Source organism: Acomys minous, assembly GCF_964271855.1.
Source record: "Acomys minous genome assembly, chromosome: 2".
In the NCBI taxonomy this organism is placed as follows: domain Eukaryota; kingdom Metazoa; phylum Chordata; class Mammalia; order Rodentia; family Muridae; genus Acomys; species Acomys minous.
The window spans coordinates 45659318-45731406 of NC_140484.1; the positions used below are offsets into that span (position 1 = coordinate 45659318).

The 72089-nt window shown below is 37.0% G+C and overlaps 4 protein-coding genes across 4 annotated transcripts in view; all 4 read right to left on the reverse strand.

Annotated features, from left to right (window-relative positions):
* The window catches only part of LOC311609403 (olfactory receptor 5B3-like), a gene marked incomplete at both ends in the record, with an annotated part of 948 nt that extends 64 nt beyond the window's left edge, over positions 1–884 (reverse strand). The window contains one exon of the mRNA XM_084802486.1: positions 1–884. This exon is cut by the window's left edge and continues 64 nt beyond it. Coding sequence (XP_084658612.1) covers positions 1–884 — 884 coding nt within the window.
* An 8484-nt stretch (positions 885–9368) lies between these two features.
* Positions 9369–31737, reverse strand: LOC311609409 (uncharacterized protein; the record flags this gene model as incomplete). The annotated part of the gene is made up of 3 exons (XM_084802501.1): positions 9369–10320; positions 14076–14121; positions 30810–31737. The coding sequence occupies 3 exons, from the start codon at positions 31735–31737 to the stop codon at positions 9369–9371; spliced, it is 1926 nt and encodes a 641-aa protein (XP_084658627.1).
* Positions 31738–48497: 16760 nt separating this feature from the next.
* On the reverse strand, positions 48498–49475 carry LOC311591937 (olfactory receptor 5B2-like; the record flags this gene model as incomplete). The annotated part of the gene is made up of 1 exon (XM_084771781.1): positions 48498–49475. One exon carries the CDS (start codon positions 49473–49475, stop codon positions 48498–48500), a length of 978 nt encoding a protein of 325 aa, XP_084627907.1.
* Positions 49476–60567: 11092 nt separating this feature from the next.
* On the reverse strand, positions 60568–61512 carry LOC311609420 (olfactory receptor 5B2-like; the record flags this gene model as incomplete). The annotated part of the gene is made up of 1 exon (XM_084802510.1): positions 60568–61512. The coding sequence occupies one exon, from the start codon at positions 61510–61512 to the stop codon at positions 60568–60570; it is 945 nt and encodes a 314-aa protein (XP_084658636.1).
* Between the last annotated feature and the right edge of the window lie 10577 nt (positions 61513–72089).

Sequence of the window (72089 nt, forward strand, 5' to 3'; positions counted from 1 at the left end):
TCCTTGTTCCTCAGGCTGTAAACCACAGGATTCAACATGGGGATGACCATTGTGTAGAACACAGATGCAATTTTGTCTGTGTCCATGGAGTGATTGGAGCTGGGCTGCAAATACATGAAGATGACAGTCCCATAGAAAATGGAAACTGCAGTAAAGTGAGAAGCACATGTGGAAACAGCCTTGCGATGTCCCGCAGCTGTGTGCATTCTAAGGATGGTAATAAAAATGAATATGTAAGATATCCAGATGATGATGATAGCAAAAAAGATATTGAAGCTCACTACATAAACAAGAAGCAGCTCGTTAATATGCCTATCAGCAGAGCAAGAGAGAACCATGACTGCAGGGATATCACAAAAGAAATGATGGACGACATTGGACTCACAGAAGGAAAGACTGAACGCATCTCCCGTGTAAATGGAGGCGTTTAGAAAACCTAGTACATAGCAGCCTATGACTAGCCGTGCACACACCCCTGTAGTCATAGTTGTGGCATAGTGTAAAGGCTTGCACACAGCTGCATAGTGATCATATGCCATTGAGGCTAACAGGTAATTCTCCACACTCGCAAAAGCAGTGAAACAGAACATCTGTGTGGCACAGTCATTGTAGCTCATGACCTTGTTTCCTATAAGAAGTCCAGCCATCACTGTTGGAGTGACAGCTGAAGAGTAACAGAAGTCCACAAGAGACAAGTTACCTAAGAAAATGTACATAGGAGTGTGGAGCCGAGAGTCCAGGAAAATCAAAAGGATCATGCCCAGGTTCCCAACTAGGGTGATGATGTAGATGATGAGGAAGGTGAAGAAAAGGGGAAGCTTCAGGCCGGGATCACTGGTGAGTCCCAGTAGGAGGAAGTGTATCATTTCTGTCCTGTTCTCCATCCAGGTTACTGGGAAACACTGGGTGTGCTGTGGCAAGAGAACAAGAGAAACAAAACAATAAAAAAATGATTTGAAAAGTGTAAAATATTTGTAGAAAACAATGAGATATGATTTGTGCCTTGAATTAAATTTAAGAAAGGCTTTGGAATCAAGTTGAATGCATTAGTTGTATAGTGTTATTTATTTTATGAACTGAGTAATAGTAATAGACAACGGACAGAATTTTGAAACTTGCTTCATAAACAGCAATGTTGACACTTAATAATTCAATAGAAACTACTTGTTTACTTGAATTCTTTGCCTAGAAATTGCCCCTGAACTCAGAACAATTGACACATTCATATTGATCACTTGCCTAAGCACTATTGTGAACATTTTGAAGTGTGTTTCCTGTTTTTTCTTGTGAACACAAAAACTTGGTTAATTCACACTTATGTGAATTATAAGGTACAAACTGGGGGTAATTTGTTCCTGCTGTTAAACTATTAATTGGCATTAGCTGCTTTGGACACATGCCAATGTGTAAATTATTCCAAGTGTTTCTCAGGTATAATCAATTTAAATCAAATCCAGTCACCCAAATTTGTAATTATTTTTTACATTGTTCATAAAGCTCAGTCTTTATGTTTTCATGGTGAACTAATAGAGTGGGTGACTGAGTAATAGTATCATAGCTTTCAACACTTACTTTTCCTCTCATTGCAGACAAAACATACAAAACTCCAGATGAAAACAACTGTTTTCAAGTAATTTATAGTAGGTATATACACTCCCTACTTATGGTTCATAAATTATACTCCTCACTAAGATGATTATGAAATGTGAGTAGCCAGTATTTTTAGTGGGGAAATATTTCACCCAGAGCAGTCTCTCTAAAATCTTCATGCTCTTCTAGCACCTTGCTCTTAGGAAGCAGTTAGCATTTTTAGGAAGCAGTCAGCATTTCCGTATGCCTACACCAAGAGGCGGAAGACAGAACTTCCTCACAGACCAAGCTCTGAATTCACCATGCACTCTCCCTCTTCCCTTGGAAGTGTCACTTACCTCCTTATTAGGAATACACACTACAGAAGACAAGATTTCTTCTCTCTCCTAGTTCACAGGTTGTGACTGTATATAAAAAGCTGAGGGGTCTATAAAGAAAGCCATGAAGAGCTTGCCAGATAAAGGCCAATCAGTGTGGTTTTTAACCTTTGAGTATTTTTTCTTACCTTCACTGAAGGCTCATAGATAATTTTGAGGTTAGTCCAAAGACCTGCATGTGTTAACAAGGGCTGACAGTCATAAAATGAAAAGCATCTAATGGAGAATGGCATCTAATGTCCCCTCGTGTGTCACACTGGGATTTCAGAAGCTAGTGCAGGAAGGTTTGGAGAGAATTATAGACACTGAGAACACTCTGGAGCATCCCCTAGAGGATATCTGAAGATCCTCATACTGTCTTCTCAGGGAAAAAGTAATTAACTGGCCTTGGGGAAGCAAACTTGTTTCTCTATCTTAGAAGTTGAATTTCCTTTCTAATGGATAAATGAAAACATAAAAGTCACATATATTAGCTATCTATCATGCAATGTCTCTATACATAATGCATATTACAAAATGCTCAAATTAGGTTAAGTATGCCTGTCTTATCAATTTATTTTTATTTTTTTTTATTTATTTTTAATAAGGCAAAACAGCCACTGGGCAAAATGCCCTTATTTCTGCCACAGACAGAATTCTGCCTAAAAATGGGCAAGCTTGAATGCAGGCATAATTGACGGCATAAACAAGTCCTCAATAGTTCCTGACTCACAAATATGTCTGTCATACATACTGGGTCAGAAGGCTGAAGATGATGCTTCAACATTATAGAGAGTTTTGAGTGACAGGCCAGGAAGCCAGCTGTCTGTCTTTTTTTTTTTTTTTTTTTTTCCATTTTGGAAGCTGCTAACCTGCACCTCCAGTTTTCTAAGATAAATAAGTTTCATTCTTTTTCAAGTCTCTGATGAGGTTGAAGATCATATAGTTTAATTTTACAATTAGGCTTAGTTGTTTAGGGGGTAAGTTATTTTTAGGTCTTGATAGATGTTTTAAGTTGATAGAGATGAGATGTAATAGATATTGATTTACATTCAGAATTTTAGACTCACCAAGATAGGAAAGATGTTTTTTTCAAAGCTGTCAAATACAAACAACCAAAACACATTTATATAATTCCCAATTGTTTCATGATTCTCCTTGTTGTATGTAGTATATTGTATTTATGTGTAAAAATTTTTTAAATTTGAAAAAAAATAAATAAAATACCTTTCAAAATTCTTCTTTCTTGTCTTTTATTTTGATTTCTTCCATACAACCAAAAATATACTACATTATTTCTATCATAACCTTTCTGTATAGTAGCACCTCTCAGGTCCTCCTTCCTAGCTGGCTGTAACTTACTGTAATGTCTAATGCTCATTGATCATTCTTTATGACCTGCCCTTTATAATATTCTAGAGTGCTATGTGTTACTTTTTACAAAACTATCTACTTATTTCTATTGACTGCTATTAATTTTTTAAAAAATTTTATTAAATTTATGTTATTTGTGTATTTTTTGCTCATTTATAGTGTTAGTGTATATAAGTCTGAGAAAAACTTGTTCTATTAATAATAGCCAGCAATTAGAAACAATCTATAAGTCCCCCAACAGAGGAATGGATAAAGAAATTGTGGTACATTTACAAAATAGAATATTATTCAGCTGTTAAAGATGACATTATGAAATTTACAGGCAAATGAATGGAAGTAGGAAAATTTATCCTGAGTGGTATGTATCACTTATATGTGGATATTAGCTACTAAAGAAATTATAAGCAAGCTATAATCAATAGAGCCAAAGAAGGTAGATATAGAGGAAGGGACTATGGAAAGCCCATGGGTCTCCTTGGCAGGGAAAACTAGAATAAATTTTATAGATAGACTAAGAGCAGGGGACACAGGAACAAAAGGGAAAATCAGGTTGAGTAGGAAGGGAGATGAAGTTGAGGGAAGAAATGCAAGGAGGAACAACTAGACTTACAAATCATTTGAGGAATGGTATGGAAAATCCGTGCAGTGGAAATGTCCAATAATATATGAAGGTGATCCTAATGAAGAACCCAAATAATGGAGACAGAGTTGAAACTTACCATCTCCTGTCACCAAATAAAGTTTCCTGTATCATGACTGGGTTACACACAAATGGAGTTGTTGGCCAAAGTGGTACGATGGCAATCCCCAAACAACCCTAGCTGCTTCAAGACAATACATTGATCTCCACACACTGACAGCAAGGCACCAATACTGAAGACAACACAAGCTGGTGCCTGCGTGAAACCCTCACTCCTATGTTCTAGTGTCTTTGGTGTTGTAAGGTACTCTGGAAGCTACCAAATTAGAATTGTAAAAACCAATACAGCCACAAAACCTTTATCTACAATGCTTTTTACCTGCAAAGTATGCCAAGGCGATGGTGGAACAAAGCTTATCACAGTAACCAACTGACATTTTATTTGACCTAAGGCTTACTCCACAAGATGAAGCCGATACCTCACACTGCTTAGGTTATCAATAATGAGAGATTCTTGGTGCCAGATACCTTAGGCAGAACCAAATTTGTAATAACCAGAATTGGAAACAATCTAGATGTCCCCTAACCAAAAAATGGATAAAGAAATTGTGATAACATTTACACAATGGAATAATACTCAGCTATTAAAAAAAGAAAATCATGAAAACTAATAAAATAAAAAATAACTAAGTTTCAAAAAAGAAACTATTTTCAGTAAAAGAAAAAATAAAGATGTTAAAATAGAAAAAAATTAATTAAAATATAATTATATTAAATTCCGCTTTTCTTTCTTCTCATCAGTCTCTCTTATATCCCCCTTCTTGCTTTCTCTCAAATTCATGGCTTATGATATCTTCTTGAAACTGCTTTTACACACACACACACACACACACACACACACACACACACACACACACCATGATCTGCTTGGTCTGTATAATGTCACTTGTACAGAGATAATTTTATCTATATTTTACAATTATGGTGTGACAATTGGTATTGGTGTTTTATATTTACTAGAATTCATCTGTGGAGTCGTCTGGTCCAAGGGTTTTATTTTATGGAATGTTTTTTGTTTATTTAGTCTAATTTGTTATTAATGTTCTGTTAGGCCCACTGATAGTATTGTTTTTATTACACCTAGGGAGCATTGCTATCATCAAGGCATTTAGAGCTAGAGAGCAGGAAGGCAGTTGATGTTCTGGGTTGCCCTACCACAGTAAACTTCATGTCAGCTGCTTTGGGACACATTAAGATGCTTGGAATAAGGATATGCTGCTGTACCTAGCTCTCTTACTATGAGAGAGAGAGAGAGAGAGAGAGAGAGAGAGAGAGAGAGAGAGAGAGAGAGAGAGAGAGAGAGAGAGATTACACTGTGCCTAACATAGGGCATAGATGTAATTTTCTCTTTCCTTTAGGTTTATTACTCTTTCTTCCTTAGATTCCAGTGGTTCCTTGCAACTGTGAAGTTTCTTTGTCTTCTGGACAGTTTGATCCAGGAGATCTTATATTCCCAGGTGATTAAAGGTTTCATTTTTGCCTATTTAAAAGACCTGTTTTTTAGTATATTGTGTTATTGCAGCGTATCCATGCCTACACATGTACTGACCACAGTTAGTTCCTCTCATCTGATCCTCTTTGCGCTGACAGCTCTATGCAAAGTCCCTGTGTTCCTCAGCTATCTCCGATCCACTCTAACACTCTTCTGAAAATTAGCAATTTTCTGCTCATTGCAGGTTCATAGCTAACAGATGACATATTAATTTGACAGGCAGTAGGGACGGGAACCTAGCAAATACTCTACAGTGTCTATTTGAGCATTAAACCCCCAGCTCTGCTCCCTCTGGCATACTCTGTAAAAATCTCTTATTAACATTCCCTTCTCCACTCAATTGAGGCAACACATCCCAAGTGAATGAATGAGGGACTCTGAGCTAATGCTATTCGTTCCATCCATCCTTGCCTACACTTTGGATTTTTTATTTCTGTTTTTTTTTTGGATTTTTTATTATTGTAATTTATTCACATTACATCCCAATTTTTATCCCCTCACTCTTATCTTCCTGATCCTCCCTACCTACCTTTGAAGCATTTAGTCCTTCCATGTGAATTTTAGTATGAATCCTGGAATTTCAAAAGACAGTCCTGCCATCCTTTAGGATGAATTAATTTGTTTTGACAAACATATTTTAACCCATCACTAGGCTTGGGGCATTTAAAATAATTTCTATTAGTTCTACAATTTATGTTCATAGATTTTTAAAATATCATTATACATTTCTTAATCTTATATTTAACCTCTTTTTATTTCTTAAATTCTGTCTGTCCCTTGTCATTTATTGAGACATGACTTCTAAGTAACAATCATGATATTATTTGACACAACCTTACTCCATGTTAGGACTTCCAGAAAATTATTCATCTAAAAGAAAGAAGTGTGAGAAAAAAGTAACAACACAGAAAAAATATGTCATGAAAAGCAAAGCAAATAATAACCTGTTTCTAAAAATGTTATAGACATTTATTCAGAAAATGCATCTCATACAAGATTTACAGTCATGCGAAGATCCACATGGTGCCATTGAATGCAGAGCTACATAATTATACTCCTTCATTTAAAAATATTTACTTATAAGTTTACTGATCACTCATTTAAAATATCTCTTTGAAGTCTACTACAACAAGATTATCTAGTCAAGTACCAATGACCACATTTAATAAAAGAATTAGAGTCACTTATCTGGTTTGATTTACAGTTTATTTAGGAAAAATAGAAAAGGAACTAGTAACTCAATGCGGAAAGCATTAATAAAGTCTTTGAAGAGGATAGACGATGTGAGGAGATAGTTTATGTGGTGAATGAAGGACTGGTATATAAATGAGAATAGAAAAGGTTGTAGAAGAATCACAAAATATTAAGCTTAAATTTAAATTCTAAATTTAAATATCAATTGGCTTACAAAATTTCTTATGCATGTATATAATAAATTTTAGTCCTTCTCACCTCTTGTTATCCTTCCTCACCCACCTTCTTCCAACAAAGTGCTTCTTGTCAACAAGTTTCCTTTGGACTTTCATGACATTTATATGTGACCCACTGAGCTAAAATAAGTTTCCTTATATGAATACTGGGAGGAGATTACTTGTTGGAGCACCACCAACTAACTACTGAAAAATATGACAGCCCTACCAATATTAACTGTCAATTGTCCTCAGGGATGGGTCAGGCCTCATAAGCCTTTCCCCTTTCCCAATATTATGCAGACATTATGCAAGTAACCACAACTACAGTGAGTTCGTGGGTGAAGCAGCCATGTCATGTCCAGAAGACAGTGTTTCACAGAAGTCCTCTCAATCTCTGGCCCCTAAGAGTCTTTCTGACCCCTCCTCTACAATATTTCATGATCCTTAGTAGGGGAGTAGTATGTGTGTGTGTGTGTGTGTGTGTGTGTGTGTGTGTGTGTGTGATGTTTAAGGATTAGCACTCCTTAATAGGTTACAAACCCATGTATGGAAATTCTGCCATAAGTTCACTTGATATTTGAAGCAAAAAAATACACATTATATGAAAGCTGGTAAACCAGAAAGTCTGGTAGATTAATTAAGGCAAGGTTCAAAGACCAGAAAATGAAGAAGAGGAGAGAACAAGGGCTGGAGATCTAGTTGTTCTGGTATCTAGATGTGGCAAATTGAGAAAGGAAGACAGAAAGAAGAAGGGCAGAGGGAAGAAGAGACAGAGAGGAAAGAAGGAAAGGAGAGAGGGGGAAGTTCCTACTTCATTCTATCTGTATGAACCCATTCAGAGTGGATGATGAGAACCCATTTTGAACAGGACAAATCTCTGCAGACCTTATGGCTTCCAAGAACACTTACTTTAAAAAACATTGTTAAGAGTTCTCAGGAAGATATCAGTTGGACCATTTTTGTTATTGATTTTTCACATTTGTTATTGTTGCTGCTGTTGTCATTTTTGTTGTTCTGATTTTTGTTTTGAAGTGTCTTGGCACATAACTTACATTAGTCTCAAATCATTAACCCATGCATATCAGCCTCTTCAGAACTGAGACTCCATGAATTTACCACCATATTTGACAAGAATACTTTCATTAATAATTTACTACTTAAAACAGTTAAACTAAACCAAAAAAAACTACCACTTAAAGAAATATTACATTTCATCCTGAAAATATGGCCCCATATATGTCAATGTGTCCTCCCTCATAAGGCACTTTTTATGAACTTCCATGCATGATATTTATTAGGTTCTTGTTCTAATAAACATTTGCACTGACCCAAGTTAGAGATAAATTAATGAAAGATGAGTTAATGGATTTGTATTTTGTTTGCATTTGATATGAAAACCTCAGGATCATTAGCATTCTCATTCATACATGACTCTGAATGTCTCCATTTTTCTATAAGGTATTATTTCAGAAAACTGGCTTTCATAAGTGAGGTTCAGCAAAGAAACCCCTGAAATGCCTATTCCATGCATGGCTGGGGGAAAGTATTTTACTGTATATAAAAGAGTACGGGCAGAGGCATCTGAACAGTCCAGAGCAGAAAGAAACAGAGGAAGACTGGACATGACCAGGTCTATCTGCAAGAGAAGCAAGAGTAGCAAGAGAGAAAAGAGTGAGATGGGAAAAGTTGTAAAGATTTTTTTTTAAAAAAAGGGGGGTATCTGTGGGAGGGAAGAAAACCTATGACCTGCAACAGCCTGGCAAACGCTGACCTTAATCTTTCATATGACTGCCAGAAATCCTTCTATAAGCCAGCTTGGCTCATCCTTGACTGTCATTTATACACATATGAACCGACCCCTGGAATTTGGGAAATTGGATTTTCCTTTTAACCTGTCAGTTTTCAAATAAGATTCATGAGTAAAGGTGCTATTTGACAAAGCTTAGATACTGAGTTTGATCCGCAGAACCTATGTGGTAGAAAGATAGGGAATTTCCTTCCACAAATTGTCCTCTGAACTTTAAATGGGTGATATGAAATGCTTCTTTCTCTGTTACTGTCTACTTCTGTTTCTCTCTTCTCTCTCTCTCTCTCTCTCTCTCTCTCTCTCTCATATATATATATATATATATATATATATATATATATATATATTTACACATTTGTGTACACAATGTATATATACACATACACATTTACAAACAGATGATATATGGATTCATGGATGAATAGATAGATAGATGATAGAGAAAGATAGATACATAGATGGATAGATGATAGATAGATAGATAGATAGATAGATAGATAGACAGATAGATACATAGATAGACAGATAGATACATAGATAGCAGATAGATAACAAATCAAATCTGATACATTGAAAAAGATGTAAGAGAAAAGAATGAAGACATTGTATATATGAAATGTATAAAATCAATATAGTGTCATCTTGCTCTGAAAACAATCTTTCTGAATGCACTCTTGACTTCCTTGTTCCTTAGACTGTACACCAGAGGGTTCAGCATGGGGATAACCATGGTATAGAACACAGACACAGTTTTGTCAGTGTCCATGGTATGACTGGAGCTAGGCTGCAAGTACATGAAAATTACTGTGCCATAGAAAATAAAAACAGCAGTGAAATGAGAGACACAGGTGGAAATGGCCTTATGATGTCCTGTAGTTGAGTGCATCTTTAGAATTGTGATAAAAATCATTAGATAGGATACTAAGATGATTATGAGAGCAAAAAATATATTGAAGCTGGCTACACAAACAAGAATCAGCTCATTCACATGTTTATCAGAGCATGAGAGAACCATGACTGCTGGAATATCACAGAAAAAATGATGAACCACATTGGCCTTACAGAAAGAGAGACCAAATGCATCCCCAGTATAGATACAGGCATTAATGAAGCCACAGGCATAGCACCCTGCAATCATCCATGCACACATACCTGTAGTCATGGTGGTGGCATAGTGCAGGGGTTTGCACACTGCTGCATAGCGATCATAGGCCATTAAGGACAACAAGTAATTTTCCACAGTAGCAAAGCCTGTAACAAAGAACATCTGAGCAGCACAGTCATTGTAGGACATGGCTTTGTCTCCTACCAGAAACCCAGCCATGACTTTTGGAGTAACACCTGAAGAGTAACAAAGGTCTACCAGTGATAGATTGCCAAGGAAAATGTACATGGGCGTGTGGAGATGAGTGTCCAGGACAATCAGCAGGATCATCCCCAGGTTCCCCACTAGGGTGATGGTGTAAATGAGGAGGAAGGTGATGAAGAGGGGAAGCTGTAGGCCTGGGTCATCGGTGAGTCCCAACAGAAGGAAGTGTGTCACTTCTGTCCTGTTCTCCATCAAGGTTACCAGAGAATCAGTGGATGCTCTGTATCAAACTGTCAAAAGTTACAAAAAGATAAAGAAGTTAAATTACACCTCATATTATCAAGAACATGCACTTTGATATTGTCTAGAAAAGCATAACCTTGAAAGAAATTATTGTGAATTTTATATATATATATATATATATATATATATATATATATATATATATATATATATATATATGTCTACAAGGTACTGAATCTGTGTTCCAATGTTCTGCCTAATTTAAATTTTATGGGTATATTTGCTAAATGGTAAACAGTTTAATAATCTAATCAAATGATTTTCTAGGTAAATCTATCTTCTAATGAATTTTTCTTTCATTCAAACACATGTTTCTCATCTGTCAATAGCTGTCATAAAACATTTATGGAGTATTCATTGTTTCCTCTCAGCAGAGTTTTATGTTCATTTTCCTGTTCTAATAATATAAATTATGAAGCTTAAGAGTTTGAGTCATTTATTCATATTTACACAAATATAATTTGTCTATTTATGCCTGGAATTCAAATCAATCTTTAATCTATTCTGAATCATTTCTAATTTTAATGGTCAACTGAATTTATGTCAATGTACAGTGTCTACTATGGTTCACTCTTTATTTTTTAGAGTTTCATATTGTACTGAGTGATTGCACAGGTAGCAATTTATTCTGTCCACTAAGTGTTCACTTCTTATTAAGTAAACAAGAAAGGAAAAGAAAAGAAGATAGAAGTAAAGCTACAAATGTGCCATGAATTCATTAAGAAGCTCTAAATTGCACTTTACCTCACACATACATTCATTTTATGCCTCTTAACATAAAGACACATTGACAAGACTCTGGGTTAAAGCATAACCTTTTGGCTAGGCTAAAGATAATACAAGGTGGACTCTGGAATTATCCTTTTACATCTCTATGCATTGTGGTACGATAAATGAAGTGAGGGGAAAATTCTTACTGAAGTTCTGTCATAAAATACAGATATGGAACATGTTTTACTGGAGAAGATGGCTATAAGATCTGACATTTGCTATCTAGGAGTTGCTGATCCTCATCAAAACCTCTGAGTGTATATTTTTATCTAAATAATAAAGATAGTAATAAGACTTGGTTAGAGGTGATACTCTGAAATTTAAACAGATAATATGTAAAAGGCAATAGATGTGTGCTCCACATAGCTAGATAAGTGTCGTCTACTGTGTTACAGTTGTGTTCCCAAAGTGTTGTGTTTATAACTAGATCAAACTAGTTGCTAACACACAAGATTTTGATTGTAAATATTTGCCATCTTAAAATATCTTTCAGTAACCTGGAAGGACCTAGGAGATGGAAATAATATGATCAAATATACTTAATTTTAATACTGTTTTTTTTAAAAGCTCATTAAATGAAAATAAATGTCTCTCTCCAAATTGTTCTTATGGGACACTAGAGCCACTGGGGTTGTCTAAGCTTTCTAGTGTTTTCAGTCTGTTCTTATTCCACAAATGTGACTGATGACTCCACAATTCTAGATGAGTCTGTATTCTACTTTTGATATGAATAATTAATTTTAATAATCATCCCAACTCTCATCGGTGGCATACCTGAGCCAAACTAGAGCATGTAAGTTGGAATGTTCCTAGTTTATGGGATGTCCTTGGCTCACAAATTTACTTTGGTGGTAAATTTCATCTTGTATGTTATTATATTTATGTCTCTTCTCATGTAGTAATAGTATGTTATATTTATTGATTATAATTGAAGCTTTTCAAGATATCCATAAATTTCTAACTACTATTCCTTAACTTTTCATCCTCAAATTTTAATTTATAAGCCTGAATCAAACATTGTTTTCTAGCTTTAATAAAGACATGATCACATTAGAATATACTTAGCTCTACAGCCAGTAATAAAGACTTTATGTAAATATGTATCTGTATGTCCCAGTGTCTATGTCTGGAGGAGGTACAAAAAAGTATTTTCATTCTTCACTTTTAGGAAGTTGAAAATTGGAACTTATAGTAACCTAAAATTTATATACCCTGTTTTTAAAAAGAGTCAAGATTCAGAGTTGTTCAGGCTATCATCAACATAATTAAAAGCCTATGTTTTTGTTCATATCACTGCCAACATGTGTAGGTGTAGTCAAGTGAATTAGCATGAGATCATGGGGTAAAGGATAAAGCAAATTGGAAACTGTTGAATCCATTAAGGACTTTTCTTGTGAAAAAAGTGTTCTTCATGTTTAAGGATTAGCTATTATCTTTGTTTGTTGCTTTCCTCAAATAAGAAGCAATAACATAGTTCGCAATATGAGGCTATAACCTAACACCTAGTACATCATATGTTTTGGGGTTTGTTCATCCTTACTGAGACATAAGCTTGATGTACCATAAGAATATGTATGTTCCATATGATGGAATTTTTCACATTACCTCAGATTTTGAAAGCCTATTGAAATCATCTAGTTTTCTTTTAGAATAACTTATAGAGAATGTAGTTGCTTTGTTGGGGGGTTTTAAATACAACAATAATAAACTTTCATGGAGAATCAAATCTTACCAGTTTCCTAGGAGAGAACAGCCAGTCCACAATAGCATTCTGAAATCCCCCAATCAGCCTTGGAACATGGCACAAGTACTGTGAGAGAAGCTCCCTCTCAGGTAGTGGTCAAAGGCCCCATACTCTCCAATACAGGGAATGAGAAAGGAAACAGCATTTGCAAGTATTAAAGTTTAAAACTCCATTAATTCTTGGTTGGCTGGTAGAACTTCCTACTTCCTCCTAATTTGCTTCATAAATGTAAGATTTCGTCTCTCATGCCATTCACAATGTATGTAAGGCAGTTCTACAAAACTTCTCTTGAAGAGATTATTTCTCAAAAGTCAATCAATTTGATTTTATCACTTTTCCCTAGATCGTAATTGAAAACTCTTAGGAAATCCTCAGTTAACAGATGTCTTATAGATGCTAAGATTTATTGTCACTCAGATAAATATCTAACGGCCAATGAAGCATGGCATACAGCCTGTTCCTCCTAAAGTGGCATCATGAGTTACATTACAATTAGAGGCCAATACAAGGAGATCTGAGGGGGAAAATCCTAGAGACCTTGAGACCTCTAGAGAGTGTTCTATGAGAGTGTCTAAACTTCCTAATCCTATGGGGTAGAAACAATTAAGCTGTCTGTGGAGATTCAACTGGTTATTTTTATTGTGCACAATTTCTTATTACTTTTCTTTTTTAATAATTGATGCATAATTTGCATACAGAAATATCTCACTTTCTAGTGTGCAGCTTTAGGAAATCGTATCCCAATAATGGTCAGGATAACATGTCCATGGTCACCTAAATCAATTCTTCTGGGCATCTCCTTGATAACTTTCCATTCCAATTCCATGATAACTGGTTTTTTCCAAATTTTTTCCAGGTAATCACTAGATCAGCCTTGCAAGAACAATATGATCAAATACTGTTAATAATAGTATGTCAACAAGATGTGTACCACTGAAAAAATACAAACATGAGGAAATAATCACACTAAAAAATTGACTTTAGCAAGAAAAAAATTTAATATTATCTAAGGCAATGTATCTTGAATTAAATAATAAAAAACATTTTTACAAATCAATTCCCAGAAACTGATGAACTCACTTGGAAATTCTCTTTAATACATAATATATAACATATATATATATATATATATATATATATATATATATGAGTTTATTACAGATAAGAAGCCAAGTGAGTGTTTGTGCTAGCCTTCTAAAGCTGCTCTAATGAATTACTGTAAACCTGGAGGCTTGAAATGATATATATTTTTATCTGTCATGTCTAGAATCCAGAAATGCAAAATCTCAAGTTTCACATGGCTGAAGTCTATGAAATTATTAAAAACAATGTCTCCCTGTATGTTCTAGGGAGTATTGTGTTTTGCTTCTTCCCTCCTACAGTAACTGGTAATATTCCATAACTTGTGGTCCCATTACTTCCATGTTGTTTATCTGGTCTCACAGTCAACTCCTCTTTTATGTGTGGTTCATTCTTTCTTACTCTACTGTATAAGGACACATGTAATAATCTTTAAAATACACACATATAATCTTGGAAATTTTTCAGTCTCTTAAAAAGATTAAAAATGATTGTCTTACAACTCTATAGCTTTGGGATGCACAAAGAGTTTTATTGAAAGGTTTCATAAATTAACATATGTGTTTTGACAAGCCATTATTGAACCTGATACAATGTATTTTAAAGACATTTTATACTATATAGGATTTATTTTATAAATTAAACTAATTCTAGAAATTACTGGTGGAAGGTCCTATGTATGCTTCTGGATAGAAACAATATGAATATTATTACCCAAATATTGAGCCCTGAATATTACAATACTGAAGCCTGATTGCTGTTGTTGGAGGAAAGTTTATGCTTGATTTTGTAAATCTAGTAATTTTTAAAATGCCTAGAAAGGTCATTTACCCTGAGGGAAATCTACAATTGTTTTGTGAAACTGTCATGTTATCAAATTTCTTCCTAAATATTTATGTTTAAATTCATAGACACATGCTGCTCCAAATCTTAGTCAGAGATCCTTCCATTTGCTGTGAGTAGTGGTTAAGAGTCTCATAACTTCCCTAAACTCTGAGAAGAAGTGGTCGTGTGTGCTGAGTTTAGGTGCAATGTTCATCTCTCCTCACTCACCCAAATTTCTGGGACTGTCTTGAGGAAAAGCAGAAAGAATCTGAGAACTAAAGCAAAGAAGGGATGCCATAAAATGTTGTCTTCCAGACAGAACATAAATGTCATACACATGAACTCAAAGCAGATGTTCTTCCTACACAAGATAATGCCAAGAAATTTCCAACATGGATTTTTTTTCTCTGCCCCATGGCTCACAGAAACCATCAGGTGCCTGTGCTTGGTGTCAAGATTGTTGTGGCAGAGTTGTTCTTACCAGCTACCTGTTCCAGTGAGAGTGAAGGCATGTGATGCGCTGCCTTTTCTGCAAGCATTTGACATTGTGCCATAAAGAAGTGGGCTAAGGAAAAGCCACTAATTATGGGGTGAGAGTTTGTGAGGCAATATTATACTTTGTTGAATAAAGCTTCAGAATACTCACACAGGTTTTACATCAGCGATTCCTCCAAAGTCAATGGTGGAGTGGATGTGTTGTCTCTAAACTTCAGTGAACATCATACCAAAATTTGAAATGTAGATGTTCATGCAACCTTGAGTGGTTGTAGATTGTATAAGGGATGGGTTTGCTGTCTAGGTGGGAAGTATATGCAAAACTTTGCTCTGATTCCTGAAAGATCTGTGAAAATAATTTCATGTTTACAATGATCTGTATTGTTATGTAGATGAGGCGTGTAGTGATTCTGAATCAGAACTGGTGAAGAATAAGAAGATGAAGTAAAAGTGCAGCAAGGATGGATGGCAGCTTTTTCTTGAACTTGTGTGAAAGAATGCAAAGAGTAGTTCCTGTGATGCACATCCTGTGACTCATGGCATAAAAGAGATGAGAGAAGAATCCTTTCTTGAATATGAACCTAGGCCAGAATTTGAAGCCAAGACTGAACAGATGAATCCACAAGCAAAGAAAAAACACTTAGAAGATTTAAAGAGAAGAAAACTACTCCTTGTCCCATGACACCACAAGCAGAAGTTCAATATCACCTGTCTCATTTGTGTGTGTGTGTGTGTGTGTGTGTGTGTGTGTGTGTGTGTGTGTGTGTGTGTGAACAAAGGTATTGAGAATATCCTGATTTCCCTCCTCACGGACCAAAATCACCAAGAAGAGTTAGGGATCCTGACAACCAGAGAATAATTCTCTATCCAAACTATCATCAGTTTTCCATTGGTAATTTACCTCATGACATTCTTTTTCAAAAAAATAAAAATAAAAACAAGCAGAAAGACTTCTTAAGTGGTTTAGAAAAGTAATAGAATATTTCATCAATCCCAGAGGTGTTAGAGGCAAACTTTCAAATTCTCTGAACAAGTTCAAAGAAGCTTAATTTTGGAAGCACATTTAAATATGGAAGAAAAATGAGAATTGTGAGAAAATCATGGCCATGCCAAATGCTAGTCTGATTTTAGCACAAGAGTATATGTCTTAAATCTAACAGATACATATGATTCTATAGATATATAAGGTAAAATTGTTAAATAAGGTCTTCAAAAGCCTCAGAGACCCACAGAATATGGCATTTAAAGATGTTTTTTATTATTCTGAAGATTCTTTGACAACAAGACAAGTTAACTCCTGGCAACACCCAGATGACCTCAAAGAAGATGATGAGCATGAAATAACCTCCTTATGGAGTTGGCTTCGAAGGTTGCAAACAAGCCTCCAGGCAAAATGTCCTCATTCTGCCACAGACAGAATTCTGCCTAAAAATGGGCAAGACTAGATGCAGGCATAGTCAACAGCCAAACTCTGGAAAGACAGGCTAAGCAAGTCCTCAGTAGTTCCTGCCTTGAGAATGAGTCTGGCAGAGATGTTGGGCTAGAAGGCCAATGATAATGCACCAATGTTATACACAGTGTTGGGTGAGACTGTTTGGGCCGTAAACTGTCTCAGTCATTTTTTTCATGTTGGAATCTGCTAACCTGCACTTTCGGTTCACTCCGGCATTTATATTTTATTCCTTCTCAAGTCCCTGAGAGGGGTTGAAAAACAGATCATTGAGTTTTACAACCAAGTTTAGTTGGTGAAGGGATATTTTTAGATCAAGATAAAAAGTTTAAGTTACTAGAGATAAGATATGATAGATTTTGAATTTCATTCAGAAATTTAGACACAACAGGATAGGAAAGCTGTTTACTTCAAGTTTGACAAATACAAATAGCCAAATCACTATGAATGTAACATTTATATAACTCATGATTGTCTCATGATTCTCCCTGCTGTATGTAACTTTTTTATTCATATGTAATAAAATAAATGTATATGTTAAAAATGAGAGCTGTAAGAAAGCAAGAAACCAGAGACAGAGATGATGACTCCAAGGATATTAAGCACAATGATCTAGGTCCTGGTGGTCCACGTGGAATAATATATGATCATGATAGACAAGGACTGCTGCCAAGAGGGGGCATAGCCTAGGACTTATCTCTGGAATAGGAATAAGACAAATAAAAGACAGCTTCAGGGGATAGATAGGATCACTGAAGTTCCACTTTTGGCAAATTCTTAGCAGTGGGCCTGACCACTGTGTTTTCATTCTTGTTAAAGTATTTTTGGCTTAGGAATGTGATACAGTGATTTTGATCACTTCTTCTATATGAAAAGTGTGTTTTGGTTATTGGTTAATCTGAGGTAGATATTATTATCCCAGTTTCACAAGATTCGTGTTGTTAATTTATAAATATAAGCTTGGAGAATTAAGAACTTATCTTAACCTATGTACAACAAAATGAATTTTAAAAGACATAACCACTGAATCCAGGTCATTCAGGTTTTAAAAATACCCTGTTAAAATCTGTTTTTACTATTACTCTTTGTGCTATTAATGCTGGAAACACAAATAGGGCAATTTTGTGCAATTGGAGGATCTTGCATTTTTCTCCCTCTCCTCCACTACAAGCCAACAGAAACATGTTGTGTATTCATTAATATATACTATTGGGTCACCCCTTTAGACTCCCGGGAGCCTCTCTTGTCCCAGATATTCCTCCTGTCAGCTTCCATTCTCTCTCCTAGTCCTTGTGCAGACCCCTTCTTTCCTCACAAATCTGACTCCCATCTCTATTCCCCTCTGCATCTCCTCATCCACCCAGTTTACTCTTTCCATCTACTTTAGATGTCTATTTTATTTCCTCTTCTAAGTGAGGTTCAGGTATCCTTCCTTTGGCCCTCCTCTGGCTGAGACTCTTAGTAGCAGGGGTTTAGGATCCTGAGATAACAACCTCCTGCAGCCAGGTTGGACTTCCAGTGGAGAGAGGGGGCACAAATCCACCTATAAAGCTTTCCACTGAGACTGAACCACCAATTAATGAGAATGCATGGTCTGGACCCTGGACCCCCTTCACATAGCAGCAGATGTGCGGTTTGATCAACATGTGGGTTCCCTAAAGATAGGAGTAGAGGCTTTCTGACTCCAATGTCTGCCTTTGGATACCTTTCCCCTAGGTGGGCTGCCTTGTCAGGCCTCAGTGGAAGAGGATGAGCTTATTCCTGCTGCAATTTGAGATGCATGGGTGGGTTGGTACCCTTTGGGGAACACTCCTTCTCTGAGAAGAAGGAAAGGGGCAATGAGAGGAGGAGAGCATAAAGCATGAGACTGGGAGGAGATGAGGGTAAAGGCTGCAGAGTTATTAAATAAATAATAAAAGAAAAAAGGATTAAAAAATCTGTAGAGTACTTTGGAGTCATACCATTCACACCTGTACCAGGAAACAAAAAGCAAAAAAACTTTCAGCTTCTTTTCCAGTACAGAATAGCTTGTGATATGATAAGGGCATTTTTTTTCTCCTTGATATTGCTAGCCTATGCACAAATAAACTGTAACAAAACAAAACTGCAAATATATTTCAGAAGAAAAGCAGCTAGCTAGTTATAAAAAGAAATCAAAGATGAGAACCTCAAATGCTATGATCTTTACTATTAGGCCAGATTTTTTTGGCTCCATATCTTTTTTGTTTTGTTTTGTTTTGTTTTGTTTTTCAAGAAAGGGTTTCACTGTGTAGCCTTGGCTGTCCTGGACTCACCGTGTAGACCTTGCTCATGTCAAACTCACAGAGATCCACCTGCCTCTGCCTCCCTGAGTATTGGGATTACAGACATAAGCCACCGATCCTGGCATGGCTCCATATCATAATTGTTTTCTTACTCTCTCTGCCATGCAGGATGGATGGCAGCTCAACACACTCACAAGTACAGATATGAACATCTGTGGTAAACTTACTACTTCACAAGTTACAACACAAAAAAATTGCTGCATATCCAAGTCAAATATTACAAACATTAAGATTCTCCTACTTATATTGTATGGTGATGATAAATTAAACATGGAAGTCTATTGTATAGTTTGATCATATCCATTCCTTTACACTACCCTTCTTTTTCCCTCCTCTTTACTTCTCCTTCTCGTCTCCTTTCTTCTCCTTGTCTCTCTTATGTTGTCATGTGGAGATATGGAATATGCATGGCATCAGATTCTCTTTATATGTCATATGAGTCTTGCATAGAGTTGGAGGGGTATAATAAGGGAAAGCTATGATCAAGACACACTGTATATATATATATATATATATATATATATATATATATATATATTTCAAAGATTAAATTTAAAAATTTAAATAACATAAGTATGTGACAAAATTTACTAATTTAATTCTTTTTAGTGCACATTTTAGTATAACAGTAAGAGTGTTCACGTCATTATATGTTTACTAAAGTACTTAGTATATTGCAAAACAAATTAAAACAAATATTTTGTATTGTATTGTATTTTGTATTTTGTATTGTTTGCAATAATTTTCCTAGGTATGAAAGTAGAGACATGAGAAACAAGCTTACACTACTCAGATTTCTATTACTCTGAAAAAATACCAGAGAAAATAGATTATTAAAAAATACCTTTTTCTACTTAAGATCTCAGGAATATCAGTGCCTGGTCAATTGTCCACATGACCTTTGGATCTATAGTGAAATAATATATCATTCTAGAGTAAACCTAGCAGAGAAAAAAATTGCTTGGTGGCAACAAGAAAGCAAAGGTGGACAAGAAAAGGGAATGTGATGCCTATGTCCCCTTTAGTAGTGTGCCTAATTTGCTTCCACCAATTTTCACCTACTAAACTATATATCCCCTCCCAACAGGGCCAAAAACAAAGAATCAAGACTTCAATACATAAGCCTTGGAAGGGCAGAGGATACAGAGTGTTGATAGGAATTATAGCACAAATATCAACAATAACCAAAATATGGACCTTCTTTCCACATCTCTGTAGCATAAAAAATAAATATTTAAAATAGGCATTTCTCAAAAGACCAACATATAATCAATAGATCTAGGAGAACATACTTACAATTAGAAACATACACCTAGGGTATTGAAAAAAAACTGCACATACATGTTATTTCACACTTCTTAAAGTATCTACTGTTAAGAGTAAAAGTTGACAAGTATTGGTGAGGGTTTAAATAAATGGAAATACCTACTTACTATTTGGGAAGTAAACAAACTGCTATGGAATATGTAAAGTAGCTGCCCAATTTTTAGAAATTGAACTACCGCTAATATTTTTTCTTTTTATCTTGTCTCAACAAGTTGAAGTCAGTATCTAAGTTAAATAAGTATCTTCCTGGTATCATTCACAAACATCAAAAGGCAGAATGGGCTAAATCTTCACCATCGAATGAATTGTTTAAAAAAAAGCTTTAGCTTTGTAAATTGTAAATATGCTTGCCCTGTTCAAAGATCATTATTAAAAGATTATGTAAAGACAGAGAAAAATGTAGTAGAAAATGATCAGCATGCTGATAGTTCTGAAGTCATATAGTCCTTGCAGACTACAGTTTTGAGATTTACTCAGAATTTAGATTTGGAGACTAAAACCAAGACTTTGAATTTTGGTATGTTATTTTGACGCCGTCAATAAAAATATAAAAACAAGCCATCTCCATAAGGAGGTTCTTTGGTACTCATCATCCTCTTTGAGGTAGACTGGGTGTTGCCAGGAGCCAACCTGTCTCTTTGTCAATGAATCTTTAAAACATCAAAAACATTTTTAAATGTCATATTCTGTATGCCGCTGAGTTTTTTAAAGACGTTATCTAACTATTTTACCTTATCTTTTTATAGAATCATATCTATCTGTTGCACCTAAAATGTATATTATTGAGATAAAAATAGATTAGTAATTATATGACCATGATTTGAACAACTAACAATTAACTTGTACAACTTATTTATCCTAAACAACCTGCAATCATACTTTCAAAGTACTGGAAGTAAACATTGTATGATAATTGAGTTATATGGGTATAATACTTCAAATTACAGTAGAAATAATATAATGTGTGTGAAGAATACTTTTAAATTTGAATTCTCAAGTCTCTGGTGGGATTGAAGGCCAGATAGTTTAGTTTTACAATTAAACTTAGTTGTTTAGGGGGTAAGATGGTTTTAGGTTTAATAGATGTTTTAAGTTGATAATGATGAGATATGATAGATAAAGATTTACATTCAGAATTTTAGATGCACCAAGATAGGAACGATGTCAAGGCTGTGAAATACAAATAGCCACAACGTTAAGAATGTAACATTTTATATAATTCCTGATTGTTTTATGGTTCTTCTTGCTGTAGGTAATTTATTGTATATATGTGTAATAATATAAATGTATATGTAAAAATAAAAAAATAATAAAAACATATAAAAACAAGATTCATGCCAGGATGTGGCATAGATTCTCTATCTTGAGAGTATGAAAATAAGGTGAGTCTTCTTGGTAACCTGCTGTCCTTCCTCTGAGTGCCACCAGGTCTCCCCCTCCAGGGGACATGGTCAAAGGTGAGGCACCAGAGTATGTGAGAAAGTCATATCCCACTCTCCACTCTACTGTGGAGAGTGTTCTGTCCATTGGCTAGATCTGGGTAGGGGTTTAAGGTTTACCGCCTGTATTGTCCTTGGCTGGTGCCTTAGTTTGAGCGGGACCCCTGGGCCCAAATCTGCCTATCATAATGTTCTACTTGTAGGTTTCTAGGACCCTCTGGATCCTTCTACTTTGCCATTCTCCCATGCTTCTCTCATCTAGAGTCCCAATAGGATGTCCTCCCCTCTGTCTCAGTTTCCTGGTAAGTGAAGGCTTTCATGGGACATGCCCCTTGGGCTAGTATGCAGATATAAGTGAGTATATCCATTTGAGTCTTTCTGCTTCTGGGTTAACTCACTCATTATCATCATTTCTACCTCAATCCATTTATCCACAAATTTCGGGAATTCCTTGTTTTTAATAGCTGAATAGTATTCCATAGTGTATATGTACCACAGTTTCTTTATCCATTCTTCTATTGATGGACACTTAGGCTGTTTCCATGTTCTGGCTATTATGAATAAGGCTGCTATGAACAGACTTGATACCCTATGAGCATATACAGGGGGAGATAATCCCCCTCAGGAACAGTCATAGGGGAGGGGAATAAGGGGGAAATGGGAGGGAGGGAAGAATGGGAGGATACAAGGGATGGGATAACCATTGAGATGTAACAAGAATAAATTAATAAAAAAAGGAAAAAAAAAGAAAATAAGTTGAGTCAATGATGTGACTAAAGTCACACCAACTCTTCCTGGCTCCAGCTTGAGTCTAGTAAGACACTTCTCAATCCTCCACCCTGTTCCCTCAACAACCACATCTGCCTTAACAACACATTTGGGACTTACATGACCCTGACCATGGCCTATACATATTTGCCAAAGTAAATGTTTAAATCAAAATTATTTGCTATGTCCTTTATAAAATTCTATTTTATGCCAAATAAAATGTTGCATTCTTACTCTGACTCTGACTGTCACCTAACACTGATGTAACTGTGGATTTGGAGGGTTGTCTTTTTAAAAAGCTGTATCCATGAGCTTTGACACCAAGAGACTCTGAAGAATTAGCTCTTGGTCACTGGCCAAAATTAAATGACTCTTATATTCATAGTTTGTTTAATTAGTCTGGTGCTCTGTGTCTTTCATTTCTGGAGGCCCCACTGAAATTACCTTATGTGTACAGAACTCATCCTCACTCCAAGTCTCCACATCCAGTGGTGAGGATGCATGGAAGATATCCGCTGAAAAACTGCAGGGCCTTGTGTTTCCCACTGATGGGTTAATAAAAACATTAAAATGGATGAGTTCTTCTGCCACTCTCAAGAGGTATCCTGTACACTGAATTCAGTTCTGGATAAGAGGGCTAGCTCTCCTGAGGATCTTCTTGGGGACTAAGAAAAATGGGTCTCTTGGGGGAACCTTCTTTCTCATGCAGATTGTGTTATCAAAATGTAAACCAAAAACACAACCAGAGAGGTTGAAGAAATAATAAGTCAGCCATTATCATGTTTATGAGAGCTTTATTAGTAAATGCCAAACTTTGGAAGAAATAAAAAAATATATTTCAATACATGAGTAGATGTAGTATATCCAACCTAACATTATTCAGTTCTAAAATTAACAGAAATATCAAGTCATAAAAATAAGGAAAAATTCAAAAAGAAGAAAAAAAGAAAGTTTATGTTATAAAAATCAAATCAATTATTTAAACTCTTTCTATTGAAATCTAGCTACATTCCAAATTTCCCACTCAAGTCTGTATATGTTCAGAACACACACACACACACACACACACTCTTAAAATATATGCATATTTATGTATCTACATATACCAAGACATGACAAGCAAATGCCAGCATTTCTTAGAAATTTTCTTGGCTTTTCTCATTTATGTATGTTATAAATTTGCAAATACTTTAATATAAAATAGATGTCTGAAGAGATCCAAGATGGCGGCGAGCAGTGTGGACCGTGTTTAGAAGCTCCAGTAAACAATTCAGGGAATTGCACAGATTTCTGAACCAGAAACACTGAGGTCCCCGAATTTTCTTGGATTGGAGCAGCGGCGGCAGCAGCAGTGGTAACAGTGACAGCAGCAACAGTGGCTGAGGTTTGCAGCTTGGAGCCCTCCAGCAGACGCGATTGGTGTGGTGGTCGGGTAGGAGTTGCTGCGGGAGAGGGGACTTTGGGCAGGATTTCGGTCACGCGGTGCCTTGAGACACAAACTGGACTTGGCAGACAGTTCAGCCCCAGAGTACCAAGTTTAGCTCAGTGCGCAGTGCCATGGAGACACTAGCTCAGCTCAGTGGCAGCTCCCCTGCTGTGATGCAGGCTGTTCCATTAGCTCAGCTCAGTGTGCAGTTCTACTGCTCTGACTCAGGCTGAGTGCAGCACACAGATTCAGACCAGAGTCCCTAGCTCGACTTGCAGGGCAGTTTGGGCCCAGAGACTCTAGCTGAGCTTTGCACACAGGCTCAGTGGCCCTGAGACTCTGGCTGGACTCTCCACGCAGTTTAGACCCAGAGTCCTGGCCTGAATTCAGCGTGCAGTGTGGGTCCAGAGTACCTGGCTGAGCTCAGTGCACAATTCCACCCTGGAGACTAGGGCAGAGCTCGGCATGCAGTTTGGGGCCAGAGTCCCTAACTGTTCTTGGTGGATAGGTTGGTCCCAGATACTCTAGCTGAGCTTTTGGCACAGTCCCGGCTCTAAGACTCTGGTTGGACACACTGTGCAGTTTGAATCCAGAATTCCTGGCTGAGCTTGGTGGACGGTCCGGGCCCTGAGTCTCTAGCTGACCACAGCATGCGCCTTGGGCCAAAAGCCCCTAGCTGAGCTTGGTGCACAGTCCCAGCCCAAAAATTCTGGCTGGATTCTGTGAGCATTTTGGGCCCAGAGTCCCTAGCTGAGCTCAGCAGACAGTTCGGGCCCTGAGAATCTAGCTGAGCTCGGCGTGTGGTTCAGGCCCAGTGTCCCTGGGTGGACTTGGCAGGGGACCTGAAATGCTGTGGATACTTTTGCCTGACCCAATGCTCATTCAGAAACCCAGAACGATTGGAGGACCCACAGTACAGGGGAGCTGAGGATCACTGCTGTGAGAGTCCAACACGACAGGGCTAGCCTCCTGCCATCTGCACCAGTGAAGCATCAAAGCTTCCAGCCCAGGGAAATCATGAGAAAACAAGTGAATCTATCATCAGACTCCCTCCATCCAACTCTGGAAGCTACACAACAAAAACAGAGATGGCAAGATGTCTAAAGTACAGCGTAAAAGCATATGCAAAAACCACCAAAACAACATGGTGTCTCCAGTTTCCAGTTTTCCCAAAGAAAACAACCCAGAGAACTCAAACACAACGGAAATACAAGAAAATGACCTCCAATCCTTAGTAATGAGGATTATAAATGGAGGAAACAAATAAAATTAGTAATCAAATGCAAGAAGACGCAACCAAACAGGTGAGAGACATAAAAGAAGCACATGGAGTGTAACTGGAAATTTTTCAGGAAATGCAAACAACCAGATGAGAGAAGTAAATAAAACGGTTCAAGCTCTGATGACCTATAAAGAGGCAATTGAAGAAACACAGGAATATACAAACAATCAGATGAAAGAAATAAAAAAAAATCAGTTCAAGATCTGAAGATGAAAATGGATTCAATGATATACACACAGACAGAAGAAAAACTAAAAAGTGAGACCTCAGAGAAGAAGGTGAGCAACACAGAGGTGAGCTTTTCTAATAGAATCCAAGAGATGGAAGAACGAATCTCAAGTCTAGAAGATACAATCATAGGTCTTGAAGCAACCATTAAAGAAAATGCCAAATCTGGAAAACTCTTGACACAAAACATCCAAGAAATCAAGGAGACCATGAAAAGAAGAAATCTGAGGATAATAAGCATTGAAGAAAGAGGAGATATCAGACTCCAAGGCCCAGAAAATATTCTCAACAAAATCATAGAAGAAAATTTCCCCAATCTAAAGAAAGAGACACCTATAAACATACAAGAGGCCTACAGAACACCAAATAGAAGTGGCCAGAAAAGAAAAACTGCCCATCACATAATAATAAAAACACAAAACATACAGAACAAAGAAAAAATATTAAAAGCTGCAAGAGAAAAGGGCCAAATAACATTTAATGGCAAACCTATCAGAATTACACCCGACTTCTCAGCAGAGACCATCAAAGCCAGAAGGGCCTGGACAGAGATCCTGCAAACCCTAAGAGACCACAGATGCCAGGCCAGACTACTTTACCCAGCAAAACAATCAATAAGAAATGACAGAGAAAAGAAAATAGTCCATGACAAAACCAAATTCAAACAGTACCTGTCCACAAATCCAGCTTTACAGAAGGTACTAGAAGGAAAACTCCATCCCAAAGGGTCAAGCTACAACCAAAACTACTCAGGAAATAGATAACTATACCATGGCAAAAACACAACTACACAAACGCTCGACTGGAACCAACATCAAAATTAAGACTCTTAACAGTCACTGGTCATTAATATCTCTCAATGTCAATGGTCTCAATTCTCCAATAAAAAGACACAGACTAACTGAATGGGTGCATAAGCATGATCCAATATTCTTCTGCATTCAAGAAACACATCTCACCCACAACGACAGGATAAAAGGTTGGAAAAAACTATTCCAAGCAAATAGTCACAAGAAGCAAGGAGGCATAGCCATTTTAATATAGAACAAAATAGACTTTCAACCAAAATGAATCAAAAGGGATGAGGACGGACACTTCATACTCATCAAAGGTAAAGTCAACCAAGATGACATCACAATTCTGAACATATATGCTCCCAATACAAGGGCACCCACATTTGTAAAAGATCTATTAAAAAGGTTAAACCAAACATCGATCCCCACATAATAATAGTGGGAGACTTCAACACCCCACTCTCACTGAAGGATAAGTCATTGAAACAGAAACTAAGCCGAGAAATAACATCATTAACCAATGCCATGAATCAGATGGATCTAACAGATATTTATAGAACCTTTCACACAAACAAGAAGGAATATACCTTCTTCTCTGCACCCCATGTAACCTTCTCCAAAATTGATCACATTGTAGGGCACAAAGCAGGCCTCAACAGATACAAGAGGATTGAAATAATACCTTGTATCCTATCAGATTACCATGGGCTTAGGCTGCAATTCAATAATAACAGAAATAACAAAAAACCTACACGTATGTGAAAACTAAACAACTCTCTGCTAAATGACACCTGGGTCAGGGAAGAAATAAAGAAAGAAATCAAGGAGTTTCTGAAATTCAATGAAAATGAAGGAACAACATACCCAAATTTGTGGGATACATTGAAAGCAGTACTAAGAGGAAAATTCATAGCACTAGGTGCCTTTAAAAAGAAATTGGAAACATTGCACATAAGCATCTTAACGACACAACTGGAAGCCCTAGGGGAAAAAAAGAAGCAGAAACAGCCAAAAGAAGTAGACGTCTGGAAATAATCAAACTCAGGGTTGAAATTAACAAATTAAAAACTAAGAAAACAATCGTAAGAATCAACAAAACCAAGAGCTGGTTCTTTGAGAAAATCAACAAGATAGAAAAACCATTAGCCAAACTAATTATAAGACAGAGAGACAGTATTGAAATCAACAAAATCAGAAATGAAAAGGGAGACAAAACAACAGACAAAGAAGAAATAGAAAGAATCATAAGATCCTACTTTGAAGGCATATATGCCACAAAATTTGAAAATCTAAGGGAAATGGACGATTTTCTTGATCAATTTCACTTGCCAAAGTTGAGTGAAGAGCAGATAAACAAGCTAAATAGTCCCATTTCCCCTACAGAAATAGAAGCAATCATTGATAGTCTCCCAACCAAAAAAAAGCTCAGGGCAAGATGGTTTCAGTGCAGAATTCTACCAGAACTTCAAGGGTGAGATAATACTGATACTCTTCAAGCTACTCCAAAAGATAGAAATAGATGGAACATTACCATGAGGCCATAGTCTCATTGATACCTAAACCTCACAAAGACTCAACAAAGAAAGAGAATTTCAGACCAATTTCTCTTATGAACATCGACGCAAAAATACTCAATAGAGTACTTGCAAAACGAATACAAGAACACATCAAAGATAACATTCTTCATGACTGAGGAGGCTTCATTCCAGGCATGCAGGGATGGTTTAATATACAGAAATCCATCAATGTAATCCACCATATAAACAAACTGGAAATAAAAAATCACATGATCATCTACTTAGATGCAGAGAAAGCATTTGATAAAATTCAACACCCACCCATGTTTAAAGTTTTAGAGAGATCGGGAATACAAGGCACTTTCCTCAACATAATAAAGGCTATATACAACAAGCCAATAGCCAAAATCAAAGTAAATGGTGAGATACTCAAGGAAATTCCTCTGAAATTGGGAACAAGGCAAGGCTGCCCACTCTCTCCATATCTCTTCAATATAGTACTCGAAGTTCTAGCCAGAGCAATAAGAAAACAAAAGGAGGTCAAAGGTATCCAAATGGGAAAGGAGGAAGTCAAATTATCCCTATTTGCAGATGATATGATAGTGTTCATAAGTGACCCTCAAAATTCCACCAGAGAACTCCTACAGCTGATAAACACCTTCAGCAAATTGGCTGGATACAAAATTAACTCAAAAAAGTCTATAGTCTTTCTATACACAAATGACAAGCCTGCAGAGGAAGAAATTAGGAAAACTACACCCTTCACATTAGCCACAAGCAATATAAAATGTTTAGGAGTTACTCTAACCAAGCAAGTGAAGGACTTGTTTGAAAAAAATTTCAAAACTCTGAAGAAAAAGATTGAAGATGACATGAGAAGATGGAATGGTCTTCCTTTCTCATGGATCATGAGAATTAACATAGTAAAAATGGCCATCTTACCAAAAGCAATCTACAGATTCAATGCAATCCCTATCAAAATACCTACACAATTTTTAAAGACATTGAAAGTTCAATTCTGAACTTCATATGGAAAAACAAAAAACCCAGAATAGCTAAAACAATCTTGTACAATAAAAGATCCTCAAAAGGAATCTCCATACCTGATCTCAAACTGTACTATAAAGCAATAGTAATTAAAACAGCATGGTACTGGCATAGCAACAGGCTGGTTGATAAGTGGAATCAAATCGAAGACCCAGATATGAATCCACAGACATATGGTCACTTGATTTTTGACAAAGAAGCCAAATCCATTCAATGGAAAAAGGATAGCATCTTCAACAAATGGTGCTAGTCTAACTGGAGGTCTATGTATGTGTAAAATAAATGCAACTGGTTCTATATTTGTAACCTTGCACAAAACTCAAATCCAAATGGATCAAAGACCTCAACTTAAAACCAGAGACACTAAGTCAGTTAGAACAAAAACTGGGGAAGAGCCTGGAACATATTGGCACAGGAGACAACTTCCTGAACAGAACACCAGCAACCCAGGCCTTAATGTCAGCAATTTAAAAATGGGATCTCATGAGGCTGAGAAGCTTCTGTAAGACAGGAAATACTGTCAAGAGAACAAAGTGACAGCCTACAGACTGGGAAAAGATCTTCACCAATCCTACATCTGACAAAGGTCTAATATCCAAAATATATAAAGAACTCAAAAAATTAAACACCACCAAACCAAATAACCCAATTGAGAAATGGGGCTTGGAACTAAACAGAATTCTCAACAGAGGAATATCAAATGGCTGAGAAACACTTAAAGAAATGCTCAACCTCCTTAGTCATCAGGGAAATGCAAATCAAAACAACTCTGAGATTCCATCTTATACCCATCAGAATGGCTAAGATCAAAAATTCAAGCGACACCACGTGCTGGCGAGGATGTGGAGAAAGAGGAATACTCCTTGATTGCTGGTGGGAATGCAAACTAGTACAGCCACTTTGGAACTCTATCTGGTGCTATCTCAGAAAACTTGGAATAGGGCTTCCTCAAGACCCAGCTATTCCACTCCTTGGAATATACCCAGAAGATGCTCCAGCACACAACAAGAAAATTTGCTCAACCATGTTCAAAGCAGCCTTATTCATAATAGCCAGAACATAGAAACAGCCTAAGTGTCCCTCAGTAGAAGAATGGATAAAGAGACTGTGGTACATATACACTATGGAATACTACTCAGCTATTAAAAACAAGGAATTCCCGAAATTTGTGGACAAATGGATTGAGGTAGAAATGGTCATAATGTGTGAGTTAACCCAGAAGCAGAAAGATTCAAATGGTATATACTCACTTATATCTGCATACTAGCCCAAGGGGCATGTCCTATGAAAGCCTTCACTTATCAGAAAACTGGGAAAAAGGGGAGGACATCCTATTGGGACTCTAGATGAGAGAAGCATGGGAGAATAGCAAAGTAGAAGGATCCAGAGGGTCCTAGAAACCTACAAGTGGAACATTATGATAGGCAGATTTGGGCACAGGGGTCCCGCTCAAACTAAGGCACCAGCCAAGGACAATACAGGCTGTAAAACTTTAAACCCCTACCCAGATCTAGCCAATGGACAGAACACTCTCCACAGTAGAGTGGAGAGTGGGATATTACTTTCTCACGCACTCTGGTGCCTCACCTTTGACCATGTCCCCTGGAGGGGGAGACCTGGTGGCACTCAGAGGAAGGACAGCAGGTTACCAAGAAGAGACTTGATACCCTGTGAGCATATAAAGGGGGAGGAATTCCCCCTCAGTCACAGTCATAGGGGAGGGGAGTAAGGGGGAAATGGGAGGGAGGGAAGAATGGGAGGATACAAGGGATGGGATAACCATTGAGATGTAACAAGAATAAATTAATAAGAAATGAAAAAAATAGGCGTCTGAAGATATGAGTGTGTTACGCAGCAATCTATGTGCATTGTAGAGCTTAAATCTAACTAATACACAAAGAATATGGAAGGGCAATAAAAATTATTTTCAATGTGAAATCTGAATCTTACATAAAAACTTGACCTTCTCAACTACTTTCTTGAATGAGTTTTTGACTTCTTTGTTCCTCAGGCTGTAAACCAAAGGGTTTAGTGTGGGGATGATCATAGTGTAGAACATAGATGCTATTTTATCTGCATCCATGGAATGACTGGAACTGGGTTGTAAGTACATGAAAATGACAGTGCTATAAAATACAAAGACTACAGTGAGGTGGGAGGCACAGGTGGACAAGGCTTTTTGGAGTCCTTTATCTGACTTCATCTTCAAGACAGCAATAAATATGAAAAGATAAGAAACTAAGATAATCAGAAGAGCAAAGAAGACATTGAAGGTTGACAGAAAAACAAGAATCACTTCGCTAAGATGTGTATCAGAACAAGATAGAGCCAGTACTGCTGGGATATCACAGAAAAAGTGATGGACCACATTGGATTTACAAAAAGAGAGGCTGAATATGACCCCAACATGAAAAATAGCATTCAAGAAACCACAGATATAACAGCCAACGTTCAGAAAAATACAAACACTTGTTGTCATCCTGGTGGAGTAGTGCAGAGGCTTACACACTGCTACATAGCGGTCATAGGCCATTGATGCTAAGAGATAATTTTCCCCAGTAGCAAACCCTGTAAAAAAGAACATCTGTGCAGCACAGGCATTGTAGGAGACCACTTTGGAGACTATGAAAAATTCAGACATGACTGTGGGCGTGACAGCTGAGGAGTAACCCAAGTCTACAAAAGACAGGTTACAGAGGAAAAAGTACATGGGTGTGTGCAGGTGAGAGTCCATAAGAACCAACATTATTATCCCCAGGTTTCCAACCACATCAGTGAGATAAATGAGTGTGAACGCAACGAAGAGGGGGACCTGCAGGCTTGGGTCATCAGTTAGTCCCAGGAGAATGAACTCTCTCACTTTGGTACAATTCTCCATCAAGTATCTCAGAGTCAGTAGATGTCCTATAGAAATGAGAATTAAAGGAAGAGAATGATAAACAAAAAATATTTTTGTTTTCGTAAAACATACAATGATTTATTACCTCATTCAGTTTAGAACAAATATTTTTTAAAGGATAGTTGTGCAGAGGATATAGAGAAAATAGAACTGGAGAGAGCCTGTATATTTTTTGTGGTTAAGTAAGTTACTACATGAGAGTGTAAGTTACTACAGAGAATATTGCATAGGTTCTTCAAAAAATACTTGTATGTAGGAAGGGAACTTGTAAGCAGGCAGAGGAGCAGTAGAGGTGGGAGAGAGATATAAAACAGATATTATAACAATCAGAATGGGTATTATATTTAATAATAATATAATGATATAATTAATATATGAACACTTCATGAAAAAAGAAACCATGAGTCTGAAAAAGGGCAAGGATTTGGAGGAGAGAAAAAGGAGTGGTAAATACTGTAATTATAATCTCAATAATAAAATAAATAACTTTTTAAAGTGGTATAAATACAGATAAAATATTATTCAGCTATAGAGAAAATGAAATCCTGCCCTTTATAGCAAAATGGATGGATGGAAATCTATGCTAAATAAGATAAGTCAGACACAAAAATACAAATGCTTATTCACATGTGGTAGCTTTTGAAAAGTTGATGTGAATACTGGATAGTAACTAGCCAGTGGCTGAGAAGAAAGTGGAAAGTGGAGCTTGAGAATGTCTCAATAATAAGCAACTAAAATGGCCAGAGGTAATAAGCTGTGGTGCTATAGTAGAGAGAAAGTAGTTCACAATGAGGTGTTGTATCTTTTATAAAGAATGAGAAGAAATGAACTTAGAGCTCCATATTTAATAGGGAGATTAAAATGTCTAATAACCTTATTTTATCAATAAAAACTCAACACATGTATTAGCTCAGAACATTACACATAAAAGTTAAATAAAACTGAACATCTTAAATGTAAACAAATAAGTAAACAAAAGTTTATATATATATATTGCATATTCAACTAAGAGTTATTTTAGGAAACATTTTCTCTAGTTGAATCCCATTTAGGATATAGTAAACCTAATTGGAACTTTAAAATATATAAGTAAAATGAAACTAAGGATGTTGGAATCTGTAAATATCATGTACATAATTATGTCTTAAATCTATACTTATACATTTACATATCTAAGAACATGGTTATTATCTGCATTATAATTATATGTCATTAATTAATCATACTATGCATATAGTTGTTAATATGTAATTAGTGGTTATAAATATATCAAAAGTATTCTACTGAAGAATATTTATATCACTTTTAGTTGTACATGTATATAAATTAATATAGAGAATATATAATGAACTGCCCAAACTTATTAACTGAAATAAATATTTGCAAAACTTCATCTTCCTCTAATCTAGTAAAATATTGTAAATATATGGTATTCACATGGATAATCTTCCACACAATTAACTTATTTTTTGAGCCCTGTCAGTAATATTATAAGACTGATTAGTTATCACATTTATGCAAATTATGAAACAGAGATATAAGTAACTTATTTATATCAATAAAAGTATTCACTGTTAATTCACCTTGAGCTAGGTGACTGGTTTTCAAGTTCATTGGTGTTAATTAGAGCTAAATCAAATTTTATTGTCTCTAAATTCCCAAATTTAAATTCACATTTCATAACAAATTAAGAGATGTACACAATAAATGCCTAAGGATAACAGAGGCGAAAGAGAGGTACATGTTCAATAAAAGCTGTTCTGAAGGGGAGACACAGCATTTGTCAGAATTAGGACTCTGGGAAAAGATATATATTGGTTTGTGCACCTGGGCAATATTGGTCCCACTCCAACTTACTCAAGCCTCACTTATTCAATCTTTAAAATGAGTTGTCATAATTAAATAATACACTTTAAGTTACAAATAAAATCCAACAAGAGCTAGTTATAATATTTGGAATAATGGTCTCTCTGTTGGGTTGACAGCATTTGGGATTCCATGTGTAAGTATTATCCCGAAGGTCTTATCCTCTTTAATTATGCTATTACTATTCTTATCACTGCTTTATCAACCAAATGCTTCATTGTTCTAGAAGGTACTTCCATTAAGTTTCATACTTGAATCCATATATCTTGGTTGGAAAGAATATTATTGAATGCAGTTTTTACTTAGAATCTTCATATTTTAGCTGGATATAAATTGTTAGGATTTTCACTGTGCAGTTCTTGGATTACCTTTAATCCACAGGTGTGTTTGGGTGAAAACCGCCATTGGTAAAGTTATTGACTTAATTATTTTTGCAGTACTGCTTTACCTTAGATAGGTATGCAGCCAGTGACGATTCCCTGTTTGTCCACAGAGCTGTTCTAAGCTTAACTTTAAGAAGGCATGATATTTCATAAGCCCCTACTCTTAAATGAAGAGCTGTAGGAAAATAATGGCAGCTGAGACGGGGAGAATCAGTATTTTCTAAGTGTAAGCCCACTGACATGCTTTTGTCTTTGTTGTCCCCTATGGAGGTTTGACAATGGAAAAGTTAAAGTCAAAACTCAATCATAATATCATCATAGTTTTGTTCCTCCTCCTATAGAAGCTATATACACTGAAGGGGAGATAAACTTGTTTCTGTTTTGATCCCAAGTGGGGGATGGAGAAGAAGGCAGGATATTTTTTGCTTAGATGTGAGAGAGCAGGATGTTTTTCCACAAAAAAGTCAAACTACTTCATGGGGGAGCTTGGTAAAAAAAACACCCTTGAACAGACTGAGAGAATGTATATATGAACAGGAAACAGGAGGGAAGGCTTTTTGGTTGGGACTTGGTTTTTGCCTGTTCATTCCTGCACTTCAAAAGGCTCCTAAAGAGAACTGCTCCATGGAAAGCTGCAAGGCTTTGGACTCCAGCTGAGGCCTGAGGTTCCAGCTGCAGCTCCAGGTTCCAGCAGCAACACTGGTCTGCTGAAACTCTGCTGACTATGCCAGGGACTGATATCCTGTTTCATTGTAGTGTTCTTTAATATTCTTTTCTGATTGTTTGGGTTAGTAGGGTTGTTAGGGAGGTAGGCTCATTTCGTAAGTTCATAATAAAATATAATTGATAAGAAAATTGAGCCTACAATACATTTTATAAATATTATAACCATCACCATTAATGAAAGTTCTAACATTCACCTACCAATATTGCTTTTTTTTTAATAATTCCCAGCATGTTCTTTTGTGTTCAGATAACAGCTATCTCTCTGCTTTTACATGAATTAAACTTTTTACTAAAGCATGTGCACAGCTTTACCTATACTAATCACACCTCAACAAGCTGATTTTTTTATAAGTGTTAAGGAGTGGTAAGACAGCTTTGTCAGTAAAGCATTAGCCATGAAATCATGAGGACCTAAATTCAATCTCCAGAACCCATGTTAAAGAATGCAGAGAGTGGTAGCATACATTTATAATTTCAACACTAGGTTGGAGAGAGATCCGTGCAGCTTGCTGGGAAGACAGATTTACCTACCTAATGAAACTAGGAACTATCATCCTGAGTGAGTTAACCCAGACCCAGAAAGACACACATGGTATATACTCACTTGTAAGCAGGCATTAGCCAAATGACACAGGATAACGACACTACACTAAAGAGACCTAAAGAAACTAATTAACAAGTAGAGCCCTATGGAGAATGTTTTATTCTCATTCAGAAGGGCAAAAAAAAAAAAAATAGACACCAGAAGCAATTGAAGAGAAGGAACAGTAAGGGAGCCTACCATAGAGGTCCTCTGAAAGACTCCACTTAGGAGGGGAACCAAGCAGATGCTGAGACACAGAGCCAGACTTCAGGGTGGAGTAAAAGGAGTCTTCTGGAAAAGTTCTGGAATAGAAGCACCCGGAGGGGACATGAGCTCCACAAGGAGCTTAATGGAGCCAACAAATCTGGGTGGAGGAGGCTGGTGCTACAGTGACTGATGCACCAACCAGGGACCGTGCATGGTGCGGACCTAGACCCTGCTCAGATGTAGTAGATAGGCAGTACAGTCTTCTTGTGGGTCCCCTAAAGTGGAGAGTAGAGGCTAACCTCTGACATGGACTCTGGTGGTGAGTCCTTGATCAATTCCTCCCTGGGGTGACCTTGCCAGGCCACAAAGAAAGAGGATACAAGCAGTACAAATGAGACTTGATAGGCTGAGGACAAATATTAAGGGAGGAGGGCTCCCCTTTCTAAAGACTAGGGGAGGGAGGGAGGGAGGGAGGGGGTATGAGGGAGGGACAGTGAGATAAGGAGGCAACAAGGGATAGGCTACAGTTGGGATGTAAAGTGAACAAATTAAAAATAAAATTTAATTTAAAAAAAAAGAAGTTCCAGTATAGGAAAGTGAGAGATTCTATCTCAGGAATTAATGATAATTTTTAATTAATTAAAATTAAAGAATGAACCAATCAATGAATGAATAAATGAGACAGACGGCACCTGAGGAACGACACTCAAGGCTGTCCTTTTGTTTCTACACATGCAAACTGGCGCACGCGTGCACACACAGACACACACACACGAATAAAAATGTATTTTTTCTAGTTGCGTATACAGCAAATAAAAGGTTGCCTTGCCTCTGGATAAGAAAAGATATTTAAAGATATAAGTGGGGAGATAACAATTGAGATGTAATCTGAATAAATTACTTAAATAAAATATAAAGTAAAAATAAAAGATATTTAATAAGAGTCTGAAATAGCAAATTCAACCATGTAATTCATAACTGCTCACAAATAGTTAAAACACACAAGATCTTCTATATTAACCTGGCATCATATACACAAGTACAAGTCTTTTTAAAATATATTTTATTGATTTATTCATATTACATCTCAATTGTTAGCCCATCCTTGTATCCTTTCATTCCTCTCTCCCTCCCATTTTCCCCTTACTCCCCTCCCCTAAGACTGTGACTGAGGGGGACCTCCTCCCCCTGTATATGCTCATAGGTTATCAAGTCTCTTCTTGGTAGCCTAATATCCTTTCTCTGAGTGCCATCCGGCCTCCTCATCTGAGGAACATGGTCAAATATGGGGCACCAGAGTTTGTATAAAAGTCAGACCCCACTCTCCACTCAAATATGGAGAATGTCCTGTCCATTGGCTAGATCTGAGTAGTGGTTCAAAGTTTACTGCACATATTGTCCTTGGCTGGTGCCATAGTTTGAGCCAGACCCCTGGGCCCAGATCTGCCCATCATAATGTTCTTCTTGTACATTTCTAGGACCCTCTGGATCCTTCTATTTCCCCATTCTCCCATGCTTCTCTCACCTAGAGTCCCAATAGGATGTTCTCCCCTCTGTCTCACTTTTTTGGTAAGTGAAGAATTTCATGAGACATATCCCTTGGGCTAGTGTCCAGATATAAGTGAGTATATGCCATTTGACTATTTCTGCTTCCTGGTTAACTCACTCATTATGATCATCTCTAGTTCGATCCATACAAGTACAAGTCTTGAATGCAGAATTTATTATTACTGTGTCCTTGAACTGTTCACTTGCTTTCTATTTATTTGAAAACTAAACAAAATAAAGTAGTCTGTCCAAAAGAATCATACCAGTAATAGAAATTTTTACCTAAGTCTTTGAATAAAGGGGCTGAAAGTCTGGATTTCAGAGGTCTGAAACCTTGTCATGAAAGAACGCATAAATCTGGTGCTAGAGAGATGCCTCTGGCTGAGAGCACTGGTTGCTCCAAAGGACCCAGGTTCAAATACCAGAACTCACATGATGACACAACAATCTGTAACTCCTGTTGCAAATATTGTTTCAATGCCCATTTCTGTCCTTCTTAGGCACTGCATGCATGTGGTACGCAAACATATATATAGGCAAAACACCCACATGCATAAAATAAAAAATATAAATTTTTAGCAAGAAAATGCATAAATTATTTTGGAAAAGTTCTACTTTGGAAACATCTTACAAATGTCACTTACCTTACTCCAACTTCAGTTTTAGAACAAGTGTGTCACCTCTGAAGAGCAAGTAAAAGCTGTCTGATAAAGCTGTTCAGGAAACAGTTGTAACTTTTGACTTACTAGTTTAAATATGACTTGGAGTGGTTTTGGTCCCTGTTCACTAACTAACAAAATCCTCAGTTCAAAGGAGGCTGTCCTATGCTATTTCTCCCATTCAGGCAAGTAATTAAATTGGCAATGTGTCTGTGGCACAACCCAACTCTATAAAACCTATGTCAGATCATACTCGTATTTTACAGGCCAGTGACAAGGTCCAAGAGGGAATTTTGTTGACACGAAGACATCAGGAAAATAGGCTCCTGATAAGGCAACCTGGGGCTTATTACTATTTACTTTAATTGGAAGCAATTAAACTGCCTTGGGACCAATCTTGATGGATACCCAAGCATACAAATACATCTGTATTTGTTTTATGTCAATTATTTTTTCGCTAAGATACAGCTTATGCATGGTAAATTTTACTGAACTAGGGGCCAATCCTTACTTTAGATAAATGTATATGATTGTGTTACCACTGCAAAATTAAAACAAAAGAACATATCCATCACTTCAAAAAGTACTTGTATTTATCTGCAATAAGGCAATCTGATGACCACCATCAGCTCCTAAAACCTCCTGGTTGTCTTACAAGTTTTCTTTCACAAAAAAAACAAAACATATTAATGGCATCTTACAATATCTAGCATTGTAAATATGGCTTATTTTCTCCACCCTAACGCTTATATGTTTCACATATGAGAACTTTGTTCCTTTTTTTTTATTGTGTGATATCTTGTATGTGAATGTACCCAGGGTATTTACTGATAAATGAATATGTATATAATTTTTATTAACTAAAATTGTTGCACACCTTTAATCTCAAAATTCAGGAGGCAGAGACAGGAAGATCTCTGTGAGTTTGATGCCAGCCTGGTCTACAAAGTAAGGCCAGGACAGGCAAGGCTAGAGAGAGAGAGAGAGAGAGAGAGAGAGAGAGAGAGAGAGAGAGAGAGAGAATTTTGAATACTCTCATCTCATAACCCTTTCTTCTTTCTACCCAATCAGTCCCCACCAAGTTCCTTTCCTGTACTCATGTATTTTTAGTTGGATTTATGATGCACAGACTTTAACAAGGACTGCCTGTGTAACCATGAATTTGGAGCATCCACTGGAACATGGTGAGTTCACCAGCAGTTAAACATGTGAAGACACTAATACACCTCTTTCAGTATCCAAGGTAGTTTTAAAAATAAGTATTCTGTGAGAGTTACCAATATTTTTATGTGACTATTCATGTGCATTTGGCTACAATAAATATACTGAAGTAGGATCATCAACAGACTTGATATATTTTCTTTTATACTATAGAACATTATGAGATGCTATTTTTAAAGTGTTATATCACATTGCATTTCACTGACAATGCATGATAATTACAATTTCTAACACATCCAATTACATGCAATGCTATGACTGGTATACTGATGACAGAATTAAGACCTTCAATAAGAGGCTTTGGGAAGTATATGTATTTTTCTGTCATTTGCATGCATATTTTTCCAAGTTAGCACTTAGATAATAACAAAACATAATAATAATAACAAAATATGAGATAAAGCAAGCACCACAACATTGAAGTTGGACAAGAGAAACCAATAGAAGTAAAAGGTCCCCCAAAGAAGGTACAAGAGTCAGAGACACACTTGTTTACATACTCAAGAGTCCCATAAAAATACCAAATTGAAATCTATAATATATACAGAGAGGACCTGGTGCAGACCCACGTAGGCCCTGTGCTTGTTGCTTCAGGTTCTGTAAGTTCCTAGGGGCCTTATGCAACTGATTCATAGGACCTTGTTCTGATGTCCTCTGTCTATTCTAGCTCTTACACTCTTTCCGTATCCCCTTCCTCAGGATTCCGTGATCTATGAAAAGAGAAATTTAATGGAGACATCTCACTTGGAGTTATGTGTCCCAATGTCTGTCTCTCTGAATAGTATCTGGCTGTGGGTCTCTGAATCTGTTCCCATCTGCTGTGGGAGATAACTTCTGTAGTGATAGCTGAATAAAGCACCGATCTATCAGTATGGCGGAATATCATTAGAAGACATTTTTTTTGTTTTTGTTTGTTTGTTTGTTTGTTTGTTAGACCAGTAGTACTTGACTTTTACATTAGGTCTCTGGTTTCTAATAGGTCTACCCAGTTTCTGAGTTTTAGCCATCCAAGCAGGTGTCTGGTGTGGATTCCTTCTTGTTGAGTGGGCATCAACGCAAATCAAACTTTGGTTGGTAACTCCAATAAGTTTTATACCGTGGTTGCCCTAGCATATTTTGTAGGCAGAACAGATTGTAGATCAAAGGCTTTGCGGCTTGGTTGGTGCTTTCATTTCTCTTTCTGTAGCTTGCTGGATGCCTTCCTGCACAAAACACACTAAAACCTATGGGTGGGGGGATCTCCGTAGACACCAACGTGACCTCTCTATGTTCACTGGGCTCTGTGAGTGTTGTCAGCAATGGGGCCTTGCTGTCAGTTTGAGGCGAGCAATCCATTGTCTTGAAATAGCCTGGATTGTTCATGTATTTCCATGGGACCTCTTTGGACAGAACTCATACGGAGGTAGCCCCGTTCCAGTGTCTTAGGGCTTTATTGCTGTGAAGAGACACCATGATCATGGCAACTCTTATAAAAGAAAAAAATTTAATTGAAACTGCCTTACAGTTTCAGAGGTTTAGTCCATTATCATCATGGCACAAAGCATAGTCGGATGCAGGCAGACATGGTATTGGAGAAGCTGAGAGTTCTGTATCTTGGCAGCAAAAAGAGTATATCAGCCACTGAGCCTGGGATTGAGCTTCTGAGACCTCAAGGGCCAACCTTAAAGTGATATGTTTCCTCCAACAAGGCCATACCTCCTAAGAGTGCCAGTCCCTATGAGCCAAGCATTCAATCACATGAATCTATGGGTGCCATTCCTAGTCAAACAACCATAATTGGTATTAGAAGATTCATTTGGTGACAAAAGATAGTCACTTGGGACTCCACCTCCCCCATTATTAGTATATCTCATTAATATTGCCTTCATATATTTTAGAAAGTTTGAAATTCACTAGGCTTCTATACCGCTTCCAAAGTGCCCTTCATTTTATCATCTCTCCCTGCATTCCCTCTATAAACTCAACTCTGCCCCAAAACTCAACCTCTAATCCTTCCATTCCCTTCCTCTCCCCAGTCCCCTAGTCCATTCATAAAATCTATTCTGTTTCTTGGTTCCAGGGACATCCATGTGTTCCCTACTCCCACCCCAATCCTTATCTTTATACCTAATCTCTCTGGGCCTACAGATTGTTGGTTGGTTTTTATATTTTCCTTTTTCCTGTAATATATTTATTTATTTAATTACTTTACATCCAGATCCCAGCCTCCTTCCTTCTCTCCTCCCAGTTCCACCCTCAACCGTCCTCCCATTCCCTCCTCTCCTTCCTCCTAGAGAAGGTGAGGCCCATAATTGATACCAATCCACTCTAGTATCTCAAGTTCATACAGGAGGAAAGGCATCTTTTTCCACTGGGGAGTGACAAGGCTTCCCAGATAGGAAAAAGTGACCTAGCAGTATGTAGTAGATTCAGATACAGCCCCTACTCCTATTGTTAAGGGACCCACATGATGATCTAGCTGCACATTTGCTACATATGTATAGGGGATCTAAGTTCTGTCCATGCAAAATCTTTGGTTGGTGGTTCCCTCTCTGTAAGTCCCCGTGGACCCAGGTTAGATTACTTTGAAGGTCTTCTTGTGGTATTCATGATCTCGCCTGCTCCCTTTCTCCTTCCTCCAACTCTTCCACCTTACTCTCCCAGCTCAGCCCATTGCTTGGACTTGGGTTTCTACATCTGTCTCCACCAGTTGCTGGACTCAGAAGACAGTTATGCTAGACTCTTGTCTGCAAGCATAGTGGCAGTGGTCTGCACTCTCCTGGGGTGTGGGTCTCAATCTGGGCCAGTCACAGGTTTGGCATTCTCTCAATCTCTGTTCCATCTTTGTCTCTATGCTTGTGGTAGAAAAGACATATTTTGGGCCTACGGTTTTATGTCTTGGTGGTGTCCCCATCCATCTACTGGGAGTTTCACCTGGCTTCATGAGATGCCAACTTTATGCTCCTTAATACCAATTGCCTGGAGTCTTAGTTAGGATCATCCCCCATAGACTCCTAGGAGCCACCACTGTTCCAGAGATGACCTCTATTTCTGTTCTCTCTCCAAGTTCTATCCATCTGCCCTCCTTTTCTCTGACCACCTTAACCCCACTCCCACTATCCTCCTCACCCAACCTATCACCTAGGTCCCTCCCTCCATCTACCGTAGGTTTTGAACTCTATCAAACCTACTTCATTTTGGATTCTTCAATGCTTAAACCTCACTTCCAACCCACATGTCCCGGATAGGAGAGAAAAGAGGTTAATGGGAAAAGGAAAAGTAGACCTTTTTAGACTCAGTTCCTTGGAGCAATTCCACTCTTCATAGTCAGGATTTCAGCAGACCTGTTAAAAGGAAAACCAGCAATTCAGCAAAGATGACTGCAACTGCAGCCACTGGAACCCGGAGGAACAGCCAAAACTTCAAAGCCTTTGCTAGAATGGTTATCTCTAGGAGCATTTCAAAGGGGAGCAATGAGCAAGCAAACAATAGGAAATGATGCCAGGACCAAACAGCCCAGCTTCTTGTAATATATATATATATATATATATATATATATATATATATATATATATATATATATATATATATATATATATATATATTCAGAGTCCATACTAGGATGTATCATTTGTCAAAGAACATGCCCCCACATGCCCACACAAGAGACAGTTCCTCTTCTAGTAGACAAACATCACCTATTCTCTCACAAGTCTGTTTCCAGCAGAAAAGCACCTCAAACACACAAGTCTGTTTTTTATCCCACTTTTGGGATGAAAACAAAAAATATATTTACATCATGCTCCTCAAAAAGCAGTTCCTCTACCAGTTGACAATCATCACCTGTTCTCTCACAAGTCTGTTTCCAGCAGAAAAACACCACACACCCTCACACAAGTCTGTGTTACATCCCAAACTTGGGATCAAAACAAAAACATATTTACATCCACTACAATCTACTTTTGATATCTATTGTATTTCCTATTGGATGATATTCAAATCATCTTCCCTTGGGATCTCTTTGACTTCTTTGGATCTGTGGGTTTTAGTACTGTTATCCTGTACCATATGCCTAATATTCACTTATGAGTAAGTACCTACCAAGTGTGTCTTTCTGAGTCTTTGTTATCTCACTCATGATGATCTTTTCTAGTTCCATCCACTTGTTTGTAAACTTCATACAGTTAAAGAACTTTTGGAGGTGTCTCCATTCCTTATTTCAAGCTGTACTACAAAGCTTGTAAAAAAAAATAAAATAAAAGGAAGGTACTGGCATAGAAATGCACTGGTTGATCAGTGGAATCAAACGGAAGACCCAGAAATAAACCTACATATCTATGAAAACCTTATTTTTACAATGAGGGCAAAAACCATATAATGGAAAAGGACAGTATTTTCAACAAGTAGTGCTGGTCTAACTGGATGTCTACCTGTAGAAAAGGCAAACAGATCCAAACAGATCACCCTGCACAGAACTGAAGTCCAAGTAGATCAAAGAATTCAATATAAAACCAGAGACACTGAATCTATTAGAAGAAAAAGTGGGGAAGAGCTTTAAATTCATTGGATATAGGAGACAGCTTCCTGAACCAAACACCAATAGCACAGGCTCTAAGAGCAGCAATTAGTAAATGGGACTTCATGAAACTGAAAGGTTTCTGTAAGGCAAAGGACACTGTCAATAGAACAAAATGGGCATCTACAGACTGGGAGAAGATCTTCACCAACTCTAAATCTTACAAAGCAATAATATCCAAAATATATAAAGAAATCAGAAAATTAATCACTACCAAAGCAAATTATCCAGTTAAATAATGGGGTACAGAGATAAACAGAGAATTCTCAACAAAGGAACATTGAATGGCCAAGAAACACATAAAGAAATGCTTAACCTTCTTAGTTATCAGGGAAATGAAAACCAAATGATTCTCAGATTACATGTTATACCTATCAGAATGGTTAAGATCAAAAGTGACAGCACATACTGGCAAGGATGTGGAGAACAGGGAACACTCCTCCATTGATGGTAGATATGCAAACTTGTACAACCACTTTGGAAATCAATCTGGTGCTTTCTTGGAAAATGGGAATAGTGCTACCACAAGACCCAGCCATACCACTCAAAAGATGCTCCACCATACCACAAGGACATTTGTTCAACTATGTCTATAGCAGCCTTAACCATAATAGCCAGAATTTGGAAACAACCTTGATGTCCCGCAAAGAATGGATAAAGAAACTATGATACATTTACACAATGGAATATTACTCAGATATTGAAACAAGGAAATTTTGAAATTTTCCGGACAAATGGATAGGGTTGGAAAAGATCATCCTGAGTGAGGTAACCCAGACCCAGAAAGGCATGCGTGGTATATACTCACCCGTAAGTGGATATTAGCCTAATATAGATGTCCTCTGAGAGCCTCCACCTAGTGGGGAATCCAGACAGATACTGGTACTCACTGCTGGACTCCAAGTGAAAGTGGTATGGAAGAATGGGGCATGGAAGGACCCAAAGGGTTCAGGAGACCATCAAGGCCAGTGGGTCTGGACACAGAAGGGGCTGGCACAAACTCTTGCACCAACCATGACAATGCGCGCAGTAGTAAAGCTAGAGCCCCTGTTCAGATCTAACCAATGGACAGCTCATTCTCCATGCTTGTAGGGAGAGTAGGGACTGCATCTGATAGGAACACTGGTCCCCCCATTTGATCACTTCCACCTTAGTGGGGAAGTCTAGCAGCACAAAGAGGAAGGGGAGGCATGCTATCTAGATGAAACCTGATAGTCTGTGGTCATATGGTGGGGAGTAGGTCCCCTTATGTCTAGGTCTAGAGTGGGGTAATAGGCTAGAAGAAGGATGGGGGCAGTGAGAATAGGAAGATACAAATGAGGGGATAACATTCCTGAAATAATCTGAACAACTTGTAAGAAGTTAAAAGTGTTTTAAATGTTTTGCTATTGAAGTGGCAATAGCTGTGTCCATCTAGATCCTGCACTCTTTCCTCTGGCAGAATCAACTTCCTGTGGATGCTAACACTGTTCTGTGGTTGTATTTTCAAAATCACTGGTGTGGTAAGTGAAGGCTTTCGTGGGACATGCCCCTTGGGCTAATATGCAGATATAAGTGAGTATATACCATTTGAGTCTTTTTGCTTCTGGGTTAACTCACTCATTATCATCATTTCTAGCTCAATCCATTTATCCACAAATTTCGGGAATTCCTTGTTTTTAATAGCTGAATAGTATTCCATAGTGTATATGTACCACAGTTTCTTTATCCATTCTTCTATTGAGGGACACTTAGGCTGTTTCCATGTTCTGGCTATTATGAATAAGGCTGCTATGAACATGGTTGAGCAAAGTTTCTTGTTGTGTGCTGGAGCATCTTCTGGGTATATTCCAAGGAGTGGAATAGCTGGGTCTTTAGGAAGCCCTATTCCCATTTTTCTGAGATAGCACCAGATAGATTTCCAAAGTGGTTGTGCTAGTTTGCATTCCCACCAGCAATGAAGGAGTGTTCCTCTCTCCCCACATCCTCACCAGCATGTGGTGTCGCTTGAATTTTTGATCTTAGCCATTCTGATGGGTGTAAGATGGAATCTCAGAGTTGTTTTGATTTGCATTTCGCTGATGATTAAGGAGGTTTCACTTACCAGGAAACTGAGACAGAGGGGAGGACATTCTAGTGGGACTCTAGATGAGAGAATCATGGGAGAATGGCAAAGTAGAAGGATCCAGAGGGTCCTAGAAGCCTACAAGTAGAACATTATGATAGGCAGATTTGGGCACAGGGGTCCCGCTCATACTAAGGCACCAGCCAAGGACAATACAGGCGGTAAACCTTAAACCCCTACCCAGATCTAGACAATGGACAGAACACTCTCCACAGTAGAGTGGAGAGTGGGATATGACTTTCTCACATACTCTGGTGCCTCACCTTTGACCATGTCCCCTGGAGGGGGAGACCTGGTGGCACTCAGAGGAAGGACAGCAGGTTACCAAGAAGAGACTTGATACCCTATGAGCATATACAGGGGGAGGTAATCCCCCTCAGGAACAGTCATAGGGGAGGGGAATAAGAGGAAAATGGGAGGGAGGGAAGAATGGGAGGATACAAGGGATGGGATAACCATTGAGATGTAACAAGAATAAAATAATAAAGGACAAAAAAAAGTTTTAAATAATCACTGGTGTGAACATCAGTTGGGATTGCTACCAAGGCATTAAGCATCCAACCCAGCAGAACTCTCTTACTGAGAGAGCTCCACAGGAATATTTTAATGTTGATAACTCTTAAATGTATTTTTCACTTTAGTTCTCAATTGCTTCCAGAATATCCAAGAGAATCTTCACACTTAAATTTCCAAAATGAAGCTCATTTCCTCTTTCTGCTCCTAACCTTATACTACTATATTTTACATCCCACACAGTAGACATTTATCCTTCTACTTACTTAAGCAACTAGATTACTATTTTCCCATGATTTCATGCAATACAACAGTTACCTTTCAAACACATGTGAATAATTTATAATGGTAATATAAAATATTAGGCCCATTTCATCTATGACTTCATTTATGTCCGCTGTCTTGTTCTGTCTGTTAGTAAAAGGACTGTATTGAAGTTCCCTACTATTACTGTGTTAAAGTTAATCTCTGGACTAATTACTAGTAGTGGGCATACCCAGGTTTTGGTTATATATGTTCATAATCATAATTTCCTGATGGTAACTTATTTCTTTGGCCAAAATGAAGTGACTTTTATTGCTTATGATTAGTTTTTGACATGAAGTTTGAAATCCAGATTCTGTAATAATTACAGATGGTTGAGGAGATTCAAATGAAAATTACATCATAATATTTGTTTAATATTTTTGAAATTTATGCAAATAAAATGACATTGTCTTAGCAATATCTAAGAGAATGATGAAAGAGGGCTGTGTTAAAGTTACTCGATGTCTAATAAAAGAAGATCTAGGAGAAGGAAAACCAAGGTAGTAGTTCAATTTAAAAACTCTGGAAGTTCAGATTCAGGTAGCACTGGTCAGGCTATTTGTTCACTCCTAAACTTTACTCTGCTTTTCTCTTCCAGAATATTTGGGTTTCAGGTAGACATTTTGGTCCTTCATCAAGACATCCAACAACACTGGCAATTTTACATCTATCCATGGCTTTGAGACTAAATTTTGGCTAGATTTTTTTCTCAGTAGCAGTGTATAAAGCCAGTACTTGAGTTGCTAAATAAAAAAATGTCCATATATTTTCATTTTCCCCTGGACAAATATAAAAATAAAGAATAGAGATTTTCACTACTTCAAGAGATGGCAGAAAGAGACAGTGGAAACACATCCATCCTAGCATAGTATCTAGAATCACAGAAGTCTAGAGAATCCATTTTAAACTTCTACCTGAGCTACTACTATTTGAGATATAACACATTTTTATGGCTTCATGTTCTGATTCCTTTTAAATAATATTTTTATTAATTCCTTGATTTTCATGAGATACACTTAAACATGGCCATTGGCTTCCCCAACTCCACTCATAACAACCACCCCACTCTTTCCCATCAAACATTGGGTTTTTTTTTCTTCCTCCCATGACATAGAGTGCAGTGTGAGTACTCCAAATACTGTTGCAAGTAGGGCTGTGTGCTCTGGTGTGGAGTTGATCTACCGATAGTCACATCATAAAGAAAACTGACTTTCCTTCTCCCAGCAGTGGTTAAATAGCAATAGTTCTTCCTAGGCTACTGACGGGCTTTCATGCCCACTTCCTCCATCTGTGCTGAAATTTTGTCTGGCTACATCTTCTGCAGATCATTTGCATTCTGTGGCAATCACTGAGACTATGTACATATCTGTAACTGCGATTTTGCCTCCAATAAACACCGTTTCCTTGATGTTATCTAATACTTTGGCCTCTTACAATCTCCCATCATGTTCTTTCACAAAGATCCTTGAGCCCTGGAAAGAGGAGTCTGATATATATAAACCAATTAATACTGAGAACAATGCAATCTTTTATTTATTGTTTTACATGTTGAACATATTTTGTATTCTTTAGCAAATTACTGTTAATGTTCCACATTAGCTCAGATCTAATGAAGTTCTAGTCACCCCACAGTGACAAATCCTTTCTCAACTCCTTTCTCAGGAACTGTTATCTCTTTCTTTGTATTTAAATCTTGGTGAGGCTTAACTGCCATGTCCCGGCATAGACTGTTGGAGGAAACTTTAAATCTGAAGGAGACTATAAGTTGCATAAGAGTCTTTGAAAATACTGCCTCAAGATTTCAAGTAAGCCAGATGGATCATGCTCTAAAATATAAGAGATAATATATGTATAAAAAGACTATCTAGAAAATAGTCAGTATCATTAATAATGGAGGGAAATAAGACTGTCTTGGAACACTTGGCTCAGCTGGAGTTATAAGTTTTAAAACCTCATGAGTGATAACAGATGCAAAACCAGTTTCTCTGACTAGAACAGTATATACCATAGGAAGCAATTGACATAAGCCAGTAAATGTGAGACATTTTTGCTACACAATACATAATGATTAGTTATACAAATTGTATAAATCTCTAATTAGAACTTGTTGTTGAGCAGACTTCAATTTCTCAATGGCTTTCCTGAAAGCATTATGAACCTCTTTATTCCTTAAGCTGTAGACAATTGGGTTCAACATGGGAACTACTATGGTATAGAACACAGATGCCATTTGGTCATTGTCCATGGAGTGACTAGAACTGGACTGTAAGTACATGAAGATTATAGTTCCATAGAATATGGTCACAGCAGTGAGATGGGATGCACAAGTAGAGAAAGCTTTCTTCCGTCCATCTGCTGAACGCATCCTCAGGATAGCAATGAATATGAATGCATAGGAGGTCAAGATAACCATCAGAGCAAAGAAGACATTGAAGGATGTTATGATAAATAGCACAACCTCATTCACATAGATATCAGAGCAGGAAAGTGCCAATATTGGAGGGATATCACAGAAAAAGTGATGAATCACATTAGAATGGCAGAAGGAAAGATCAAATATAAACCCAATATAGACAGAAGATTCAGCTAAGGTAAAAATATAGCAGCCAATCACCATGTGGGCACACACACTAGCAGTCATGGTAGTAGTGTAATGTAAGGGCTTGCACACTGCAGCATACCTATCAAAAGCCATGACAGCAAGTAAGAAACAGTCAACACTGGCAAAGGTCACAAAGAAGAACATTTGAGCAACACAACCCCCATAAGAGATAGCTTTATTCCCCGTGAGAAGCCCAGCCATCACTTTTGGAGTCACAGCTGAGGAGTAAACACAGTCTGCCAGAGAGAGGTTACTGAGGAAAAGATACATGGGGGTGTGGAGACGAGAGTCCAGCCATATCAACACAATCATCCCTAGGTTCCCCATCAGTGTGATGAGATAGATGAGTGTGAATGTTATGAACAGGGGGACTTCCAGCTCTGGGTTGTCAGTCAGTCCCAGGAGTATGAATTCACTCATTCTACTGCTGTTGACCATATACATTTTGATATTGTATTTTACCTGTCAGAAACAAGAAAGGACATGGACAGATTGCTGAAGTATATCTTTTCCAGAATGGAGGAGGCCCTAGGTTCAATCCTCAGTAATCCCCACAAGTAAACACATGATAAAACAGAAAAGAAAACAATGTAATGAGTCATAGGTTTAAATTGCTCAGAATATTGCTTAACAAACAATGAACAACCATTTTAACATTATAAATATATATTATGTTAATAATAATAAAAATAATGTATACTAATGTTATTGGAAAAGAGAAAATGAGAAAGAAATTATATGAATCATATCACACCAGCAGTTTATGTAGGCAATCTTCTAACGATCATTCAAATTTTTAAGCAAAATAAAACTTTTTTACAAATATTGAATACTAACAAGAGGATTGTGTTTCAGAAGAAATAACAAATATAAACTATAAAATGCCATCTTATGCTACAGCATAACCTGCTGGAGTTCATGGTTCATCACTTCCCTTACTTGGCTACATAACATCAATACAAAATAGCCTCTTTAGTGTGCAAATTTCATAGTAAATTCTGTAGGAAATATGATAAAGCCTCAACTATCCAGAACTTAATATAAAAGTAATTCAGCTTTGGGTCTCTTACTCTTTCGCTTCACATGTAATCCTTGAGCATACATGGTTAATGTTCTCTTTAACATGCACGCTCCTCAGTCAGTACCTCAAGAAGAGTCACTGCTGTTTGGGTCATAGCTGGAAATGAATGAGACTTGAAATTAGTCCCTGGGAAAATTGAGACAAAGAAAGTTTATTTTATATTCAAGCATGGAAGCTTAAAGTTGGTGAAGCTGAAGAGTAAATACTGAGGTCTTTTTCATTTTAATTACATAGAAAATTTGTGCAGAGACTGCATCTTTTTTTATTAATTACTTCTCTGAAGATTCACATGTATGTAAGTCATGCCTGTTACTCTGCCCTACCAACATTTCTTATCTTCTTTTGACAGGGACCATCCATTCCTTCTCTGTCTGCTCCTTCTCAGATTCATGACCTTTAATCTTGTTTTGTGACACATCCAGTTTATCCAGGGCCATCTTAATGACCATTGGATTACAACTAGACATTGCAACCTGGTGGGGTCACCAGGGGTAAATAACTGAAGCCAATTACTATACCCTTTTCCTAATATGTCAGTAATAGTTCAACACTGACAGGTAAGGCTCCACAAACTTTTCTTCCATTCATGACTGGCTGCTAATTGGTCCATTTTTACCTCTAAAGATAACACTTAAAACAGCCTCCTTTGTGCCAGAAATGTTGTTATAAGTATTATGGAATCACACCTCAAAAATCCTACATTTGAGCACCAGAACCTACACAATAAAATTTGCTGTTATGAAGTTATTTATCTGTGAATTATTATATTTAGAATATAGATTAACATAAAAGAGACCTTCATTCTTATCTGGGAAACTGAAACAAGAAGATTGTGAGTTCAGTCCTACCTGAGTGACTAAGTGAGTTTAAAGCCAACATGAGTAGCTCAGCAAGAGTCTGTCTAAAACTCAAATAAATGAGCACAATGGATGGGAACAGAGCAGACTGGAAGGAAGTTTGTCTGCCATGAACAAGCTGTTGCCCAACATTGCAATAACAAAAAAAATAGAGACTTGAAAATGTAATAATGGAGAGAGAGAGAGAGAAAGAGAGGAGAGAGAGAGAGAGAGAGAGAGAGAGAGAGAGAGAGAGAGAGAGAGAAATAAGGTACCAAATGATCCAAGAATTCTATAAGAGTAAACCAAGCTAAGGAAGTAAACCCTGCCTGAGCTTCAGGTTATATACCTCATCTTGTATTTTAATTGTTTTTCTTAATAACTATATTTTTACTTAGTAAATTCTAAACTCTCCAAAAACTTTTCCTCTGAAAAACTGAAGACAGGAGGTGCTACAAAGTTATTGGAGAAACTCATGCCCATATACTCAAGTATCTGTTGTATAACTGATCAAAACTACAGAGGCTTTGGTTTATTTTTCTTTGTGTCCATGTACATAACACATCATACAACACACAGCACACAGGCAGCCCATTATTTAGGTGAATAAACTACTGAGGAAATTTGTAATTACTCTGCAAAAACATCTCTTTGAAGAGCAAACCCAGTAAGAATTTGAACATCTCTAATGATGCCTTCTCTGAGATGCCACATGAAAAACTCAAGCAGAAAAGACTTCTCATGATTTTTCTTGATGTTTTCATAGTATATTCTTAAGTCTTATATCTTATGTTATGTTTCATAGAGTCAATACCAGTAGCTTTAAGAATTGTATCGAAATAGACTCTAAAAACTTTTTTAAATTATAGCTATGCTTATATATTTTAAAGTAACCAAGAATTAATAAACAGAATAATGAAGTTTTAAATAGAATAAAGTAATTATTAAATGTAATGTCATTTAAATACAATTGAAATATATTTATTGTTATATTCATGTTATTTGTATGCACTGTACTCTCCCTGAATTTGTCTTAAGTGAATCTTTGAGAAGTAAGCTATGACAGGTTGTTCAAGCATAGTGTTTTATAATGGACAGGCATAATCTATTAGAGGATTTTAAAATTAAATAATGGATTCACCCAACAAAATTTTAAATTATTGTAAATAGCACTAGTATTATTAGTAATGGTTTCTAACACCAATAGCAGGGTGTTCTTTGCTACTTCTCTGCTTAAAGTTTGCAAAATTAACATATTTAAGACAAAAGGATCATAAAGATGAATCTCAAACATAAGAGAAAGTGGGGCTATATGGAAGTTTTATTTATTCTATGAATATATCCATGTTGGTGTGTGTGTGTGTGTGTGTGTGTGTGTGTGTGTGTGTGTGTGTGTATAGATTTGTGTTTCCTGTGTCACAATATATATGTATTGTACTTCTAACTACAAATTTCAAATTCATAAAATAATTTATCATAAGCCTACAAAAATTCCATTTGAGAATTTATTAGAAGTGCATCATAAATAGATCAACAAGGAGGTAAGTGGTTGTTCATAGTTATACTTCAGTCAATCTTTTATTTGCTTATTGTGTCAAAGTTCACTTACTGAGAAAGCTACATGTTCTAAACATTACCTTTTTTACAATGCCCATTTGCCTTAATTTTATTACATAGGGAGTTCCCCAAAATCTATTTTCCATTTGCAAATAGAATTTTTTGTCCAAATTCTCCTGGGTTCTGCTATCCTTAGATGGCAAATTGTCTAAACACTATCTTAAAAACAGGTTTCAAAGAGTGAGAATGATGTTATCTTCTATTCGGAAATATCCTCACTGTCTCCATTAGAGGAAGCAGTTGTGATTTCCAGATTCCTGGTAAAAAGGAACTCAAGAAGATATTAGATACAAGAGTGCCAAACTCTGATAATTCATTCCATAGGAAAATAGTTACCCTTGTACCTTTACACAGCAGATCTTTTGTTTCTTTATTCTGAACAAAACATAGAAAATGTTAGAAACCCACTCTTTAAGGATATTGGTATTGTGTCACTTGGGATCCAATCAGAAGTCTCTCTCAAAAAAGGAAACCTCCTGTTGAAGATGTTATTTCCTAATGACTAAGTGAACAATTAAATTCTCCTGAGACACACAGGTACAAGCCAAAGGTGATTATTACATGGAGCTTACAGACTAGACTAGTTTCCAACCTGTCACACAGAGTTGTTATGAGAAAAAATAGAAGGAAGTCTCTTATTACAGTCTGTGAAATGGCTAGAAACTCCAGGAGGAAGGGACACACCATTGAGAACTTGAATATCAATGTTTAACTGAGGATTTGTTTGAGCTGGATATTGTTTTTTTTCTTTTTTTTCCTCCTTTATTAATTTATTCTTGTTACATCTCAATGGTTATCCCATCCCTTGTATCCTCCCATTCTTCCCTCCATCCCCATTTATCCTTATTCCCCTCCCCTATGACTGTTCCTGAGGGGGATTACCTCCCCCTGTATATGCTCATAGGGTATCAAGTCTCTTCTTGGTAACCTGCTGTCCTTCCTCTGATTGCCACCAGGTCTCCCCGTCCAGGGGACATGGTCAAAGGTGAGGCACCAGAGTATGTGAGAAAGTCATATCCCACTCTCCACTCTACTGTGAAGAGTGTTCTGTCCATTGGCTAGATCTGGGTAGGGGCTTAAGGTTTACCGCCTGTATTATCCTTGGCTGGTGCCTTAGTTTGAGTGGGACCCAGAAGATGCTCCAGCACACAGCAAGAAAATTTGCTCAACCATGTTCATAGCAGCCTTATTCATAATAGCCAGAACATGGAAACAGCCTAAGTGTCCCTCAATAGAAGAATGGATAAAGAAACTGGTACATATACACTATGGAATACTATTCAGCTATTAAAAACAAAGAATTCCCGAAATTTGTGGATAAATGGATTGAGCTAGAAATGAGCTGGATATTGTTACAGATTCATATTAGTATGCAAGTGTCAAATAAAATGTCACAAAAATCAATGTTCTATATTTCAATAGATGAACACCAAAAGTCCCTTGACAGACAAGCTGTTCCTTCAAAAATGATGTCATATATATATATATATATATATATATATATATATATATATATATATATATATATATATATATTCACATTGGATGATAGGCACCAATATTTCATATTCAAAGACTTTACACATGCATGAAGTCCATAAAGAAATAATTGTCCAGTAGAACATCCATAGGTCTTAATTCCATTTACCTAGAGAAGTAGTAATCACATTGTCTATAGCAACTATGTCTATTAACTTGTTGAGAAAAAAGCCATGCATTACATTATTTGGAACTGTGGTGTGTGTGTATGTGTGTGTGTGTGTGTGTGTGTGTGTGTGTGTGTGTGTGTGTGTGTGTGTTGCTTTATTGAGTAGCTAATACACAAAGGAAATATACCATTTAGTGGGAAGAGGAAAGTTCATAAGATTAGGGAAACTAACAAAACTTTAAAATGTATGAGAGTTTACTTGATTCACAAAGCTTAGAAATTCACAAAAATCATAAGTCCCTAGCCCTAGGATATATAAACAGTTAGTGATGACATGGGAAAAGATGTTGGCTCTCTGTAACTTGGATTCAGCTTTTGTGTCTTCATCAATGCCAAGGTAAAATTGGAGTCAAGCATCTGCCTTTGAGTGTTCCATGACTCTTTACTATAAGTAACACTTAATCATGCTTCCCTTAGGGCCTGCAATGTATTCACTTCTTCACCAAGATGTATCTAATTATAATTAGTTCTTGGTCTATTGTTGGAGCTTTCTCTTGGATGAGAAGATATTCAATCATATCTGTCTAGGAAAATTCATGCACCATGATTTTACTCTTTTAACTATGTTCTTGACAAAATTTTTGTCAAATTTAATGATTTACACTTCTAAAGGGGATGAAATTTAGTGTATCCACTATAGTGTATGGAAATTCTTTAAAAGGCAATGAAAGTAAAGCTTCCTTAATATCTTGATACACTACTCCTGGGTATAAATTGTCCAAAAGCAAAGTCAGCTTGCTATAAAGATATTTGCACAACCATATTTATTTATAATCTGTTCAAAATCGCTGAGTTATATAATTAGATGAAGTATCAACAAACTATTAAACTATGAAAGACATTATGATTATAGAAGATAAATAGGCAGATAATAGATGATAGATTGTTGAATATAGAAAGATAGATTAGATGGACAGATAGATAGATAGATAGATAGATAGATAGATAGATATGATATGATATGATAGAGAGATAGATATTATATGATATGATAGAGATAGATAGATTAGATAGATAGAAAGGTAGATAGATATAGTAGATATAAATAGATAGATGATAAAGATGATGAAAGATAATTGATAGATGATAGATAATAGAGATAGGTGATAGATAGATGATAGATACAGATATATAGATAGATGACAGATAGAGTAGATAGAATAGTGTATTAGTCAACCTTAAATCAAGAGTAATTCACATCATATGTAAATTTAAAAGAACTATCAATCATATAAGTGAAATAAACCAACCATTACTCTCATATGTGATATTTAGAGGTACAAAGACATGAAAACAAGAGAGAGAACATTGTATATGAACAATGGGTAAAAGAAACTAATAATGAATAATAGTGGGAGTAAATATGATCAAAATAGGTTCAAGGCATGTACAAAAAATGTCATGATTATACCCAGCATTGTGTACAATTAGAATATTCTTATTAAAACAAAAAGATTTTCCCATATACATTACTAGTTTGTTTCTTCTATATTTTCTTGATTTATTTAAATATTACATAGTATACTAGGTAATACAATAATATCTACATTGGTGAATGCATTTTGTTCTAGTTCTGTCTGCTTTTCTTACATTCACTAGTCCCCCTATTCTCTACCTACCACATGCCCTTTCTAAGAATTAAATCTAATTTATATATTTTAGATATTAGCCCTTTGTCAGATGTAGGGTTGATGGAGATCTTATCCCAGTCTGATGTTTTGTTCTGTTGAGAATGTCCTTTGCCTTACAGAAGCTTTTCAGTATCATGAGGTCCCATTTATTAATTGGTGATCTTAGAGACTGAGCTATTGGTTTTCTGTTCAAGAAATTGTCTCCTGTGCCAGTGAGTTCAAAGCTCTTCCCCACTTTTTCTTCTAACATATTTAGGGTGTCCAGTTTTAAGTTGAAGTCTTTAATCCACTTGGACTTTAGTTTTGTGCATGATAAATATGGGTCTATTTGCATTTTTTCATGTAGCCATCCAGTTAAACCAGCACCATTTGTTGAAGATGTTATCTTTTTTTCAATTGTATGGATTTGGCTTCTTTTTCAAAAGCCAAGGGTCCATAGGTGTGTGGATTTGTTTCTGGGCCTTCAATTCAATTCCATGGTTCAACCAGCCTATTTCTATGCCAGTACCATGCTGCTCTAATTACTATTGCTCTATGGTATGACTTGAGATCAGGAATGGAGATTTCTATGGAAGATCTTTTATTGTACAGGATTGTTTTAGATATTCTGTTTTTTGTTTGTTTGTTTTTCCTTATGAAGTTGAGAATAGATCTTTCAAGATCTTTAATGCCACCACATCAAATAACTCAATTGAGAAATGGGGTTCAGAGATAAACAGAATTCTCAACAGAGAAATAGCAAATGGCTGAGAAACACTTAAAAATGCTCAAAACCCATAGTCATCAGGGATATGCAAATCAAAACAACTGAGATTCCATCATACACTCATCAGAATGGCTAAGGTCAAAAACTCAAGTCACAGCACATGCTGGTGAGAATGTGGAGAAAGGGTAACACTTCTCCATTGCTTATGGAAGTGCAAACTTGTACAACCACTTTGGAAATCAATCTGGTGCTTTCTCAGAAATTTGGGAACAGTGCTACATGAAGACCAAGCTATACCACTCCTGGGAATATACTTGAAAAATGTTCCACCACACGAGGACATTTGCTCAATTGTGTTAAAAGCAGCCTTATTCATAATAGTCAGAATCTGGAAACAACCTATATCTCCCTGAATCGAAGAATGGATAAAGAAACTGTGATGCATTTACACAATAGAACACTACACAGCTATTAAAAACAAGAAAATATTGAAATTTACAGGTAATTGGATAGGACTATATATGATCATTGTGAGTGAGATAACCTGGACCCAGAAAACCATGCATGGTATTATATTCATTTATAAGTGGATATTAGCCCAACATTGATGTCCTCTGAGAGACTCCAGCCAGAAGGGGATCAGGACAGATACTGGGGCTCACTGCTAGACTCCAAGTGAAAGTGATATAGAAAAATGGGAGGATGGAAAGACCCAAAGGGTTCAGGAACCCCACAAGGAGACCATCATTGTTGACAAATTTGGACCCAGAGGGGGCCTGTACAAACTGTTATACCAACCAAAGGCAATGCATGTAGTAAACCTAAAGTTCAGATCAACCCATGGACAGCTCATTCTCCAGTTGTGGGGAGAGCAGGACTGCCTCTAACATGAACTCTGGTGCCCTCAATTTGATCACTTCCACCTTGGTTGGAGGGGAAGGGGAAGCATGCTATCCAGATGAGACCTAATAGACTGTGGTCATATGGTGGGGGAGTAGGTTCCCTTATGTCATGAATCTAGGGAAGGGGAACAGGGCAGAAGAGGGAGGGACAGTGGGAAAGGGAAGATTCAAGTGAAACAGAAGTAAATCTACAACTTTCAGGATTTTTAAATTATTGCTTTCATAATAATTTCACCATATAAAAAAAAGGACATGTAATAATTGTCTTTCTGAATCTGCCTTATTTCTCTCAACTTGATGATTTTGCTTGCCATGCTTTCTCCTTATTATGTCCTAATGCCTTCCTTGGTTCTGGGTGAATAGAAGCCTATTGTGCATAGCCCAGGGTCTGAGTCTATAGACTGGCTTCTAACAATAGTGCAGCAAAAAGTGTGGTGTTCATCTGATATTTATAAATCTTCAAAATATTATTGAAAACAACCTAAACTTTATGTGGGATTCTTGAAAGATTTCAGGAAACAACATAAACTTAACTTTCAAGAGAAAGGGGAAGTAGAGTTTTATAGAGTGTTTTTTATTTCTATAATTATGCCAGTGGTAATAACAGAACCTTTATTTCAAAATGAGAGAAACATCACAGCACACAGATTGGTGCATTTTCACATTGCTACACTAAATACTGATGTTTGAGAAGTAGGTTCTTTTGTGTCAAACTCTGGTGTTGCTTTCTTTTCTTTTTTTTTCTTTTTTACATTTTAGCTCAGCCAAAATATTCTAATGTCACCGGATTGAAATCTTTACCATATTACCACAAACTTTCTGCTTCTTCTTTTCACAAGAGTTGCTCATTCTTTTTTCATACATAAATTCTAAGTCAGACATAGGCCTTGTATTACCAAATAGACAGTAATTTTTAAATGAGAATTTGTCAGAGGAAGGAAAGCAGGTTACCAAGAAGAGACTTGATACCCTATGAGCATATACAGGGGGAGGAAATCCCCCTCAGGAACAGTCATAGGGGAGGGAAATAAGGGGAAAATGGGAGGGAGGGAAGAATGGGAGGATACTAAGAATGGGATAACCATTGAGATGTAACAAGAATAAATTAATAAAAAATATCATTTAAAAAAACAAAAAAACAAAAAATATATATATACAATTAAAAAATACTTTTAAAAGTCTTTTACTTTTACTTTCAAATTTTCGAACTACTGTCCTAAGAGTGTCTTGCAAACAAACTGGCCCAGCCACTGAAAAATAAAATATCACATGGAGATTAATGAAAATAGACTCAGACAATACCAATATTCAACAACAACAAAGAAATTAAGCTGTATTAAGCCTTCAAGATGAGCTGACATCATATAATATAAAGAACACCATGGGTAAGCATAGATTACAATAGAAGAATTTCATTGTTCATAGAACTATGAAAAATACTAAAGTGTTGTCTTAAGCCATTAAATGTTAAGGAAGTTTGTTACACAAAAATAAATAACTGGTTAACCATACACATTTTTAAATCTCCTGAATCAAAATTAAGTACTGACAAACCTTTAATCCCAGATTACATGAGGCAGATGCAAGTGTCTTTCTGTGAGTTCAAGGCTAGTCTGCTCTGTATCATGAGATCTAGGTTAACCAAGGCTACATAGTAAGACTTTGTCTCAAAAAACAAAAATGAAAACATCAAAACAGAGGGAAAAAAGAATAATAGTGACAAATCAGGGCACTGAAAAGCTGCCCTTGTGCATGAACTAGCTTTGCTGTTTTCACTGTTCTTTTAACCTGGCTGGGTCATCTGAATAATGGTATGAATAATTTTGAAACTTTTATATGCTCCTTTTATATGTATTGGCAGAGTTTTTTCTGTTTTAAAAAAGATGGTGATGGGGTTAGCTCATCTGATAAGGGGCATATCTAACATGCAAAAGCCCTATTCTATAGCCAGCGGCAAATAAAGTCAGGCTTGTTGGCTCACACATACAATCAATCAGCACTGGTGATAGGCAAAGATAAGAGGATAAAAAACTCAAGGTTAACTCTAGCTCTATGGTGAGTTCGAGGTTAGCCATATATGGTGAGTTCAAGACCAAGTACTAAAAAGGAAACTATTAAAAAAATACTTAGGAAGTGATGTTTTGTGCTGAGCTTAGCTGTCAGTGGAAGAGCATATTTAAAGGTTTCCACTGAAGTGACATTCCTTCTTGACATGGATAGAATGAAGCAGAAGCAAAACTCTGTCTCTGTCTCTGTCTCTGTCTCTGTCTCTGTCTCTCTGTCTCTCTCCCTCTCCCTCCCTCTCTCTCTTACACACACACACACACACACACACACACACACACACACACACTGTCAGATATACAGAACTTCAGCTTTGTAACTTGCATTATTAACAGCTACCAAATTACTACCACCAAGAGGCAGTATAGCCCTTGCTCTTAACTAAAAATGGTCATCAAGAAAAGAGGTGAGACCCTAGCAAAAATAGGAAAAGCCAAAATAATACTTAAATGAAAAGTTTAAAATTTTATAAACATTTCTCAAAAACATGACTCAACTGTTGGCTCTGTTGCTTAACAATTGAACTTTATTATACAACCCAACGATCTTACACAAGAGGGGAAAAGGTTAAAGGGAAACAGGAGTGAACCTTCTGGTATCCGTCCCAGGGAACAGGTCCCTAAGTGTCTCTGGCCTGTGCACTAGTCTGGCCTGTTCGCTGATCCTTTTCCAGATCCACTTGTGATCGAGCTCGGTCTGAACCTGCTGCCCTTCTTGTCCTTGCTGCTGTCTGTCTCTCATGTGCAAGGGCCAGTCTCCTACTCCCATCAAGGGTTGACTAGAAACACAATAATCCAGGTGGAGACCCCAAGTCTGCTTCCTGAATTCCAGGCCCAGGATGGCTCTACCCAGTCTATCTCAAGGTTAATCTCAGGGAGTATCCATGGTGTGTCCAAAGGAAAAGCCCACCAAGACTTCTTTCACATGTGACAAAGCTTACAATACTCACACTCAACTACTTTCAATAAAATGTATCATCTAATTTTTTAAATTAGCTCAGCAAAGTTTTCATTTTCACAACAACTTTCCTAAAAGCATTATGAACCTCTTTATTCCTTAAGCTGTAGACAATTGGGTTCAACATGGGAACTACTATGGTATAGAACACAGATGCCATTTGGTCATTGTCCATGGAGTGACTAGAACTGGGCTGTAAATACATGAAAATTACAGTTCCATAGAATATGGTCACAGCAGTGAGATGGGATGCACAAGTAGAGAAAGCTTTCTTCCGTCCATCTGCTGAACGCATCCTCAGGATAGCAATGAATATGAATGCATAGGAGGTCAAGATAACCATCAGAGCAAAGAAGACATTGAACGAAGCTAAAATAAATAGTACAACCTCATTCACATAGATATCAGAGCAGGAAAGTGCCAATATTGGAGGGATATCACAGAAAAAGTGATGAATCACATTAGCAGAGCAGAAGGAGAGGGAGAAGGTGAACCCAGTATGGACAGCAGACTCAAACAAGCCCCAAGAATAACAGCCAATCACCATGTGGGCACACACACTAGCAGTCATGGTAGTAGTGTAATGTAAGGGCTTGCACACTGCAGCATACCTATCAAAAGCCATGACAGCAAGTAAGAAACAGTCAACACTGGCAAAAGCCACAAAAATGAACATTTGAGCAACACATCCCTCATAGGAGATAACTTTATCCCCTGTGAGAAGCCCAGCCATCACTTTTGGAGTCACAGCTGAGGAGTAAACACAGTCTGCCAGAGAGAGGTTACTGAGGAAAAGATACATGGGGGTGTGGAGACGAGAGTCCAGCCATATCAACACAATCATCCCTAGGTTCCCCATCAGTGTGATGAGATAGATGAGCGTGAATGTTATGAACAGGGGGACTTCCAGCTCTGGGTTGTCAGTCAGTCCTAAAAGTTTAAATTTAGTAAGCTTAGTGCTATTCTCCAAGTGTGACATTTTGAAAAATTGTGCTTCACCTGTCAAAACAAATAAGACAAGGTAACATATTGTTGACGTATAAGAATTGATGCCAGAACATTCTTGTTACTCAAATGACATTATGTGTATGTTTTTAGTACTACCTCAGCATTCTCAATAACTGTGAGACTGACATAATCTTACCTTTCCTTACAATGCAATCGCTAAAACCCTCTACATATTGTCTGTACGTTGCCAACACCACCCAGATATTTCAAATAACAACTCAGGTGTCTTCAAAATATCAATCACAGAAAATAATGAATACTAATACATTTAATCTTGCTGTCTTATTGTATAATTGCCTGAGAACAGTGGTGTATCAGTGTGTTTTTATATGCACCATGATGAGAGATGAGACATTCATCCATGCAGCTGGATCCATTTTAACTATAAGTAAATGTATTGATGCTTTGAGTCTTCAAAGAAATCAGTCTCTTTGAAAGACAAGCCCAAAAAGTATATATAGTGCTCAACGTGTGTTTATCACTTAAATGAATACAACACTGAGGAATCTAAATGTGCTCACCCTCTTGAGGAGAGCAACACAAAATAAAAAAGAGATATTCATTCTTAATTATCCTCTCCAACAAACAGGAGCAACCCAAGAATTTAGATAATTAACCTAAAAATAAGCACTGTGTTTCCTGCTTTTCTTATGTAGCATGATTATTTGGGAATTTTTTACTCATGGTTTCTCTGTGGAGCCTTGGCTGTCCTGAACTCACTTTGTAGACCAGGCTGGCCTTGGACTCAAAGCAAACCACCTGCCTCTGCCTCCCAAATGCTGAGATTAAAGGTGTGTGCCACTATGCCCAGCCTCTTTGAGATTTTTTTAAGGTGCTTTGAAACAGTACAACATTCTGAGAGATAGAGACAGCACGCTGTAGTTGTATAGAGCATAAGCTCTGTCACTAACCTGTCTGCACTTCACTCCTCATTTATCTACTTACAGATCAGGGAACTGTGGGTAAATAGCAACATGTCTGTGCCTCAGTTTAAAACCCTAATGAAAATTGTCCTTTACAAGGATATCTGGAGAATGTGATAAGATGATATGCTTAAATCACTAAGAATTTTCCCTCATAATTAGGACACATTAAGTCATAAGCATACTATCATTAAACAAATATTTATATTACTGGAGTAGTAATAATGTATATAGTATCTAAGAGGAAGAACAAAATATCTAAAGAAATTCAACACAAATACTCAACCGTATTTCTAAAAAAAAAAAAAATTAAGATGGTGATTTTTTTTTTACTTAAATTCAAACTTGTTCAGGCATATATAGGACTTTCACCAATATAAGCAATATGAAATTTTACTCTAAGAGACAACTTATGAGGCATTATCATTTTATTGCATGACAATATTTTGAAGTTTGTAATGTTTCACTCAACAGTATAATCACATCATGAAATGGCCTTCACAATTTCCATGGTTCTCTTCCTTCAGTCTCCTTAGAATAGTCTACCTATGCCAATGGGTACCTCTTCATTCTTCAAGATATACTTTGTATCCCTGGCCAAACTAAATAAACTTTAAAATAATGGAATATTAAGATTATTCCACTTGTGTTGCTTCCCCCCTCTGCCCACATACAATCTATGAGTACATGGTGTTAATCCGGCATCCAAAATATCCCCAAAAATCATTTTCTAGTCATTACCATTAGAGGAGACACAAAAAACTATGCTGACATGTAAGACACAAATGGAAGGACACTATCTCAATTCAGTCACTAGGAAAGTTAAAACACAAAAACCTTAGGTGATATATGAATACCTGGAAACAAGAGATCTAAGGAATAAATCTTGAAAAATTAGAATTTTGTCATTTCAAATGCAGAGAGATGCATGTGGAGACTGCCTTTTTTTCTAAAGATATCTTGAGCAACATTCTCCTCCATGTCAGATACTATATTGTCTTCAGTATGTAATAACCCCATAATATAAGCATTCTGCTTTAAAATTTTGTTTCTCTATGATCCAGTGCACCTAGCATATACATAAACATAGGAACGGAAATAATTATTAGGCATAACGATGACTTAACTCCATATTATAAGATACTCTGATGTGGTAAAAAAAAAATGCATAAATTTTAGAATCAATAACTTTTGTTTAAAGATTTACATTTTTGCATAATAATTTGAATGTGATATATAAATTATTTTCAAATAGAAACAGTTGTTATTGTAGTTATTGAGAAATCCACAGTATATTCATATGTTTGAACATCTGATAAAAACATGGAGAAGTTTGGTTGAATTTTCTTTCTGCCCATATGTATGCCACAGCACCCAGGACCTACATTAAGTGAGGATGTTTTTGGTGTCTGAATCAACTTGTCAAGAAAGAGTTATTGCTCAACAAAAACAGTGCTTAAAGAAAAATCCCCATTGATAAATCAAACAATATCATCAATAACAGGTGCTCTGAGATACTACAGAAGTGAAGACGCTTAGAGAAAAATAATAATTTATATATATATATATTATAGATATTTTGATTATTTAATTCAATATATTTTATATAATATTCAATATAACATTAATTCATATTTCAAAACTTATTTCATATTGTCTGAGATTTAATAAAGATTAATTTCATTAAGCATAATTTAAATGTTAATATACTATGCATATATTATAAATATAATTTGTTGTATCCCTTAAATCTTTAGCATTAAAACAATCTATAAATTTGTTATAGATGAGATTCAGGATATCAACTTCACCACAATTTGTTATGGAAAAATGTGTTACTCATGTAAGATCATAATCTGGTAAACATGATAAAAATTGGACAACTGATCAAATGGTAATTTTATTTAATAATCAAGTTCAATATCATTATTGCTAGTAAAAACTCTCAACATGTCACAGGTACTATGTACATCTGATTTTTCCTGTCTTTACATGCATGACTTACTTGAGAGAGAAAAGAAAGTAAAATTTAAGTTCAAATGAAGAAGAAAGGATCCATGGGTTGTTTTTCAGTTTCTTTGATGCCTTTTCCATGAGCATTAAGTGGTGTGTGTACATGTGTGGGTATGCACGTGTGTGTGTGTATACATGGCCATGCTATATCACAATATGAAAATAGTATATCTTGGTGGTTATTTTTTATTCCAATATGTTAATATCTTTTAAGTGAAAGCCTACAAAGCAGTAGTTCTCAACCTGTAGTGTGTGACCCCTTTGAGGTAGCAAATCAGATATCTTGCACTTCAGATATTTATACTATGATTCATAAGAGTATCAAAATTACAATTATAAAGTAGCAACAAAATAATTTTAGGGTTGGGCCACAAATTAAGGAACTGTATTGAAGTGTAGGCTGCATGAGGACCACAGTTATTAAGAGTTTCCACAAAGTTAATCATGAAATTTGATGATAGACCTGTAGAACCATCGTATTAGTTACTTTTCTGTTGCGGTGATAAAATACAATGGTCAAAAAACAACTTATAGGAGGAAGAGTTTGTTTAAGCATATGCTTTCAGTCAGGCGTGTATGGTGCAGCAGGAAGCTGAGAGATTGAATCCTCAAATGCAAACATGAAACCAAGAGAGAAAACTGGAAATAAGAAGAGGCCATATATTCTCAAAACTTGACCTTGGTGGCATACTTCCTCTGGCAAGGCTGCATCTGCTAAATTTCCCCTAGGTAGCACCACCAATTGAGAACCAAGTGTTTAAATGCTTCAGCCTATGTGGGACAGTTCTCATTCAAATCATAACTACAAAATGCTCAATAAATGCCTCATTGTCCATTTACTAGTTCCATTTATTTGTTGTTTTCCTCATTGTCTCAACAAACATTTACTGAGTGTCTTCTATTTCCTTTTCTCCTTTTGTCAAAATTAATTATACGATTATGAGGTTTCACTGTGACATTACTCTATTTATATATTTTGTTCACATTTACCCATCTATTACTATTTCTTGTTGTTCTCTTTCCTATTAATCTCCTTTTACCTTCATGTCTTTTATCTTTCATCCCCTATGTCCTTAATATGATAGAAACAAGAGATACATATTTTTATTTATAGAACTACTACCTGAATCATAGAGTTTCAAATGGCTACAATTATATTATCTCTTATTATTTAAATATTGTGATTTTATCTGTATTACAACTAAGTGGCATGAACCCATATATTAGAAATATAGTTTATAATTCTGAATCTGTGCTAACTTATTACTCTTGGACCATTACATATCATGCCCTCTAGTTGCACAGTCTAAATAAATCACAGACAGGATTGAGCTAGAAACTTACCTTGCTTTTCAAAGAAGGTGAGAAAGTGTCACTTGGGATCCAACCACAAGTCACATCCAGAGGAAAAAAAAAAAGATCCTGCTGAAGAAATTGTTTTTAGAGACTAGTAACAAAGACTAAAGTTCAATAGTGGCAGATGATTACATAGAGATTATAGAATGTCCAACCAATCATGTAGGATTGCTATTACAGCAAACAGAAGAAAGTCTGAACACTGTGTAGTTATGATCAATTGTAAGAGAAGTTCATCATCCTAAACATTAATGTTTAGAATGTATAGTGTAATTTTAACACTATAGACTTACAATAATCTGCTATTGTGTATTTAAAAAACACATAGCATGGGGCGTATAGCCTATTAGCATGTACTGCTCTTGCAGAGGACCTGAGTTTAGACACAAACACCTACCTCAGGAACTTCCCAAGACATACAGTTTCAACTCCACTTAATCTGATGCCTCTAGGCCTTGTAGGCATGTAAGTTCACATGTGAAAATGTGAACACATGCATACAATTAAAGAATAGCAAAACTAAATCTTTTTAAAAATTGAGTACAATAACAACCTTTTACATTAAAACCAATAAATGACCAGCAAAATGATTGCAGTTGCTCCATTGAAGGTGTCAAATAGAGCCATGATGAGATTCTAGAAGATCCAGGAAATGTTGTATATAGGCATAAAGTCCTTCAGAGACTTCATGCTCTGGAGGATATACAAATCATTAATGCCAGCCACTTAGAGAATTAGCAATTAAACTGTCTGGAGACCAATTTCAGCTTTATAGTAATAAAAATAATATATTATGTAATATTATTACCTATAGTTATTTCTTTATTTTGTACATAGAGCACTTTTTATTTTTAATTGAAACCCTTCTCAAGAGTTCTTGTTTTACCTGCATGCTGTCAATGCCAAATATTACAAAGTAACCCTTATAGACTCATGGAAAGAATTTAAACTAATTCAGCCACTGTGGAAATAAGTATTAAAGGTTCTTCAAAAAATTGAGCATAGGCAGCCAAGTAGCACAGAAGAGGCCTAGGGGAAGCAGAGAGGAGTATACTGCACATAGGAGAGCAGCTCCACAGAGCAGTGCCGGGTGCCTGCCCATGTGTTGCTGCCCTGGAGCCCCAGGGACTTGGTCACCAAGACTCACCCCTCAGAAAAGGACTTGGGATTCCAAGATGCCAGCAACAAGGACACAAAGTTTCTGATATGCAGGGAAGAGACCACAGAAGCTATCAGGAGCCACTGACCAACATGGGAGCTGGAGATCACTGGGTGAGAGAGATCTGCACAGCTCAGATCATGGGCCCATGGGAGGGTCTGACCTCTAGCCATCCAAAGGCACATAGAGGAGAGCAGACCAGTCCCCACAGCCTGGACCAGAGCCTGTCTGAGAGCTGAGAGCTATGGCCTTGCTCCATACTGTGAATTCAATAAGTGAAAATGAAACCATCCTGGCAGTAAAGCTTCAGAGCTCCTGGCATAGAGAATTCATGGGGAAATGGATGGATATGTCCTCAGACCCCCTCCACCTGCCCCACACCAGTCCATAGAAAGCCTAGGTGCCACATGGAGGCCCAGAAGGACACTGAGACCAGACTCAGAGCAGGGTCTGAGACCAGGAGCCACAGACCAGGGCAGCAGGGAATCACTATCTGAGAGACCCTCACTGTTGAGTCTGGCCTCCTGCCAGTTGGAAGCACATGGAGGAAGGCAGACCAATCCCCAGAGCCTGGTCTGGAGCCTGACTGTAATCTGGGAGATGTGGCCTTGCTCAGTAGCATGAACTCAGTTAATGGGATGGAAATCATCCTGGCAGTGAAGCATCAGAGCTTCAGCCTAGGGAAATCTTGGGAAACAGGTGGATCTGCAATCAGACTCCATCCACCTGATGCCAGAAACTACCTCCCAACATTAGAGATGGCAAAATGACTAATGTCCAGTGTAATAACATAAACAACAAAAACCAAAACAATATGGCATCTCCAGATCCCAGCCATCCCAAAGAAAGCAACCTGGAGAACTCAAACACAATTGAAATTCAAGAAAATGACATCAAATCCTTAGTAATGAAGATGAGAATGGAGATTATGAATAAAATCCATAATCAAATGGAGGAAGAAGCAGTCAAACAGGTGGAAGACATAAAAGAGGCCTATAGAGAGGCACTGGAAAAACTCAGGAATATACAAACAATCAGATGAAAGAAATCAATAAAATAGTTCAAGATATGAAGATGAAAATAGATACAATGATAAAGACACAGACAGAAGAAAAAGGGGAATGAGAGAGCCTAGGGGGAAAGCAAGAAACAGAGAGGCAGGCTTCTCTAACATAATCCAAGAGATAGAGGAACGAATCTCAGGGCTGGAAGATGTAATCGTAGATCTTGAAGCAACCATTAAATAAACTGCTAAATCTGAAAAATTCCTGACACAAAACACCCAAGAATTAAAGGACACCATGAAAAGAAGAAGCCTGGGGTAATAGGCATTGAGAAAGGAGAAGATACCAGACTCCAAGGCCCAGAAAATATTTTCAACAAATTCATGGAAGAAAGTTTCCCCAATTTACAGAAGGAGTTGCTTATAAATATACAAGATGCATACAGAACACCAAATAGAATAGATTAGACAAGAAAAATGTTCTGACACATAATAATCAAAACACAAAATGTGTAAAATAAAGAAAAATATTAAAAGCAGCAAGAGAAAAGGGTCAAGTAACATATAATGGCAAACCTATTAGAACTATACCAGACTTCTCAACAAAGACCATAAAAGCCAGAAGGGCCTGGCCAAAGGTCCTGAAAAACTTAACAGACAACAGATGTCAGGCCAGACTACTATACCCAGCAAAATTACCAATGACCATTGACAGAGAAAACAAAATATTCCATGACAAAAACAATTTCAAATAGTATCTATCCACAAATCTGGCTTTACAGAAGTTACTAGGAGTAAAACTCCACTCCAAAGGGATAAGCTACAACCAAAGCTACACAGAAAATATATAACCACATCTCTCAAAAGCACAACCACACAAACTCTACTGTAACCAACATCAAAATTAACAGTCACTGGTCATTAATATCTCTCAACATCAATGGCCTAAATTCTCCAATAAAAAGACACAGATTAAATGAATGGATGCATAAACAAGATCCAACATGTTTCTGCATTCAAGAAACACATCTCAGACACAAGGATACACATTACCTCAAGATAAAAGGCTGTAAAATATTCCAAGCAAACAGTCACAATAAACAAGCTGGTGTTACCATTTTAATATCTAATAAAATAGACTTTCTACCAAAATTAATCAAAAGGGATGAGGGAGGACACTTCATATTCATCAAAAGTAAAGTCAACCAAGATGACGTCACAATTCTGAACATGTATTCTCCCAATACAAGGGCACCCACATTTATACAAGAACTATTAACAAAGCTTAAACCACACATAAATCTCTACACATTAATAGTGGGAGACATCAACACCCCACTTTCACTGAAGGATAACGTCACTGAAACAGAAAAAAAGCCAAGAAATAATGACATTAAGCAACATTGTGAATCAAGTGGATTTAACAGACATCTACAAAAATTTTCACCCAAACACAAAGAATCATACCTTCTTCTCAGCACCCCAAGGAGCCTTCTAAAATTTGATCACATAGTAGGTCACAAAGCAAGCCTCAACAGATACAAGAAGATTGAAATAATACCTTGTATCCTATCAGATCACCATAGTCTAAAGCTGAACTTAACAACAACAGAAATAACAAAAAGTCTACACACACATGGAAACTAACAACTCTCTACTTAATGACACCTGGGTCAGGGAAAAAATAAAGAAATTGAGGACTTCCTTAAACTCAATAAAAATGAAGGAAGAACATATAAAATTTGTGGGACACATTGAAAGCATTGCTAAGAGGAAAATTCATAGCACTAGTATTTTATAAAGAAATTGAAAACATTCCACATAGGCAACTTAAAGACACTGCTGGAAGCCCTTAAAAGAAAGAAGAAGCAGAAACACCCATGAGGATTAGACGTATGGAAACAATCAAACTCAGGGCTGAAATCAATAAATTAGAAACAAAGAGAACAATTCAAAATATCAACAAAACCAGAACCTGGTTCTTTGAGAAATTCAACAGGATATACAAACCATTAGCCAAATTAACTAAAAGGCAGACAGACACTATCCAAATCAATAAAATCAGAAATGAAAATGGGGACATAACAATGGATACTGAAGAAATACAAGAATCATAAAATCCTACTTCAAATGCATGTATGCCACAATATTTGAAAATCTAAGGGAATTGGACAATTTTCTTTTTTTTTTCTGTGTGTTTGGTGTTTTTTTTTTTTCCTTTTTTTTTTTTTTACTTTATTAATTTATTCTTGTTACATCTCAATGGTTATCCCATCCCTTGTATCCTCCCATTCTTCCCTCCCTCCCATTTTCCCCTTATTCCCCTCCCCTATGACTGTTCCTGAGGGGGATTACCTCCCCCTGTATATGCTCATAGGTATCAAGTCTCTTCTTGGTAACCTGCTGTCCTTCCTCTGAGTGCCACCAGGTCTCCCCCTCCAGGGGACATGGTCAAAGGTGAGGCACCAGAGTATGTGAGAAAGTAATATCCCACTCTCCACTCTACTGTGGAGAGTGTTCTGTCCATTAGCTAGATCTGGGTAGGGGTTTAAGGTTTACCGCCTGTATTGTCCTTGGCTGGTGCCTTAGTTTGAGCGGGACCCCTGGGCCCAAATCTTCCTATCATAATGTTCTACTTGTAGGCTTCTGGGACCCTCTGGATCCTTCTACTTTGCCATTCTCCCATGCTTCTCTCATCTAGAGTCCCACTAGAATATCCTCCCCTCTGTCTCAGTTTCCTGGTAAGTGAAGGCTTTCGTGGGACATGCCCCTTGGGCTATTATGCAGATATAAGTGAGTATATACCATTTGACTCTTTCTGCTTCTGGCTTAACTCACTCATTATGATCATTTCTAGCTCAATCCATTTATCCACAAATTTCTGGAATTCCTTGTTTTTAATAGCTGAATAGTATTCCATAGTGTATATGTACCACAGTTTCTTTATCCATTCTTCTACTGATGGACACTTAGGCTGTTTCCATGTTCTGGCTATTATGAATAAGGCTGCTATGAACAGGTTGAGCAAATTTTCTTGTTGTGTGCTGGAGCATCTTCTGGGTATATTCCAAGGAGTGGAATAGCTGAGTCTTGAGGAAGCCCTATTCCCATTTTTCTGAGATAGCACCAGATAGATTTCCAAAGTGGTTGTACTAGTTTGCATTCCCACCAGCAATGAAGGAGTGTTCCTCTCTCCCCACATCCTCGCCAGCATGTGGTGTCGCTTGAATTTTTGATCTTAGCCATTCTGATGGGTGTAAGATGGAATCTCAGAGTTGTTTTGATTTGCATTTCCCTGATGATTAAGGAGGTTGAGCATTTCTTTAAGTGTTTCTCAGCCATTTGATATTCCTCTGTTGAGAATTCTCTGTTTAGTTCCAAGCCCCATTTCTCAATTGGGTTATTTGGTTTGGTGGTGTTTAATTTCTTGAGCTCTTTATATATTTTGGATATTAGACCTTTGTCAGATGTTGGGTTGGTGAAGATCTTTTCCCAGTTTGTAGGCTGTCGCTTTGTTGTCTTGACAGTGTCTCCTGCCTTACAGAAGCTTCTCAGCCTCATGAGGTCCCATTTATTAATTGTTGACATTAATGTCTGGGCTGTTGGTGGACAATTTTCTTGATCAATTCCATTTGCCAATATTGAGTCAAAACAGATAAACAAACTACATAGTCTCATGTCCCCTGCAGAAATAGAAGCAATCGTTGATAATCTCCCAATGCCACCCCATCCCCAAAAAAGCCCAGGGCCAGATGATTTCAGCGTACAATTCTACCAGACCTTGAAAAAAGAGCTAATACTGATACTCTTCAAGCTACTCCAAAAGATAGAAATGAATAGAACATTACCAAGTTCATTCTATGAGGCCACAGTCACTTTGATATCTAAACCTCACAAAGATCCAACAAAGAAAGAGAATTTCAGACCAATTTCTCTTATGAACGTTAATGTAAACATACTCAATAAAATAATCAAACCTGAATACAATAACGCATCAAAGATATCACTCACCATGACTGGGTAGGCCTCATTCCAGGCATGTAGGGATGGTTTAATATACGGAAATCCATCAATGTAATCCACCATATAAAAAA